This window comes from Balaenoptera ricei, chromosome 13 (genome assembly GCF_028023285.1).
Source record: "Balaenoptera ricei isolate mBalRic1 chromosome 13, mBalRic1.hap2, whole genome shotgun sequence".
Classification (NCBI taxonomy): Eukaryota; Metazoa; Chordata; class Mammalia; order Artiodactyla; family Balaenopteridae; genus Balaenoptera; species Balaenoptera ricei.
In genome coordinates this window covers 38,292,568-38,364,275 of record NC_082651.1, presented here as the reverse complement: position 1 = coordinate 38,364,275, position 71,708 = coordinate 38,292,568, and the positions used below count along the sequence as shown (strand labels likewise).

The 71,708-nt window shown below is 44.5% G+C and overlaps 1 long non-coding RNA gene and 2 pseudogenes across 3 annotated transcripts; 2 read left to right on the top strand and 1 right to left on the bottom strand.

Annotated features, from left to right (window-relative positions):
* Positions 1-10,651: 10,651 nt before the first annotated feature.
* LOC132376664 (heterogeneous nuclear ribonucleoprotein A3-like) lies at positions 10,652-12,012 on the top strand (annotated as a pseudogene).
* A 29,700-nt stretch (positions 12,013-41,712) lies between these two features.
* On the top strand, positions 41,713-57,039 carry LOC132376980 (uncharacterized). Of its 3 annotated transcripts, XR_009506494.1 has the most exons (5): positions 47,720-48,519; positions 48,700-48,760; positions 54,729-54,902; positions 55,060-55,106; positions 55,816-57,039. It is a non-coding gene; the product is annotated as an uncharacterized LOC132376980 (long non-coding RNA). The 3 variants fall into 3 exon arrangements; XR_009506493.1 differs by lacking the exons at positions 47,720-48,519; positions 54,729-54,902 and adding an exon at positions 41,713-41,825; XR_009506492.1 differs by lacking the exon at positions 54,729-54,902.
* On the bottom strand, positions 51,528-52,243 carry LOC132376662 (RING finger protein 11-like; annotated as a pseudogene).
* Positions 57,040-71,708: the final 14,669 nt, after the last annotated feature.

Genomic DNA, 71,708 nt, shown 5'->3' with positions numbered 1-71,708 from the left:
ATTAAAGAGCACTGAGCTTTCATATGTCATCCAGAATTAAACAGCCAATCCACAAATAAAATTTCAAAAAATAAAATTTTGAATAATTTCTGCATAATACCTGAGTGTGAGCTCTCAATGGTGGTGTCTGACTTGGAATCCAGAGATGAAGGAATTTGTCTTAATTGGGGAACATAGTACATCTTTGTACTACCAGAAGGCTTATATGGCAACAGTAAAGGCTGGCCTAAGGACATAAAGATCAGAATAATTAATAAGAAAACATTTATTAATTAACTGAACAAATATTAAGCACCTTTAATGTGCCAAGCAGTGGTCAAGATTCTTGGAATGTATCAGTAAACTAGCATTCTAGAAGAGGGAGATAGACAGTAAACAATTAGCATACTAAATAAGTAAATCATCTAGTATTTTTATAAATTATTAGTGACATAAAAAATTAGAAAATACTGGGACTTCCCTGGTGGTGCAGTGGGTTAAGAATCTGCCTGCCAATGCAGGGGACAGGGGTTCGATACCTGGTCTGGGAAGATCTCACATGCTGTGGAGCAACTAAGCCTGTGCACCACAACTACTGAGCCTGCGTGCCACAACTACCAAAGCCCGCCCGCCCTAGAGCCCGAGCGCCACAACTACTGAGCCCATGTGCCGCAACTACTGAAGCCCACGTGCTCTAGGGCCCTTGTGCTGCGAGTACTGAGCCCTCGTGCTGCAACTACTGAAACCTGTGCGCCTAGAGCCCACGCTCTGCAACAGGAGAAGCCACCACAATAAGAAACCCATGCACCACAACGAAGAGTAGCCCCTACTCACCACAGCTAGGGAAAGCCCGTGTGCAGCAACAAAGACCCAAAACAGCCACTCCCCCCCCAAAAATTAGAAAATGCTGAGGAAGATTAGAAGTATTTGGGAAATTGCAGCAGGATGCAGTTTAAATAGAGTGGTAAGGGTAGGATTCATTGAGAAGACGACTTCTTAGCAATCTATTCCATATTTAGATGGCTCTAACTAAGAAACACTTTATCTTATATTGAACCCAAACCTGGTCGTTGTTAACCCCTACTACTGATCTTTGAAGGTTCTCCCTCCAGAGTCATAGAAAGTAAATCTAATTCTCTTCTATGTGGCAGATTTTCAAAATAAGTTTCCCATTAAAAAAGTATAACTTCTCAATATTAAAAAAATACACAGAAATAAAAAAGACAAAGTCTTACCACTCAAAGATAACTATTATTAATATTTTAATGTATTTCTACAGGTCTTTCCTCTGTATTTCTTATTTGTTTACATAGTTGTGTATAGTATGTATAATGTGGAATTCAGTTTTTCTACTTTACATTGATAATAAAATATTCATTTTATTTCCTATCTTCACATTTTTTATCATTCTACTACACATTAAGTGTATTTAACCCTTCTCATAATGTTAAAAATTTAGGCTGGATTAAATTTTCAATAATAAAGAATTCTGTAATAAAGACTTCCTGTTTATAGCATACCCATTCTCCCCTGCTGCCCCATTTCACATAAGTTTTCTGATTTCAGAGTGAAAAATTATGTCATTTATAAAGTTTCTTTTTTTTAAATACTAACTGCTAAAATTCTTTCTAAAATGTCTGTGACATGGTAGTAATTTGATTATTATAGAAGATGAAATCTTTTTCTTCTTCTTCTTATTTTTTTACTTCATTGGGTCTTCATTGCTGCACGCGGGCTTTCTCTAGTTGCGGTGTGGGGGGGCTACTGTTCGTTGTGGTGCGCGAGCTTCTCACTCTTCTCACTGCAGTGGCTTCTCTTGTTGTGGAGCACAGGCTCTAGGCACGCAGGCTTCAGTAGTTGTGGAGCATGGGCTCAGTAGTTGTGGCTCGCAGGCTCTAGAGCACAGGCTCAGTAGTTGTGGCACACGGGCTTAGTTGCTCTGCGGCATGTGGGATCTTCCCGGACCAGGGCTCGAACCCGTGTCCCCTGCACTGGCAGGTGGATTCTTAACCACTGCGCCACCAGGGAAGTCCCTGAAATCTTTTTCTATACACTTGTTTTTCTTTCATGATGTGGTAGAAACTCTCTCTCTCTCTCTGTAACAGCATTTTGATATTTAGCTGGGTACATACTGCTCATCTGTACACTGTATTTCCCAATCTCCCTTGCAGACATGTATGGACATATGACTAAGTCTGGGCCCATAGGTCAAGGGTGAGAATAATGTCTGCAACTTCCAGGCATCCCATTAAAACACTCCACTGGCTGCTGCTAAAATTTATCCTCCCCATTACTCTTCTTTTCCAGTATTTTCTTTATTAGTCTTCCGGAAAAAACTTAAGATCAATTAAACAAGTTCAAAAGAACAATTCCATTAGAATTTTGAGTAGAATTACATTAGAGTTTAAATTCATTTGGGAATAAATGACATCTTTAAATATTCAATTTTCCCATTCAGAAATATCCCATCCCTCCTTTTAGTCTACTCTCCTTTTCTATGCCTACACAAAGGATTAGTATTGCCATCACATGAGTCCTATAAAATTCTTGTTTAGGTTACTCCTCAGTATTCATGGGGTTGTACTGCTCATTCAAATAGAATTTTGTAGATAGCTACCACTTCTCCTGATTAAACACAACAGCTTCTTCAGTTTATCCTTATGGACCATGGTCTTCTCTTGCATCCTGTAATCACCTCTAGATGGACTCCTAGTTGCCCATGTCTAGTTTATAAAAATCAAAATACTCTAGACAGAGTCTGATAGTCCCAGAGTAGAATGAGATCTCCTTCATTCTGGACGCAATAACAACTTTTATATTACTTAGAATTGTGTTACCATCCTTGACCACTCCATCATTCTGATGATTTGACATGGAATCCATATTACTAGTACCCTGCTTCCAACCAAGGAACTGACTTCATAGTGAAGGAAATGAGACAACAGGCTGATGCCTAAAGGGAGTCACTGTTCTCCTCACAAGCCTGATCACCCACAGCTATGGTAAACTCAAAAACAAAAAAGCGAGTGAACAATTTACTGATAACTGTCATGGCACAAGCTGGGAGGCATCACTTTCTGAGGCTGGAATGCTAGCTTGCCAAATACGGCATGTGCTCAGAACCACATATGGCACTTGCCTATCCAACAGACAGAATGCATATATTTAGGAACAAAGGCAGAAGCCTTTAAAATCTTTTGCTTTCTATCTCTGTGACTCTGCTTTGTTTGATGGAAGATCTTAGAAATAAGGGAGGGGCACTTCTACCGGGAGACAGGAGCCATCTAGTCATTTTACATTCTTTATGTCACTGAAACAATACAGGGAATAGGATGCCATAGTGTTGACTAAAACTACAATTGACCTTAACTATCAGGGAGAAATAAGGTTACCTTAAAAGAAGAAAGTCAGTAGGAGTATGGCTTACACCTAGGGGACCACTTTACCAAGCCTGGTCATAGAAATTAACAAAAAATGACCTTAAACCTATGCAGGGCTAGCAAAGCCTTAGACTACTTAGGAATACTTGTACCAACCTATCAGGCAAAGCCCCAGCCAATGAGAACCTGGCTGAATTCAAGGAGAATGAAGAAATGTATAGAGGCTGGAAGAATTTAAATAACAGGAAAAATAGGCTGTAGCCTCTACTTCTCTTTGGACGTTGCTGTAGTCATTATTGTTAGAATATTGACTTAGTAGTTTTCTTCCTCCACCAGTGTATATAGAGCTTGGTGGTGATGGTTAAATTTACCATTTAGTTCAAAGTTTGCAGAAAATGGACAACAACAATTGGGCAGAATTACAATGGACCCAGAGCAAGAATGGCTACCATGTGGAGATGGAGAATTCAGAGGCAAGATAAGTGGCTTTTTGAAATTCTCAACAACTTTCTGTTTGGATGCAGAAGTCTTAAAGTTACTTTGGACTGCCTATCTCTGGGGGAAGAAGCGACTATTCAGCAAATAATGGTTGTTCCTGGGAGAGAAAGAAAGGACTGCAGAAGGGTAAAGAAGAAAGTCCAACCATAAACTTTATTCCTTCAAAAAACTTGCAAATGGAACTAAATATAAACATATAGCATATTACTCTTAATTTGTTAATTCAGAGCAGTGGACACATAGTCATAAATTCAACATGCTATTCTGTATACTTTTAAAATATTTTTAAAATTTTACTTCTGAATCCACAGAGTTAAAAATCTTTTATTATTAAACCAAATAATATTTCTCTTTTAAAGGAGTCCTTTCTACCAAGTACCTGTATGTAAAGGTAAGACCGTGAACTGTGGGCTCTATGTAGACCGATCCATTTGATGTCAGAAGAGGTATAAAATACACTTTCACAGTTGGATTTCCTCTCCTGTGCTCTGCCACCAACATGAAAACAGCATACCCAGAGTAGCCTGGGTTTCAGTACAAGGCATGTGGAACAGACCCAAACCGTTTTTGCATCCTGATGCCAAACTCCAACTGACTCATAAGCCCATGAGTGAGGAAAGCAAATGTCTGTTGTTATAAAGCACTGAGATTTTCGAGGTTCTTATACAGTATCACGGTGGCAATAGGTAACTGACACATTAAAGGTGTTCTGTGTGATATTGATTAGACTATACATTTGGGGGGCATAATTTTATATCACAATAAAAATGTATAAGAAATATAACCATCTCGGGTTTCCCTGATAGCGCAGTGGTTAAGAATCCGCCTGCCAATGCAGGGGACACGGGTGCCAGCCCTGGTCCGGGAAGATCCCCCATGCCGCGGAGCAACTAAGCCCATGTGCCACAACTACTGAGCCTGCGCTCTAGAGCCCGCGAGCCACAACTACTGAGCCCATGCACCGAAGCCCACGCGCCTAGAGCCCGTGCTCCACCACAAGAGAAGCCACCGCAATGAGAAGCCCGTGCACCGCAACGAAGAGTAGCCCCCGCTCGCCGCAACTAGAGAAAGGCTGCACGCAGCGATGAAGACCCAACACAGCCAAAAATAAAATAAATAAAAGTAAAAAAAAAAAAAAAAAGAAAAGAAATATAACCATTTCAACATATAAATGTATTTATTCAAATTAAATTCAGTGCAATTTACATGTGGAACTAAGCAATTTTCTTTATACATTTAGGCATATTCCATTTATACCTACAGACAGATAAACTTTTTGCACAAGTAGGAAAACTTAAAATATATTTTGAATAGATTTGTACAAACTGTTGAATACTTTAAAATTAGTAATTGAAAGTTCCCACCCTCATTTGGAGGCAGAATGGGAACTTAACTTTCCAGTTACTGGTCTGAAAAAGAAAATAACTTGCTATAATTTTGAATGTTATATAGTATAAGCACTATAAAAATATCACTGTCATGATAGCATAGGAACACTCTAAATGTAGACCTTATGGTAGAAATTGCTAGCTGTTCACCAAAACTCTTTTCTTCTTCATCCTGGAAAGCACAGCTAAACTATTCCTAGTCAGTGGAAAGTGATGTGGGCCACACCTAGGCCTAGCCCATAAAAGCCTCCCAACATGTGCTCCTCCATGCTTTTCGTCCCTTCCAGTTGACTATGATGATGAATCCAGGGTTCCGTGTTTTAAAGAAAGCAGAGTCACAGTCAACCTGGGTCCCTGCTCAACGTTTCTTGAGCAAGAAATAGACTGGTATTGTGTTTGCTATCTGTTCACTGTATCATGCAAAACAATAGTAAAAGAAACAATGCCAAATAGTTATCTACCTCCCTAAAATTGAACCTCTATAGTTTTTATGTTTTCATGAACTACTTGCATTCTTATGACAAGTATTATGAGTTGAAAATACGTCAGCCACAAGTAGCATGAGTTTCACATAGGTTGTTAACTTCACTAGAAATTGAAGTAAAAACATAATAAATTATATTCTCTTCATAGCTATGTAAATAAAAGATGTTTTAATCATGTACAACCTAATGCTTAAAATTAAAATTAGGTTTTCTAACTAGAAAGACCCAATCAAGAAATTTCTTAGTTAATGACACACAAAAGTTGGTAATGTGACCTAAAATTCTCTTACCATCTGTGCCATGAAGAACAGTAATCTGTTGGACTGAAGATGATGAAGCAAACTTGACAGGAACTTTGCCCAACTTCTGTGTACCTGAGGTCTGGAATATCATGTCCACGATCTTCAGCATTAACAAAAATCTCAGATGAAAACATGGTTTTTCCTGGACTCTCTGTTGTTATCTGAGTGACTGCATCAGATGATAATTTTCCAGAGAAGGGAGAAAACGGGGTCTTAATCTCCTTTGGTGATCTGAACAAAAAAGAGAAAGCACACAGCAGGTCATATCCTTGGCTTATCAAATACTGTAATTTCTTTCCAAATGTGGCTTCAATATTTTTTGGAGACACATCCAACTCAAATGGTTAAGTTATTTCTGCAGTACCCTTTGCTTTTTTACATACTTATTACAGGGTGATCATGCATGAGTTTACTTTTACTTATTTTAAAATCTACTTTTATTTTGGATTTAGAATGCTATTATATAAGGAAAGGGTACTTTTCAGTTGAAGTGGAAAGATATCCATTAAAAAATAATTACTGGAAGTCCACTATAAATTAGGGGACTATGCTAAACGCATAGAGTGTACAAAAATAAAAAAGAAACAGAGCCTTTCCTCAAAAAGTTTATATGTCAGTGGGGGAACCAGAGGTTTTTAAGGTTGTAATTATGTATATAGATTATAAAGAATCCATATTAAAACATAATGGAGTAAATAAATGAGTGTATAAATAAATAAATAATAGGAGGGAGGGAGAAGACAAATCTTGCCAACAGAAGAATTCCATATGTAGGTAACCTCCCCCCCGCCCCCCCCGCCCCCCCCCCCCTCCCCGGCATCCATCTCCTCCCCAAGGAGGTGGAGGTGAAGCTTAATCTTCCCCTTAAGTCCAGTCCTGGGCTGGCCTTAATGATTGAATTCCAAAGACAGTATAAAATGGGAGAAAAAGTAACTTTACAGTGGAGAAACCAAGCAAACACCATGTTATGCAAGTGATGATGTTTCACATCACCAGTGATGTCACGGAGACACTACATACTCTCTGTTATGATGTGATGAGACGGTTACTTCGCTTCTGCGGTATTCTTTGTCAAAACCTATAACTCCAGTCGAATCATGAGAAAAACATCAGCCAAACCCAGACTGAGAACAATTCTACAAAATATCAGACAAATATTCCTCAAGACTGTCAAAATCATGAAAAACAAGGAAGGAATGAGGAACTGTCATAGACCAGAGAAGACTAAGGAGACATGACAACTAACTAAGTGGAATGTGATATACTGGATTGGGTCCTAGAACAGAAAAAGGTCATTAACAGGAAAACTGGTGAAATCCAAAAAAAGTCTTAAGTTTAGTTAATAGTAATGTATAAATGTTGGCTTTTTAATTTTGAAAAATATACTATGGTAGTATAAGATGTTAGCAATAGGAAAAACTGGGAGAGAGGTAAAGGGAACTCTGTTTGTATCTTTTCTGCAGATTTGAAATTATTTGAAAATGAAAAAGGTCATTTTTAAAAAATGGAGTAATACTGTATTGTATTATATCACAGAAGAAGAAGACCTTTTAAAACGTCTTTTAAATCTCTACCCTCTATATACTATTCACTAATTAAAAGGACAATTATGAGAAAAGAAAATAGGCCCATCTCCCTTATGTATACAGAAGCAAAAATCATACACAAAATGTTAGACAATCAAATGTAGAGTGTGTGAGTGAGTGAATGTGTGTGTGTGTGTGTGTGTGTGTGAATTCCTACCAAGTTGTTTTACTCCAGAAATGCAAGGTGAGTTAACATTCAAATATCAATAGATGTCATGCACCACATCCATAAAATAAAGGAGAAAATGTATATGATCATATCAGTATAGTCAGATAAAGCATTTGATAAAATTCAATAATTATGTATGATTAAAAACTCATAGCAAAGGGAAACTACAAAAAACTTTAGAGCCACCATCCTGTTTATAGTGAAATGTGGAGAATGTCCACTGTAAGATTAGGAACAAAATAAGAATGCCAACTCTTACCTTTTCTATTCAACCTATTAGTAAAAGTATTAAATGGCATTAGCAGTAAGGCAGGAAAAAGAAATCAGAAATATAAGGCTAAGAAAGGAAGAAATCATACTGTCACTTTCCATAGTTGATATAATTAAGGATACAGAAAATCCAAAACCATCTACAGATAACTTATTAGAATATCAGTTAGTTTTTAGAAGAGTTGCCAGATAAGAGACCAAACATTAAAAAATTCCACTAACATTTTTCTGTGTCTGAAAAGTTATAAAATTAAAAACTAAAAAATATGCCATCTACATTATCATCAAAACATCATATACCTAATAATAAGTGTAATAAAAAATGTAAGAACCCTATTAGAATAGAAAACTATTGATATATCATAGAGAGAAATTAAAGGTGATCTAAATAGGATTTCTGCTTTGAGGCAGGATGTATAGGCATACCTCACTTTATTGCACTTCACTTTATTGTACCTTGCAGATAATGCTTTTTTTTTTTTTTTTTTTTTACAAATTGAAGGTTTGTGGCAACCCTGTGTCAAGCAGCTCTACTGGTGGTGCCATTTTTCCAACAGCATTTGCTCACTTCGTGTCTCTATGTCATGTTTTGGTAAGTCTCACAATATTTCAAACTTTTTCACTATTATACTTGTTACATGATCTGTGATCAGTGATCTTTGATGTTACTATTGCAAAAAGATTACAGCTTGCTGAAGGCTCAGATGATGGGTAGCATTCTTTTTTTTTTTTTTTTTTTTCAATTTTTTTTTTTTTTTTAATTAATTTATTTTTATTTTATGGCTGTGTTGGGTCTTCGTTTCTGTGCAAGGGCTTTCTCTAGTTGTGGCAAGTGAGGGCCACTCTTCATCGCGGTGCGCGGGCCTCTCACTATCGCGGCCTCTCTTGTTGCGGAGCACAGGCTCCAGACGCGCAGGCTCAGTAATTGTGGCTCACAGGCCCAGCTGCTCCGCGGCATGTGGGATCCTCCCAGACCAGGGCTCGAACCCATGTCCCCTGCATCAGCAGGCAGATTCTCAACCACTGCGCCACCAGGGAAGCCCCCTATGGGTAGCATTCTTAAAGTCTACTTTCAAATTAAGATATGTACTTTTTTTAGACATAATGCTATTGCACACTTAATAGACTACAGTATAGCATAAACATAACTTTTACATGCACTGGGAAACCAAACAACTCGTGTGACTTGCTTTCTTATGATATTCTCCTTATTGTGGTGTCTGGGACCAAAGCCATATCTCCATAATAATATGCCTGCACTAGGTAGGCACAGGCCATCACTCCTGCTGCAACGAGCAAACAAACTTGAATAAAAGATCATCGAGCTAAGGAAGCAATCAAGAAACAATATCAACTAATATGCTAGAGAGGGACATTTAGAGATTTGGAGCAGGGGTTTGGTGTAGGGAGACATACTCCACTGGAAAAGAGAAATCACCATACCTTTTGATGAACTCATTTGCTGGCATGATGGAGTGAAATCTAGCAGAATGTCAAGCCGATTTCCCCCACAGGACATTTCCTTAGTGTCAGGGTGGTATAGGATGATGGGGGACTGAGCCAAGAAAGCAGAGTGAAATTTCCTGCACAGTCATGGCACTAACAAACCAAATCCCGCTAGATAAAGGGGCCTGTGACAATCATTAGGTCTCCTCTTCAAGACATTTGCCAGTTTTTGAACCTATATAAAGCAGGAAGCTAAATACCTAATGCCTGAGGGAGAGAACTTTCCAAAGTGAGGAATTAGAGACCTACCAGACTCACAGTAAAAACCCAGAAGTGCCATCCCCAAGAAGGGGGCTGAGTCAGAAAAAGTGAAATCATCTGCAATGTTTCAGTGTTTATGAGACAAATTTTCACTGAGAAAGTGTAACGGCAACAAATACATAGCTGGTCTCTCCTTACATTTGCCATACTCTGAAGCTGTGAGAACTGAGAGCCTAAAGAGCTGAATTCAAACATCTGAAAGACTGAAGTCAATAACTGACTGTATTTATTGAAGAATCAAAGACCTGTCAGGCTCACAGCAAAAATCCAGGGAGGCCACAAATTAGGAAAAATCATAGGTAGGATGAGACAACTAAAGCTCCAACCCAGTTCTGACCTAGTAAAATTCCTGAAATGACTGAAATGATCAGCCACTCTGATTAACAGAGAAAAGGGTAAATCTTCTCTGGTGCAAAGTAATAGCATCTTCAGTCTCTATGAATTTTTTATTCACCACGTCCAGCACACAATCAAAAATTATGAAATTCCTGAAGCAGGAAAAAGTGACTAAAACTTAAGACAAAAAAAAAAAAAAAAAAAAAAAAAAACCAAGAAAAATTGATTTAGAGGGAATTCAGATTCTGGAGTTAGCACAGAACTTTAAAATGACTATATTGAGAGTAAAAGATGGGGATTAATAGATTAAAATATGGAGAATCTCAACAGAAAATTGGAATCAATTTTAAAAAATCAAATACAGATAAATGAAAAATAAGAAAACTGATCCCCAGCAGACCTTAGGGAATACTAGAAGAAATTTTTTTGGGCTGAAGTAAAATGGCCCAACATAGAACAGAGCTGGGCTCTCGGTCCCATATTGAACTCGAGTTGGAAGAGGCGAGTCCGGTCTCAAAACGGAGGTAAAACCGCCGCCCGGTCGCCCCCAGCCCGACTCCGGCCGCCGCCGCCGCCGCCGGGGGGAGGAGGGCCATGATCCAAAGGAACCAGAACAGTTGAGAAAACTGTTTATTGGCGGTCTGAGCTTTGAAACTACAGACGATAGCTTAAGAGAACATTTTGAGAAATGGGGCACACTTACAGATTGTGTGGTGATGAGAGACCCCCAGACAAACCGTTCCAGGGGCTTTGGTTTTGTGACTTACTCTTGGGTTGAAGAGGTGGATGCAGCAATGTGTGCTCGACCACACAAGGTTGATGGGCGTGTAGTGGAACCAAAGAGAGCTGTTTCTAGAGAGGATTCTGTAAAGCCTGGTGCCCATCTAACAGTGAAGAAAATTTTTGTTGGTGGTATTAAAGAAGATACAGAAGAATGTAATTCGAGAGACTACTTTGAAAAGTATGGCAAGATTGAAACCATAGGAGTTATGGAAGACAGGCAGAGTGGAAAAAAGAGAGGATTTGCTTTTGTAACTTTTGATGATCATGATACAGTTGATAAAATTGTTGTTCAGAAATACCACACTATTAATGGGCATAATTGTAAGTGAAAAAGGCCCTTTCTAAACAAGAAATGCAATCTGCTGGATCACAGAGAGGTCGTGGAGGTGGATCTGGCAACTTTATGGGTCGTGGAGGAAACTTTGGAGGTGGTGGAGGTAACTTTGGCCGTGGTGGAAACTTTGGTGGAAGAGGAGGCTATGGTGGTGGAGGTGGTGGCAGCAGAGGTAGTTATGGAGGAGGTGATGGTGGATAAAACGGATTTGGAGGCGACGGTGGTAACGATGGTGGTGGTCCTGGTTACAGTAGTAGAGGAGGCTATGGTGGTGGTGGACCAGGATATGGAAACCAAGATGGTGGATATGGTGGCGGTGGTGGAGGATATGATGCTTACAATGAAGGAGGAAATTTTGGAGGTAACTACGGTGGTGGTGGTGGGAGCTATAATGATTTTGGAAATTATAGTGGACAACAGCAATCAAATTATGGACCCATGAAGGGGGGCAGTTTTGGTGGAAGAAGCTCGGGAAGTCCCTATGGTGGTGGTTATGGATCTGGTGGTGGAAGTGGTGGATATGGTAGCAGAAGGTTCTCAAAACTCAGAAGAAAAGGGCTACAGTTCTTAGCAGGAGAGAGAGCGAGGAGTTGTCAGGAAAGCTGCAGGTTACTTTGAGACAGTCGTCCCAAATGCATTAGAGGAACTGTAAAAACCTGCCGCAGAAGGAACGATGATCCATAGTCAGAAAAGTTACTGCAGCTTAAACAGGAAACCCTTCTTGTTCAGGACTGTCCTAGCCACAGTTTGCAAAAAGTGCAGCTATTGATTCATGCAACGGAGGGTCAATTAGATGTACATTCCTGAGGTCTTTTATCTGTTGTAGCTTTGTCTTTTTCTTTTCATTACATCAGGTATATTGCCCTGTAAATTGTGGTAGTGGTACCAGGAATAAAAAATTAAGGAATTTTAAACTTTTCAATATTTGTGTAGTTCAGTTTTTCTACATTTTAGTACAGAAACTTTAACAAAATGCAGTTTTGAAGGTGTTTCCTTGTGAGTTAACAAGTAAAGAAGATCATTCATTGTTCATTAATATTTTGTATGAATTTTGCTAAAGTTAACTGTAAAGAAACACCTGCTGACTTGCAGTTTAAGGGGATCTATTCTCCCCATTTCCAAACCATGAAATGAATGGGCTCTGACATGTGGAGAGAATAGATATTTGTATGTTTGCAATGTGTGTTTTAGATAATAGAATTGGGTATTTAAATTAGCATATTTGTGAATTTAATAGCTTTAAGATGTACTTCAAATGAAAAATCTCAGAATTCAAAAAAAAAAAAAACAAAAGAACAGAGCTGGGAGCGCGATTGGCGCTGCCTGCGGGGGAGGAGCGCCGCCGCCGCCGCCGCCGCCGCGAGCTGGGAGCTCGATTGTCGCTGCCTGCGGGGGAGGAGCGCCGCCGCCGTCGCCGCCGCGAGCTGGGAGCTCGATTGGCGCTCCCTGCGGGGGAGGAGCGCCGCCGTCGCCGCCGCGAGCCGGGAGCTCGATTGTCGCTGCCTGCGGGGGAGGAGCGCCGCCGCCGCGAGCTAGGAGCTCGCTTGGCACTGCCTGCGGGGGAGGAGCGCCGCCGCCGCCGCCGCGAGCTGGATTGGCGCTGCCTGCGGGGGAGGAGCGCCGCCGCCGCCGCCGCGAGCTGGGAGCTCGTTTGGCGCTGCCTGCGGGGGAGGAGCGCCGCCGCCGCCGCCGCCGCGAGCTGGGAGCTCGATTGGCGCTGCCTGCGGGGGAGGAGCGCCGCCGCCGCCGCCGCGAGCTGGGAGCTCGATTGGCGCTGCCTGCGGGGGAGGGGCGCCGCCGCCGCGAGCTGGGAGCTCGCTTGGCACTGCCTGCGGGGGAGGAGCGCCGCCGCCGTCGCCGCCGCGAGCTGGGAGCTCGCTTGGCACTGCCTGCGGGGGAGGAGCGCCGCCGCCGCCGCGAGCTGGGAGCTCGATTGGCGCTGCCTGCGGGGGAGGAGCGCCGCCGCCGTCGCCGCCGCGAGCTGGGAGCTCGATTGGCGCTGCCTGCGTGGGAGGAGCGCCGCCGCCGTCGCCGCCGCGAGCTGGGAGCTCGATTGGCGCTGCCTGCGTGGGAGGAGCGCCGCCGCCGCCGCCGCCCCCGCCGTCGCAGTCGTCGTGAGTGAAGAAGCGCCTCGGTCACGCCTGGTGAGGGCCCTCGCCGACGCCTGGGCTTACCTGCCGCCCGGCCAGCTCCTCTCGTTTCCCGTCCCCCGCGGCCCGGCGCGGGGCAGGCCTGCCAGGGCCATGGAGGACGAGGTGGTCCGCATTGCCAAGAAGATGGACAAGATGGTGCAGAAGAAAAACGCGGTGAGCGCGGCGGGCGGCGCGGGCCGGAGGGAGGCCGGGCGGCGGGCGGGGGCCAGTCGGCCTGAGGGGGCTCCCGGCCCGCGGTGAGCGCGGCGGGTGCTGCGAGACGGCGGCGAGGCCCGCGCTCTGGGGAGGGGTTCCTGGGGAGGGGGGAGCTTCGTGTCCCGCGGCCGCGTCCCGGGCAGGGGTTCTGGGGGGCGTCCTGTCCCGCAGCTGCGTCCCGGGCAGGGGTCTGGGGGGCGTCCTGTCCCGCAGCTGCGTCCCGGGCAGGGGTTCTGGGGGGCGTCCTGTCCCGCGGCCGCGTCCCGGGGAGGGGGTCCTGGGGGGGTCCCGGGGAGGGCGTCCGGTCCCGCGGCCACCGGCGCTGGGATCCGCCCTGGGCGCCCGAGGCCCCTCGTGATTAGCGCAGCCCGGTAAACTCTATGGAGGCATCTTCCTCATTATTTTAAACGTGACGGTGGTAAAGCCTCGCTGGTTTAGCTGAAGAGTGCAGAGAGCCCTCCCTGTTTGAAAGAATTGGTTCTCTTTCCCGGGCTCATTGGCCAGCAGCGAGAAAACAACATCAAACAGAGGTTTGTGATCAGTTTTAGACATGAAACTGTTCAAGCAAAACGTGAATTTCCTGGATCTTATTTTTGAGGAAGGCTGAACATTCCCTTGATTGTCTCAACTCCCCTGCGTGTTTGTTTAGCAATTAAAAAAGGTGAACTACGCCAGTGTACTTGGCAAGTTGCTAAACTTTTTGGAAAAAGTGGATCTCGTTAGGCCGCGGAGTGCGGGGAGCTGTGTTTAAGGCATTGCCGCCGATGAGGCTGTGCTGCCGGCTGGATTTGGACACATGTCGTTGCTGGTCCTCTCAGTGGTTTACAGTTGCTACCGGTGGCGTTTTCTGTTACTGATAACGTGTGCACGTGAACGTGGTCTCTTGCGGTTTGTATGAGGTGCTCCAGTTTCTGCATTTCTTTCCACCTGTGTGGGCCACTCTCAGTCCCTTGCTTCCGAGTCGTCTATATTTTCAGCTAAACTTCTGAAATTCTAAGTCCAACGAATGTGAAGGAGAGAAGGGCTGCTCTGATTTGCACAGCACTTTGGAGTTACAAAGCGTTTGTGCAGAATTCTTTGGGGACTCACGACAGCTGTGTTGCATTCATTTTACAGAATAAGAAACTGAGTCAGACCAAGCAGTTCACCTCCTTAAATGAAGTGTGCGTTGTGGATTAAGCCAGGACCCGAGTTTTCTGCTGGGCAGCATGCAGAAGTAGTGTTAAACACCGAATTCTTAAGACTTCAGACTTGGTGTGCGCCTCTTTTCCTTTAACAGGTGCATTGCCCGGCGTGTAATTTCATACCCTGTTCATCTGTCTTTGCAATTTTGGCTTTTTAAAGGATTTCCTGTTTGTTTTCTGTTGCAGACGTTGCCGGTGCCATTTATTTTTTCTGTTGATACAGGCCTTTCATTCCTCACTGCAAGTGATGAGTTCTGTATATTTGATTGGCTGAACGTTTCTGTTACTCTGTTTAAACTGGCAAGTTTTTTTTCTTTGCCTAGAGAACCCTAGACTCCCCTAGTAGAAGCTGGCTCCTAGGGAAAAAGGCCGTTTCTTGGGTAATTTTTTTCTCGAACTCAGGCTATAAAATGTGTACCTTTTAATCATCTAGTGCACTAGGTGTTTTTGTTTGTTTCCTTTCCTTGAAATAGACGTTTCCTAGAAATGAGGAATTCCTTAGTGAGCAAGTATGGAGAAGACCAGTTTGTATTTATCTGCAGTTCTCAAATTATAAACACATAATGCGTCAGCAGGAGAATGAGGATAAGCTCCACAGATAATCCTCAAGTCTCACTTTTCTTTTCAAATCTTATATTTCTAGTAGTACAGAACTTTACCAATATAAAAACTTGCCCCCCCCCCCCCCCAAAAAAAAGAACACAACTGCAGGAAAGAACAAAGAGCACTTAAAGTGTGTGTGTGTGTCTAATATATACATGTACATATACCCAGGTACATACACCTTTATATTTATACGTTATTTTGTAAATAAATGACAATAATAATGTCTTGTGGAGATGTAGAACAGAAGTATACAACAAAAGCACAAACAGCAGGAGGGGGCAAATGGAGTTAAACTGTTAAACCTCCATGGGATGGTTCCATGGAGGAGGCAGAGAGGGGGATGGGATCCTCGAAGAGCTGCTGAAGACCTTGCATTTTTTGCAGATCTCTTTAGAATGCTACTTGCATATTGTGCTCTCACTGAATGCACCTGGCTGAGCTATGGCACATTAGCACGGTAAACATTTGTCAGATTTGCCCTAGTCAGAAAATTTTCTATACCTGCCATCCTGCTTGGCACTTAAAAAAAAATTTTTTTTTTTTAAGCTCTCTATGATATAGGGATGATGGGTGAAGAAGGTAGGCTGCAGGGTAATATGTAGTATGTATGATCCCATTTTGATACAGTAAACAGAAAGTATTAAATGCATGCCTGTTTGTATGAGCAGTGAGTTTGCATGGTTATCTCAAGAGGGAGGGAATGGGACGGGTAGAGAAAGAGACTGACCACAGACTATTGTTTTACTTGTTACAAGAGGCATGTGTTGCCTTCATTTCTGATTAAACTTTTTGTTTACAGATTATTGTAGGTTTACATGCAATTGTAAGAAATAATAGTGCGATAGCTCCTGTGTGTCCTTTACCCAGTTTTCCCCAATGGTAACATCTTACAGAATCATAGTATACTGTCACAACCTGGGTATTGCCATTGACACAGTCAAGATAGAGAACATTTCCATCCCACAGGATCTCTCCTGATGCCATTTTATAGCCACTGCTGCTCCCCCACTCCCCACCAAATCATAATGATCTGATAGTGCAGTGGATAAAGTTGCAATAAAGTTTTTGTGCAGATGATCAAGGGAAAATACCCCCTGGGGAAGATGGCCCGTCTCCCACTCCCCCGGCCCTATCTGTCCCTGGCAACCTGTCATTTCAAGAATGTTATGTGGGACTTCCCTGGTGGCGCAGCGGTTAAGAATCTGCCTGCCATTGCAGGGGACATGGGTTTGATCCCTTGTCCGGGAAGATCCCACATGCCGCGGAGCAACTAAGCCCATGCGCCACAACGACTGAGCCTGCGCTTTAGAGCCCGGGAGCCACAACTACTGAGCCCACGTGCCACAACTACTGAAGCCCGCGTGCCTAGAGCCCGTGCTCTGCAACAAGAGAAGCCACCGCAGCGAGAAGCCCGCACACTGCAACAAAGAGTAGCCCCCGCTCGCCGCAACTAGAGAAAGCCCACACGCAGCAACGAAGACCCAACGCAGCCAAAAATAAAATAAATTAACTAATTAATTAAAAAAAAAGAATGTTATGTGAATAAAATCATATAGTGTGTAACCTTTTTTTTTTTTTTAAGTAAAAAAAATTTTTTTTTGGCTGCGCTGCCGGTTGTGCGATCTTAGTTCCCCGACCAAGGATTGAACCCAGCCCAGGTAGTGAAAGTGCTGAGTGCTAAACACTGGACCGCCAGGGAATTCCCAGTATGCAACCTTTTGGATCGGCCTTTTTCAATCAGTGTAATTCCCTGGAGAGTCATCCAAATTGCATGAATCAACAGTGCTCCTTTTTTTTTTAAAAAAATATTTATTTATTTATTTGGCTGTGCGGGTCTTTAGTTGCAGCATGCGGGATCTAGTTCCCTGACCAGGGATGGAACCTGGGCCCCCTGCATTGAGAGTGCAGAGTCTTAACCGCTGGAACACCAGAGAGGTCCCAGTGCCGCTTTCTTTTTAATTGCTGAGTAGTATTCCATGGTTTGGCTGTACTTCAGTTTGTTTAATCACTTGCCCATTGAAGAACATCTGAGTTTTTTTCCCATTTCCTGACTATTACTGATAGAGATGCTGTGGACATTTGTGTACCTTTTTTTGTGCGAACATGCGTTCTCTGGGATAAATGCCGTAGGGTATGTGTTGCTTTTTTTGTTTTTTTTTCGGCTACGCTGTGCCACATGTGGGATCTTGGTTCCCCAATCAGGGATCGAGCCCGTGCCCCCTGCATTGGGAGCTTGGAGTCTTAACCGCTGGACTGCCAGGGAAATTCCTGTATTGCTCCCCCCGCCCCACTTGATTGATTGATTGGTTGATTGGCTGTATTGGGTCTTAGTTGCGGCATGCGGGACCTTCGTTAAGGCATGTGGGATCTTTATTGTCGTTGCGGCGCACGGGCTCTTCGTTGCAGCATGAGAGCTTCTCTCTAGTTGTGGCGTGCGGGTTTTCTCTCTCTAGTTGTGGCACGTGGGCTACCTCATTGAGGTGTGCGAGCTCAGTAGTTTGGTGCGAGGGCTTAGTTGCCCCGCGGCATGTGGGATCTTAGTTCCCCGACCGGGAATCGAACCCGCGTCCCCTGCATTGCAGGACGGATTCTTTACCACTGAACCACCAGGGAAGTCCCTGTATTGCTTTTTTAAATTAAAAAAAAAAAAAAAAAAAAGGAAAAGCAATTAGAGGTGAAACAACTAATTATACGATTGCCTTTCAAAGTACATATTCAAACCCTACATTCTTGGTGTACATAAGTTATTTATGTTGATTTGTGGTGTTTAGCTCTAGCAACAAGGCAATAATAATAACGCTGTAGTTTTCCTTGTTTCTTTCAACTGATGATCTGTGTATTTATTACAAATATTAATTAACACTCACAAGCTACCAGGAGGCAAGTAATGGTTAGCGCTGGTGTGGTTAACTCCTTTATAGATAGGGAGGTTGAGGCATGGGTATTGTGGAATTTGCCATGTTGAGGCATGGGTATTGTGGAATTTGCCTAAGGTTATAGCACTGTGTTCTGACTCAGATTCATTCAGATTTATTCCTTCCCTTTCTGTCTCCTGAATTAACGCTTTGTAATTTTGACCTAGGTGTGAGGACACGAAAAGGGTTTTTTTCTGTATCTGAGGTTTAGTGCTTGTTTTATAGAAGCAATATAGTATAGTATAGTGGTTAGAGTAGGCACTTTAGCATCTGATTTTTGTTTTTTTCTTAAGTCTTTAATGAATTTGTTACAATATTGCTTCTGTTTTATGTTTTGCACATGCCGGAAAGGTAATAGGCCTTGGCCCCTGGGCCTGGGCTTCGTCTCTTGTGCTGTCTCCTGTCCCTGTTGCCCCCGCGCGCTGGCCCGTCCGCGCTGTGCCAGGGGGTATTGGTCGTCTCGCGGCTCAGTTCACAGTAGCTGAAAGGGACTGTGTGTGATGTTCTCATTTCTGCCCATCGTTTTCAAAGGGAGGCTCTGGCCATTGCTCCTCGGGTAAAATGCAGAGGGAGTGCTTTTTAAGATGGGACTGTCAGTGTTGGGGACACTCCTTAATTACCAAAACGGAATCCCCTTCAGTTCCTCCAGCTGTGTTGTTTTGGCACAGAAGATGTGAGTAATAGGAACTGGAGCTAAGTTGGAGTGAAAAAACGCACCGGTCCCGCCGAATTTTCCATCGAAACAGTTGATTTGTGTTGTCTCTAGGAATTCTAAAGGGCGTACCGTTGCTTCCTAACCGGAGTCATTTGAGAGATCTACCTCTGTACGTTCAAATGATTAATTTTGAGACTTTGCTCATGTGTGCAGTAAACCCTTTAATTCCCTAAGACCTTCCTTTCCTCCATCTCATACCCCATTAAGCCCGCTTCAGTTCATCTCCTGAATTTCTTTGGAATCTGTCAGCTCTCCCTCAACACCCTAATACTGAACTTGCCTGTGTGTTGCGATTAGGTCCTAACTAGTGTCCATATATCTTGTTTCCTTCCAATCCGTTCTTCACACAAAAAACCTTCAAGGCAAGTTGGAACATTGCTCATAAACATCGCTCACAAGCATTGTTTTGAGAATAGAAAACAGTGTTGGCCTTTAAGACTCTGCGTGGTCTAGAATCCTCTCTGCTTCTCTAGCCCCATCTTATGCCACTTTTGCCCTCACTTTCTATGCTTCAGATACACTGAATTAACCTTAGTTCTCACTCATCTGACAGAAGTCAGTTCAGATATTATTTTTCACTGTGATCCCTAGCATTAACCAAGTTGATTATCAGGTTTTGTATGAGGACTAAAACTAAACTGGGAAGTGGAAGAATTGAGTTTCAACTGTTTCAGTCAACACGCATGTATTAATGATACCTAAGTATTGAACACCGGGCTAGGTTTCATGAGGGATACAGAAGTTTTGGCCATCTCTGGTTTTGGATATCCCTTATTTGTTGAGACCTTTGCGTTGTTTGGTTGCCTTTTGTCTGTTTTCCAGATGGGAAAACAGGAACAAGGGAAGTATAGGTTATTACTAGGTGGGGTTGAACAAGTGGAGCAGCAAACTGCAAAGCAGAAAGAAGAGGGACGCACTATAGAGGGATATGACTTCCATTCTCAAGGCGCCTGCATCCTGTGCAGGGAGACAGCCTAACATAAAATGTGCCTAACAACAAATATATTGACTTCTGACTAAAAATCTCCAGTTCATAGAACCGAGGGGTTTGTACCTTCTCCTTTAAAAGTGGTAGTCCTGGGACTTCCCCGGTGGTCCCGTGGTGAAGACTCTGCGCTTCCAATGCAGCAGGCGTGGGTTCAATCCCTGGTTGGGGAGCTAAGATCCCACATGCTGCGCAGCCAAAGAAATTTTTTTCGAACGTTATACTCCTGTATTATTGGCTTTAGTGGTTTCGATTTTGTTTTACTGTTAAGAAGATTTCAGTTTATTTACCGGGAACAAACAACACATAATGTAAAAATAGTTTCCCAGAAACGATTTCCATCATTCTCTTCTTCCCTTTCTCCCGCAGACTGGTGTTTCACCTTGACAAGTTCTCTGTCATTCCATAGGAAAGCTGTCTGGCTTGGAGGTTGCAATCCCAGGGAATTTTTCATCAGCGGGGAAGTCTCCATCACTACAGAGGAATCAAGGGAGAAGTCAGTCCCTGGTAAGTGAGATGCTCCCCCTAAACACCAACACAGCAGTCGTGTACCTTTCAAGGGGTTCAGGGGCAAGATGGGCAAAGGCATTTCTACTAACTCTTCTTAAGGATCACGGACAGTGCCCTATGCTACGAGGTAAGCGGTGACTGTTGTAGTTCTTACTGGTGATCCTTTCCTGTCACTGATTCTCGGCTTTCTTTGTATTTCATAGGACTGTTGTCAGTCCAATACAAAATGAGTCTTATTTTTAAAAACCTGAAATGTTTTACAGAGCCTAGCATTCTCATATAGGGTCCTTTCCATTCTCCCCACTTTCCCGAGAGGCCAAGAACACTTCACACCATGAACTAGGAGAGGGGGTAGAGCCCTTTCTGATGAAATACATCAACAAAGACAGAGCCTTAGCCTGCTTGCTCTCTGGACAGGATCTCGGACCACAAGGTCTTCACTCCTGGTATAAATGAAGGAAGTGAGGACAGTTCAACTGGCACTCTCATAACAAGAGTTCTGAAACACCTTCCAAAGAGACTATAGCAGTAGATGAGGGAAGGGAGTGCTACAGTGTGGCAGTACAGGGGGAATGATCGGCTACAGCAGTGAAAAGTGTGGTACCGATTGGTGTGCTCTCGGGGTTCTTGTACATGTAGCATAGATGACCTCTACAGTGGCCCTCCCACCTTCCCACCTGCATTAGGTGTTCTTTTTTTTTGTAATTTATGTTTATGTATTTATTTACTGTTTGAACTTATTTATTCTACGTATTTATTTTTTTGGCCGCACTGGGTCTCTCATTGCTGTGCACGGGCTTTCTCTAGTTGGCGGCTAGCGGGGGCTACTCTTGGTTGCGGTGTGCGGGCATCTCATCGCGGTGGCTTCTCTTGTTGCGGAGCATGGGCTGTAGGCACGTGGGCTTCGGTAGTTGAGGCTCACGGGCTCTAGAATGCAGGCTCCGTCGTTGTGGCACATGCGCTTAGTTGCTGCACGGCATGTGGGATCTTCGCAGACCAGGGCTCGAACCCGTGTCCCCCGCATTGCATTGGCAGGCGGATTCTTAACCACGGCGCCACCAGGGAAGCCCTAGGTGTTCCCATATAGAGTCTAAAAACAGAGGGCACTGAGCGAAGGTAGTGGTTATTAAAGGCTCAGGATCTAAATTCTACCTGCCTCTACACCCCTTCCCAGCTGTCGATTTGACCCCATTTTTGAATGCCGACCTCATTCTTCAACTTTCTCTGGCGTTTGTTATACTCACCTTGAAAACTTGTTTCCGTGATGCGTTGAGCAGACACAGGGTGGCAGACTGCAGAGGTGGAAGCTGGTGGTCGGATATTTGTGGGCTGAATCTCCTTCAGTCCCATTCCCGTTTCTGGTTGCCCAGAGGCCCGACTTCCTGTGTATGACGCCGAGCCGTAGGATTGCGGGCAGGAGCCAAGTTCTCCATACAGTAAAGACCCCAGTGTGCCTTGGTTATAGTAATATACCTGGCTTCCTTCCTGGCAGGGAAGTGGCAGGCGGCTCTGCCCCTGATTTGGAATCTGAGATGGTGTTCCCTGAGCAAGGCTGGCAGAAAGCGATGGATGTAGAGGGACCATGTTCTTGGCGTCTGAAGTTTTATCATACTGGGCTGCCAGAAACATGGAGGAGGCAGCTGTGTGGCGGTCAGTGAGTGCCAGAGTAAAGTCTCCGAGTGAAGAAGAATTCTTTTCAGTGCTTGCTGTGATGTCCCACTCAAGAACACCTGGATAGGAAGCAGCTGAAGTGGAGATCTGGCTGTGGTCAGTAACTCCAGATAACATAGTCGTGCTAGAATGTTGGTAAAGGTAGGCACTACCCATGAGTGTCTGGAAAGGGGTACCAGTAGCCGATGCCGAACTGACGGCAGGGGCAGAGACTCTGGAGAAGTTGCAGACACTTCGTGTTAGGGAAGTTGCATTGCTCACCACAGGAGGAGAATGCTGCAGAGAATTTAGAGTTCCAAGTAGAGATGGATGTTGGAAATTTTCTGTAAGAACAAGAGGGTCATGACAAACTCAGGGAGGTTGAGAAATTCTCACTACGTTTGAGGAACGGCATCATCTGAAGGTTCTTGCTATCAGGACACCTCTACTATCACTACTTCCTGAGAAACCCAAAATCAGACAGTTAATGATGGCTGTAAGGACTGAGCAGTTTTCCACTCTTCTCTATTAACTGCCTGTGCTCCCAATCTTGGGCACAGACGGGCAGAAGAGCCAAGTGGTGTGGTTCAGAGATTGTTCTCTAGGCTGGAAGCAACCTTCTCCCTGCCCTGTCTTTCCCTTCAGCCTGCACTCGTATTGACTTCTATGCTATTTCCTAGACTGGAAGCATTTTAGAACTAGGAGGCCCTTAGAGAACTTCGATGTTCTCAGTCTCATTTCGTGAGTAAGGAAACTGAGGCTCAGAGAGGTCGGGTTGACTTGTTCAAGTTCTCTCATTATGTTAGTATCATTACCAGGTTTCAGAACCTAAGTATCCTGACTTCCTTGCCAGGACTCCACTCTGAGCATGATACTGCCAGAAAGCAGGAGAAACAGAACTTATAATATAGGCATTTTTTTTGTCCATTAGAAAACAGTACGGCTATTACCATTGTCGTCTTCAGTGTCTCCCTTTGCTTGTGCAGTTCCCACGCTATTACCTAGAGGTGACGTACAGCTCAGTCCAACTGGTGAATTGAAAGAGTCATTTTTGCCCTCTTCAAGCCTGGTTTCTCATCCTACCTCAAAATGATTACCCGAAAGTGGATTTCTTAAGTGCTTTTGGAAAGGGAAAAGTTATCTGATTCCTTCAGATTACTCATCTATAAAGTGGTTATAACACCACCACCAATAATAATAGCAGTAATAATTAATAGATGAATAAGCTGATCTATTGCGTATGGTTTATATGGAGGAAGATACAATAAGTTCTAGAAAGACAAAGAAAAATCATGACAAGCATATTACGTTAACGAAAAAGAAATCCATAGATATTAATGAAAACTGGGGTATGTGGCAAGTATCGAAGCCTAATGAATTTACTAACAAATGGCATTCTGTACCATCCATGCAATATTATGAAAGTGAATTTTGCCCACTCTATTTTAGTGAATACTATTAACCAGAAAACACGATGGAGGTGATAGAGGTGAATGAATTCCTAGCCAATGCATACAGACAGAGAAGGTATGTCAGTAAAAAATGCATAACAAGCAACAGAATGCAATAAATGTGAATGTATAGGTAGCCACAACATACATAGACAAGTATTTCAATGAAAACCGGTACGAAGCAGACAGCAAAATAATAAGTGTAAAAGAGTTTCATTATTGTGCTCCTTCATATTTTTACCCAGCAAGTAAGAGGTATTAAGCCTAGGAGAAATATATATTTCAATGAATATAGCTTATATAATAAGCAGAAAGGAAGCTTAAAATGTATCAGGAAGGTTTTTGGATTTATCCTAGAACTTAGATTAGAATCATCTTCAGCATCCAAGAAGATGGCATCCCAAAACCTCAAAAAACCATCATGCCTAGAATCCAATTAAAAAAGATTTTCAAATGTAAGAAAATCCACAGGACTCCACAATATGGTTTTCGATAAACGTGGATGTTTGTTTGTTTTGTTTCTTTGGCCGCGCCGCGTGGCCCTGGCCGTGAAAGCACCGAGTCCTAAGCACTGGACCGCCAGGGAATTCCCTAAGTGGGGGGAATTAGAGATGTGGGGCTTGACTTTTTCTTCTTCTTCTTCTTCTTCGATAGCTACGATCTACAAGCGAACGATGGCTGTTGATCAATGTGCTCTCTGTGTTAGGAAGGAAATAACTGTAAAAATGAAAAGCAGCCTTGCCTTAGAACCTACATATCACACAAAGGAAAATAGTCCTTCTGATTCAATTTAGAAGATATCACTTAAAATGTTGAATTGGCGAAATGTCTACCTAGTTTAAAAATTAGAAAGAATAAAACACTGAAAAGCAGCCCCCTAGATAACCACTGTGGTTGCTTGTTTATAGGAGGCATCATTTCTAAAACGTATTTCTAAAGTGTTTATATTCAAAACTGTCAAGTGGCCAACTCTATTCAGAGAGGCAATAAAAGAAAGAAAACGGAGTATGACTTTTCTGATAAGCTGCCTTTCCTGGTGATCCCCTGTTCTGGCCTTACTTTCCTTCTTAGTCTGTTAATGTAAGGGTTTGCTACCATCAACTTGGTTTTGCCCTGCTCTGAGCAGGTTTCCCTCTGTGCTGTTTCTGCTTTAATTGAAAATCTTTGGTTCCCATCAGCATTCCATTGCAAACTCCGTTTTTCTTGAGAGCTCCTCTATGCTTTCCCTCTTCATTCTTACATTTTCTCCCATCTCTTGGTGCCTGTTGGCCTGTGCTAATGAAAACCATCCTAAACTTCCTTACGCTCGACTCTGTGCCTCCCTGTAGAGCCCAGTACTCTCCATCCTCTCTCCCTATTCTCTCTTTTCAACTAGTCGAAATCCTAGTGGAGGGAGACCATTAGAGATGAAACATCTTGGTATATATTGCTAGTTTTCTATGTCCCCTGGCTTTTCTATGTTTCTGTTGAAACACTCTTGAGAAGTGTCTGATTTCGTTTTCTACATGGGTACCCTTTAAGGCTCAATACTGGAAAAGAAGGGGATCAGAGTGATCAACCCAATGTGGTATCCTAACGTAACAGTTAAGGAAAGCAACAGGCTTTGTGAGACAGCCAGTGATTTGTCCAAAGTCACACAGATAGTAAACGTCAAAGTCAAAAGTGAAATTAGGTCTCCAGACTTGTAGTTCAATACTTTCCCTCATTATTCCATGCTATTTTGAATCTCCTACTCAATTTAGGGGCAAAAGAAATCGAACGCAAAACTTTCCAAAGTTTCTTTTCTTACCTGACATGGTCAGAGAAGAGGAAGCATCCACTGCAGGTACAAGGGATGAGGAGACAACACTAGAGGATGTCTGAGTGGCTGCAGCTGAACGGCGCACGTGTCCAGTACAGAGGTCACTGGTTACTGGTCCAAACAGCTCCACGGAAACCCCAAGGCTCTACCAAGTGGTAGTAGGTTTGGTAGGAGAGTGATGTCACAAAGCAGGCAGTTGAAAGGTATGAGAGAGCCAATAGGGAGGTCCGATCCCCAACAGGAAGGCGGGCTTGGGTGAAGAGAGTGTAGGAGAGCTAAAACAACACCTGAGTTTCTGAGCTCTGGGGAGGAAATCCTAGAAGACAGATTTACCTCCCCCAGGCTCTTCCATTAGGGAAATCATTGCAACATTTCTTACAGACGTTCATTAATACACTGAACTAAGAGTTACTTACATTCTACAGAGTATTCTATTTTATGTATCATATACTTAGAGCTATATAGATCTTATTTAACTAATAATCCTTAGGAAGGAAAGAGCCATCTAGTTTGAACTATTACAGTTGTTCTGAAATCATATGTGTCTAATGAGTGAACTGATAGCAGCTTTTAAGGAGCCAAAGTAGGGATTAAGAAGCTCTCTTTGTAACTTGGTTCAAGAGTAGGGTGAAGTTTCTTGAGTGTACCTTGTGGAGAATGTTGTGGTCCAAGGCTCTTCTCTTTTAGTTTCTTCTCCTTGACTCCTACCTTCCTTGGGCTGGGCTAGGCTGGGGGCCAGGTTGGACTTGCGACTTAACATTTCTCTTCCGCTTTCTCTTGTTTTTTTTTCTTCCATTATGGGCATTGCTTCGAGGACAAGCCTTGATCTTGCATTGGACGTTACTTCCTGTCAACTTCCAGCAGCAGGAGTCTTCTTTTCAGTGCTTGATGCCTCACGAAATAGACTCTGCCCGTTGGCAGCAAATACCAGAGAGCTAGGAGACAGAGCTGGTTGCAGACCTTTCCTCTTCCAGCCTTTGGTTGCAATTGTTTGGCCCGTAATTTGCTAGCTCTAGTTCCTTGGGCCACACAGGTATCCTGCCATCTCCAGCTCTTGTTATATGTGAGAGACATTCTGAACACTGTCCCTTTTTCTTTGCACAGAAGTATATACAGTGTGGCAGTTACTGTAATCTCCTCCGCCTTGCAAACAGCCACTCTAGAATCTTGGACCTCTAGGACTCTCTGTCTTGCATGCTTGGGGGCAAGGCCAAGCAAAATGAAGAGGAGAATAATTAGAGAAAGAGGAGGATGTTGGTGGAGAATTGGGAGCAGGTAAGGTGAAAGGGCACAGGAGAAAAGAGATGCATGTAGACTTTTTGGTTTCTGTGGGAAACAGGTTGACACACTTGGGCCTCATTTGGTATTAACAGAACAGAGAGTTAAAGATCTAAGTAGCTAGATAGTGTGCAGCAACTGCCATGAAGTCTGTACACTGAAGAGAACAGTCTCACATCTAGTTTTCATTTTGTTTTATGTCATAGTACCTTATTTATAGCATTCACTGGTGTGTTTGTAGAATACAGATGTTTTCAAATGCTCTGGTTTTGTCTACATGGTTATCTCCTTGTCCTGTTTGTAAGGAATCCAACATTGTAAGACATATTGCATGTTTTTCTCTTGACGATTGTTGACCTTGAAGCGTCATGAGCTAACTTGAGCTGTTGGATTCTGTGGAGAAACGTTCAAAAGGGTCTGTGAAAAAGGCACTGTGGTGAGTCGCATTATGCACCCGAGCGTAAGGAGCAGATATCTGCCACCAGCCCAGCTTGGCCTGGATTGCCTCTGTTTTAGTTCCCCTGGTTAGTGCTTTTCTCCCTAACCACTCTTGTGACTGTGATAATGTGAGTAAGGGCGGAGTTGCTAATGATCTATGTGTGAGGTAAGCTGGTTTGAGGGAGGAAATCTATGGACCTAGTCATTTTCCTTGGTGGTAAGCTTTCAGGGGTGCAGAGATTGATCTTCCTGGGGCCTTTTCTGGTCCCAGGAAGATATCGCATAGATGGGACCTCCCAAGACACACATTGAATCTTTAGGCCTGTTTTTCCTATTATGAGGTACGAGTTTCTTCACTGATGGGGATGATGCTTATCTGAGAAGAAATTGTGAAAGGTGGTGTAGTGTGGAGGTGTGGCTTCAGCTTTTAAGTTTTCCTCCAGGTTTTTCCCCTAAGCTTCCTACTTCGGACGGCCTACTTACATGATACTAGTAGGTGATGTCCGGCTAACAACTTCCTAAATATACCTGCAAGCCAGATCAGTGTCTCTTTTCTCTGTATTCCCATGGAAATCAAGAGTCCTGCCGAATTTTCCATCGAAACAGTTGATTTGTGTTGTCTCTAGGAATTCTAAAGGGCGTACCGTTGCTTCCTAACCGGTGTCATTTGGGAGATCCGCCTCTGTACGTTCAAATGATTAATTTTGAGACTTTGCTCATGTGTGCAGTAAACCCTTGAATTCCCTAAGACCTTCCTTTCCTCCATCTCCTACCCCATTAAGCCCGCTTCAGTTCATCTCCTGAATTTCTTTGGAATCTGTCAGCCAGCTCTTCCTCAACTTCCTAATACTGAACTTGCCTGTCTGTTGCGATTAGGTCCTAACTAGTGTCCATATGTCTTGTTTCCTTCCCATCCACTCTTCACACAAGAAACCTTCAAAGCAAGTTGGAACGTTGCTCATAAACATCGCTCACAAACATTGTTTTGAGAATAGAAAACACACTGTTGGCCTTTAAGACTCTGCGTGGTCTAGAATCCTCTCTGCTTCTCTAGCCCCATCTTGTGCCACTTTTGCCCTCACTTTCTATGCTTCAGATACACTGAATTAACCTTAGTTCTCACTCATCTGACAGAAGTCAGTTCAGATACTATTTTTCACTGTGATTCCTAGCATTAAGGAATTTGATTATCAGGTTTTGTATGAGGACTATTTCATCAGGGGTACAGAAGTTCTGGCCATCTCTGGTTTTGGATATCCCTTATTTGTTGAGACCTTTGCGTTGTTTGGTTGCCTTTTGTCTGTTTTCCAGATGGGAAAACAGGAACAAGGGAAGTATAGGTTATTACTAGGTGGGGTTGAACAAGTGGAGCAGCAAACTGCAAAGCAGAAAGAAGAGGGACGTACTATAGAGGGATATGACTTCCATTCTCAAGGCGCCTGCATCCTGTGCAGGGAGACAGCCTAACATAAAATGTGCCTAACAACAAATATATTGACTTCTGACTAAAAATCTCCAGTTCATAGAACCGAGGGGTTTGTACCTTCTCCTTTAAAAGTGGTAGTCCTGGGACTTCCCCGGTGGTCCCGTGGTGAAGACTCTGCGCTTCCAATGCAGCAGGCGTGGGTTCAATCCCTGGTTGGGGAGCTAAGATCCCACATGCTGCGCAGCCAAAGAAATTTTTTTCGAACGTTATACTCCTGTATTATTGGCTTTAGTGGTTTCGATTTTGTTTTACTGTTAAGAAGATTTCAGTTTATTTACCGGGAACAAACAACACATAATGTAAAAATAGTTTCCCAGAAACGATTTCCATCATTCTCTTCTTCCCTTTCTCCCGCAGACTGGTGTTTCACCTTGACAAGTTCTCTGTCATTCCATAGGAAAGCTGTCTGGCTTGGAGGTTGCAATCCCAGGGAATTTTTCATCAGCGGGGAAGTCTCCATCACTACAGAGGAATCAAGGGAGAAGTCAGTCCCTGGTAAGTGAGATGCTCCCCCTAAACACCAACACAGCAGTCGTGTACCTTTCAAGGGGTTCAGGGGCAAGATGGGCAAAGGCATTTCTACTAACTCTTCTTAAGGATCACGGACAGTGCCCTATGCTACGAGGTAAGCGGTGACTGTTGTAGTTCTTACTGGTGATCCTTTCCTGTCACTGATTCTCGGCTTTCTTTGTATTTCATAGGACTGTTGTCAGTCCAATACAAAATGAGTCTTATTTTTAAAAACCTGAAATGTTTTACAGAGCCTAGCATTCTCATATAGGGTCCTTTCCATTCTCCCCACTTTCCCGAGAGGCCAAGAACACTTCACACCATGAACTAGGAGAGGGGGTAGAGCCCTTTCTGATGAAATACATCAACAAAGACAGAGCCTTAGCCTGCTTGCTCTCTGGACAGGATCTCGGACCACAAGGTCTTCAATCCTGGTATAAATGAAGGAAGTGAGGACAGTTCAACTGGCACTCTCATAACAAGAGTTCTGAAACACCTTCCAAAGAGACTATAGCAGTAGATGAGGGAAGGGAGTGCTACAGTGTGGCAGTACAGGGGGGAATGATCGGCTACAGCAGTGAAAAGTGTGGTACCGATTGGTGTGCTCTCGGGGTTCTTGTACATGTAGCATAGATGACCTCTACAGTGGCCCTCCCACCTTCCCACCTGCATTAGGTGTTCTTTTTTTTTGTAATTTATGTTTATGTATTTATTTACTGTTTGAACTTATTTATTCTACGTATTTATTTTTTTGGCTGCACTGGGTCTCTCATTGCTGTGCACGGGCTTTCTCTAGTTGGCGGCTAGCGGGGGCTACTCTTGGTTGCGGTGTGCGGGCATCTCATCGCGGTGGCTTCTCTTGTTGCGGAGCATGGGCTGTAGGCACGTGGGCTTCGGTAGTTGAGGCTCACGGGCTCTAGAATGCAGGCTCCGTCGTTGTGGCACATGCGCTTAGTTGCTGCACGGCATGTGGGATCTTCGCAGACCAGGGCTCGAACCCGTGTCCCCTGCATTGGCAGGCGCCACCAGGGAAGCCCTAGGTGTTCTCATATAGAGTCTAAAAACAGAGAGCACTGAGAGAAGGTAGTGGTTATTAAAGGCTCAGGATCTAAATTCTACCTGTCTCTACACCCCTTCCCAGCTGTCGATTTGACCCCATTTTTCAATGCTGACCTCATTGTTCAACTTTTCTCTGCCGTCTGTATACTCACCTTGAAAACTTGTTTCTGTGATGCGTTGAGCAGACACAGGGTGGCAGATTGCAGAGGTGGAAGCTGGTGGTCGGATATTTGTGGGCTGAATCTCCTTCAGTCCCATTCCCATTTCTGGTTGCCCAGAGGCCCTACTTCCTGTGTGTGACGCCGAGCCGTAGGATTGCGGGCAGGAGCCAAGTTCTCCATACAGTAAAGACCCCAGTGTGCCTTGGTTATAGTAATATACCTGGCTTCCTTCCTGGCAGGGAAGTGACAGGCGGCTCTGCCCCTGATTTGTTCGTGGGCCTCCTGATCCAGCAGTTCCCTTGGCTCTGCCCCTGTCGTCAGCTGCCCCTAGGATAACTCTGAGCCCTAGCCACTTCTCTGGTAGATTTCCCTATTCCCCCACTACAGTCACACCTGAATAAGGCAACTCAGACCTTTCAGAGATGTGTCCTGAACCTCTTGTTTTCTGAAATACCTATCTGGTGGTTGTGAGACTTAAGGCCAGCGTCCCCGAGAGACTTTTTCTATTTCTCCTAGTAAACCTAGACTCCTCTTCTGTCACCTTCAACTCTACTCCAATTGTGTTCTTTCAACCCAGACCTCTGACCCTGCTTTTTACTTCTGCCATTTCATCCTCACTCCTGCTTCCTTTCCTAAATCCATACGTCTCTTTTGGCCTTCCTAGCCCTGGGCCAAGTTCCTTCCTCTTTGCTCAGTTTTTACCCCTTTCCTTCATTCTCCCATCCAACTTTCAGTCCTTCCTTTCTCACGCCCCAGTTAGCAGCATCTGAAAATTCGAAAGGTTTGTTACTCGTCTATTAATTGTATTCCATTTACTTATTCAGTTCTATACCTGTCTTACCTGTGTATGGAAGAACAGCTGGTAGCCAAGGTGGCACCAAGAATCCTAGCAGCTCTCACTTGACGTATCCGTAGTAGTCGGCAATTTCCATTTCGTTTTCCCTCTCGGTGAAAAATTGCAGCTTGCCCGAAGAGGTGTATCTGGCAGCATTCTCCCGTTGTTGTTGAGCCCGCCTCTTCATGGCCTCTCGCTCTGGCCTCTGCTCTTGTTCGATGGGCTTTGACATGACTGGCTCAGGCACGTTGGGTTCCCTCCATGGAACTCGTTGCTTGCTGAAGTCTTGGAGTAAAAATTGGGTTTGGAGCTTGGGTGGGGCCTGGCGCTTATTCACAGCAGGGGGAACAGGCTCCCGCTGGAGAGGAGCGCCAGATGAAGTTTTGGAGGGTGCAGGCCTAGGAGCAGCAGACTGAGGGACACGAGGCTGGGTGTGGTTGGTCCAAGCCGGTTGGGTTGGGTTGGTCACAGTTGGCTGAGCTGGTTTGGCGGGGCCTGGCAAAGAGGCAGGAGCTGGCTGGGATGAATTGACTGCAGCAGGTTGAGCTGAGTCAGTAGAACCAGGCTGGGCACGGTAAGCCCCAGCAGGCCGATGTGAGGCCAGAGACTGTGGCCTCCGAGGAGCGGGTCGAGCTTGAGGCTTGTCCCAGGCAGAAAAAGGCAGAGGTATCAACTTGACCTTCCCAGGAGGAGGCCGCTCATACTGGGCTGGAGATGGACACTCTGTTTCAGCACTGCTGTCTGGTTTCTGGGCTTGGACTTGCGTTTTCTCAGGACCCTTCCCCTCACGTGGGGTATGCCGCCATGGCTGGATAGCTGGGGGTGGCTGGGGGTCTTTGGGGTTGCTTGACTTTCCCAAGAGCCGACAGGAAGAGAGCCCAGTTTTCGTCTCATTCTTCTTCCCCAGCGCATGAAGAACCTTCACAGACTCCAGCATGCGCACGCCAAGGGAGGTTCGAGGCTTTTGAAAGCTCTGTTGGAGAAGCTCAGTTTGGTGTTCCTTTCGCTTCGTGTGGGGGATTGCTGGCTTCTCTTCTGCCTTGACTTTGTTCCCTGACTGCTTGTTCTCTTCAGCCTTGTTTCTCCCTCTGGTCCTTTTGGTCTTTTCCTGCCCGTGGCTCTTAGTTTTGCTGATCTTTCTGGATGCAGCTTTCTGAGGTTTGCCTTGAGAGTGCTTGGCCGTGTTCACAGGAGCCCTGTCACTGACTGCAGCGTGGCAGGTAACCACTTCTCCCCCTAACAGGCACTCTGGATTCTTTGGCTGGATTTTGGCCTTGGGAGCGCCACTGATAGGCTCAGAGGCTTTCTGTTTGTTCTTCCTGGGTTGATCAGAGGGAACCTTTATGACACTTGGCTTTTCCTGCACCTGATTCACCTTAATGGCTCTGGTGTCTTTAGCTTTGATCACGTTGGGACCTTGGGATTGATCAAGATCTTTCAAAGGATTAAAGAGCTGGGGAAGGTGAATATCCTCCGCCAGTGTAGTAATGTCTGCAAGACCACTGCTAGGTTCAGTCCCATTTTCAAGTGTCCCTAGGTCCTGACGACTCCGGCTGTTCTCTCCCAGATCAGCATTTTCAGAACCAGGCTGCTCCTCTTGGCTGAGGGGATCGGTGCAGGCCAGCGGCTGGTGAATATCAGGGATTCCTAAAGGGAGTAGTGGAGGATCTTGGTTCTCTGTTGGGATCTGGTAGGCATCCAGAGGCTTTGAAAGCTTGGTTTTGATATCATCCACGTGCTTACTCTCTATTTGTCCCTGGCTTGGAGCTGGAGGCAGGGCCAGGAGACGCCTGGCACTCTGGACTGGAGCTGTCACTGAAATGTCCCCAAGTTCAGATGGTGGGTTACTCTCAAGTATGTGGCTGTTTCTGCTACTGCAGGACTTGGGGAGTTCTTGACTTTGTGTCACACAAAACGTCTGGCTTGGAGGTTGCAATCCCAGGGAATTTTTCATCACCAGGGGGGAGGTCTCCATCCCTACAAAGGGATCAAGGGAGAAGTCAGTCCCTGGTAAGTGAGATGCTCCCCCTAAACACCAACACAGCAGTCGTGTACCTTTCAAGGGGTTCAGGGGCAAGATGGGCAAGGCATTTCTACTAACTCTTCTTAAGGATCATGGACAGTGCCCTATGCTACGAGGTAAGCGGTGACTGTTGTAATTCTTACTGGTGAGCCTTTCCTGTCGCTGATTCTCGGCTCGCTTTGTATTTCATAGGACTGTTATAAGTCCAATACAAAATGAGTCTTATTTTTAAAAACCTGAAATGTTTTACAAAGCCTAGCATATTCTCATATAGGGTCCTTTCCATTCTCCCCACTCTCCCGAGAGGCCAAGAACACGTCACACCATGAACTAGGAGAGGGGGTAGAGCCCTTTCTGATGAAATACATCAGCAAAGACAGAGTCTTAGCCTGCTTGCTCTCTGGACAGGATCTCGGACCACAAGGTCTTCAATCCTGGTATAAATGAAGGAAGTGAGGACAGTTCAACTGGCACTCTCATAACAAGAGTTCTGAAACACCTTCCAAAGAGACTATAGCAGTAGATGAGGGAAGGGAGTGCTACAGTGTGGCAGTACAGGGGGAACGATCGGCTACAGCAGTGAAAAGTGTGGTACCGATTGGTGTGCTCTCGGGGTTCTTGTACATGTAGCATAGATGACCTCTACAGTGGCCCTCCCACCTTCCCACCTGCATTAGGTGTTCTTCTTTTTGTAATTTATGTTTATGTATTTATTTACTGTTTGAACTTATTTATTCTGCGTATTTATTTTTTTGGCTGCACTGGGTCTCTCATTGCTGTGCACGGGCTTTCTCTAGTTGGCGGCTAGCGGGGGCTACTCTTGGTTGCGGTGTGCGGGCTTCTCATCGCGGTGGCTTCTCTTGTTGCGGAGCATGGGCTGTAGGCACGTGGGCTTCGGTAGCTGAGGCTCACGGGCTCTAGAATGCAGGCTCCGTCGTTGTGGCACATGCGCTTAGTTGCTGCACGGCATGTGGGATCTTCGCAGACCAGGGCTCGAACCCGTGTCCCCCGCATTGCATTGGCAGGCGGATTCTTAACCACGGCGCCACCAGGGAAGCCCTAGGTGTTCTCATGTAGAGTCTAAAAACAGAGGGCACTGAGCGAAGGTAGTGGTTATTAAAGGCTCAGGATCTAAATTCTACCTGCCTCTACACCCCTTCCCAGCTGTCGATTTGACCCCATTTTTGAATGCCGACCTCATTCTTCAACTTTCTCTGGCGTTTGTTATACTCACCTTGAAAACTTGTTTCTGTGATGCGTTGAGCAGGCACAGGGTGGCAGACTGCAGAGGTGGAAGCTGGTGGTCGGATATTTGTGGGCTGAATCTCCTTCAGTCCCATTCCCATTTCTGGTTGCCCAGAGGCCCGACTTCCTGTGTATGACGCCGAGCCGTAGGATTGCGGGCAGGAGCCAAGTTCTCCATACAGTAAAGACCCCAGTGTGCCTTGGTTATAGTAATATACCTGGCTTCCTTCCTGGCAGGGAAGTGACAGGCGGCTCTGCCCCTGATTTGGAATCTGAGATGGTGTTCCCTGAGCAAGGCTGGCAGAAAGCGATGGATGTAGAGGGACCATGTTCTTGGCGTCTGAAGTTTTATCATACTGGGCTGCCAGAAACATGGAGGAGGCAGCTGTGTGGCGGTCAGTGAGTGCCAGAGTAAAGTCTCCGAGTGAAGAAGAATTCTTTTCAGTGCTTGCTGTGATGTCCCACTCAAGAACACCTGGATAGGAAGCAGCTGAAGTGGAGATCTGGCTGTGGTCCGTAACTCCAGATAACATAGTCGTGCTAGAATGTTGGTAAAGGTAGGCACTACCCATGAGTGTCTGGAAAGGGGTACCAGTAGCCGATGCCGAACTGACGGCAGGGGCAGAGACTCTGGAGAAGTTGCAGACACTTCGTGTTAGGGAAGTTGCATTGCTCACCACAGGAGGAGAATGCTGCAGAGAATTTAGAGTTCCACGTAGAGATGGATGTTGGAAATTTTCTGTAAGAACAAGAGGGTCATGACAAACTCAGGGAGGTTGAGAAATTCTCACTACGTTTGAGGAACGGCATCATCTGAAGGTTCTTGCTATCAGGACACCTCTACTATCACTACTTCCTGAGAAACCCAAAATCAGACAGTTAATGATGGCTGTAAGGACTGAGCAGTTTTCCACTCTTCTCTATTAACTGCCTGTGCTCCCAATCTTGGGCACAGACGGGCAGAAGAGCCAAGTGGTGTGGTTCAGAGATTGTTCTCTAGGCTGGAAGCAACCTTCTCCCTGCCCTGTCTTTCCCTTCAGCCTGCACTCGTATTGACTTCTATGCTATTTCCTAGACTGGAAGCATTTTAGAACTAGGAGGCCCTTAGAGAACTTCGATGTTCTCAGTCTCATTTCGTGAGTAAGGAAACTGAGGCTCAGAGAGGTCGGGTTGACTTGTTCAAGTTCTCTCATTATGTTAGTATCATTACCAGGTTTCAGAACCTAAGTATCCTGACTTCCTTGCCAGGACTCCACTCTGAGCATGATACTGCCAGAAAGCAGGAGAAACAGAACTTATAATATAGGCATTTTTTTTGTCCATTAGAAAACAGTACGGCTATTACCATTGTCGTCTTCAGTGTCTCCCTTTGCTTGTGCAGTTCCCACGCTATTACCTAGAGGTGACGTACAGCTCAGTCCAACTGGTGAATTGAAAGAGTCATTTTTGCCCTCTTCAAGCCTGGTTTCTCATCCTACCTCAAAATGATTACCCGAAAGTGGATTTCTTAAGTGCTTTTGGAAAGGGAAAAGTTATCTGATTCCTTCAGATTACTCATCTATAAAGTGGTTATAACACCACCACCAATAATAATAGCAGTAATAATTAATAGATGAATAAGCTGATCTATTGCGTATGGTTTATATGGAGGAAGATACAATAAGTTCTAGAAAGACAAAGAAAAATCATGACAAGCATATTACGTTAACGAAAAAGAAATCCATAGATATTAATGAAAACTGGGGTATGTGGCAAGTATCGAAGCCTAATGAATTTACTAACAAATGGCATTCTGTACCATCCATGCAACATTATGAAAGTGAATTTTGCCCACTCTATTTTAGTGAATACTATTAACCAGAAAACACGATGGAGGTGATAGAGGTGAATGAATTCCTAGCCAATGCATACAGACAGAGAAGGTATGTCAGTAAAAAATGCATAACAAGCAACAGAATGCAATAAATGTGCATGTATAGGTAGCCACAACACACATAGACAAGTATTTCAATGAAAACCGGTACGAAGCAGACGGCAAAATAATAAGTGTAAAAGAGTTTCATTATTGTGCTCCTTCATATTTTTACCCAGCAAGTAAGAGGTATTAAGCCTAGGAGAAATATATATTTCAATGAATATAGCTTATATAATAAGCAGAAAGGAAGCTTAAAATGTATCAGGAAGGTTTTTGGATTTATCCTAGAACTTAGATTAGAATCATCTTCAGCATCCAAGAAGATGGCATCCCAAAACCTCAAAAAACCATCATGCCTAGAATCCCATTAAAAAAGATTTTCAAATGTAAGAAAATCCACAGGACTCCACAATATGGTTTTCGATAAACGTGGATGTTTGTTTGTTTTGTTTCTTTGGCCGCGCCGCGTGGCCCTGGCCGTGAAAGCACCGAGTCCTAAGCACTGGACCGCCAGGGAATTCCCTAAGTGGGGGGGAATTAGAGATGTGGGGCTTGACTTTTTCTTCTTCTTCTTCTTCTTCGGTAGCTAAGATCTACAAGCGAACGATGGCTGTTGATCAATGTGCTCTCTGTGTTAGGAAGGAAATAACTGTAAAAATGAAAAGCAGCCTTGCCCTAGAACCTACATATCACACAAAGGAAAATAGTCCTTCTGATTCAATTTAGAAGATATCACTTAAAATGTTGAATTGGCGAAATGTCTACCTAGTTTAAAAATTAGAAAGAATAAAACACTGAAAAGCAGCCCCCTAGATAACCACTGTGGTTGCTTGTTTATAGGAGGCATCATTTCTAAAACGTATTTCTAAAACGTTTATATTCAAAACTGTCAAGTGGCCAACTGTATTCAGAGAGGCAATAAAAGAAAGAAAACGGAGTATGACTTTTCTGATAAGCTGCCTTTCCTGGTGATCCCCTGTTCTGGCCTTACTTTCCTTCTTAGTCTGTTAATGTAAGGGTTTGCTACCATCAACTTGGTTTTGCCCTGCTCTGAGCAGGTTTCCCTCTGTGCTGTTTCTGCTTTAATTGAAAATCTTTGGTTCCCATCAGCATTCCATTGCAAACTCCGTTTTTCTTGAGAGCTCCTCTATGCTTTCCCTCTTCGTTCTTACATTTTCTCCCATCTCTTGGTGCCTGTTGGCCTGTGCTAATGAAAACCATCCTAAACTTCCTTACGCTCGACTCTGTGCCTCCCTGTAGAGCCCAGTACTCTCCATCCTCTCTCCCTATTCTCTCTTTTCAACTAGTCGAAATCCTAGTGGAGGGAGACCATTAGAGATGAAACATCTTGGTATATATTGCTAGTTTTCTATGTCCCCTGGCTTTTCTACGTTTCTGTTGAAACACTCTTGAGAAGTGTCTGATTTCGTTTTCTACATGGGTACCCTTTAAGGCTCAATACTGGAAAAGAAGGGGATCAGAGTGATCAACCCAATGTGGTATCCTAACGTAACAGTTAAGGAAAGCAACAGGCTTTGTGAGACAGCCAGTGATTTGTCCAAAGTCACACAGATAGTAAACGTCAAAGTCAAAAGTGAAATTAGGTCTCCAGACTTGTAGTTCAATACTTTCCCTCATTATTCCATGCTATTTTGAATCTCCTACTCAATTTAGGGGCAAAAGAAATCGAACGCAAAACTTTCCAAAGTTTCTTTTCTTACCTGACATGGTCAGAGAAGAGGAAGCATCCACTGCAGGTACAAGGGATGAGGAGACAACACTAGAGGATGTCTGAGTGGCTGCAGCTGAACGGCGCACGTGTCCAGTACAGAGGTCACTGGTTACTGGTCCAAACAGCTCCACGGAAACCCCAAGACTCTACCAAGTGGTAGTAGGTTTGGTAGGAGAGTGATGTCACAAAGCAGGCAGTTGAAAGGTATGAGAGAGCCAATAGGGAGGTCCGATCCCCAACAGGAAGGCGGGCTTGGGTGAAGAGAGTGTAGGAGAGCTAAAACAACACCTGAGTTTCTGAGCTCTGGGGAGGAAATCCTAGAAGACAGATTTACCTCCCCCAGGCTCTTCCATTAGGGAAATCATTGCAACATTTCTTACAGACGTTCATTAATACACTGAACTAAGAGTTACTTACATTCTACAGAGTATTCTATTTTATGTATCATATACTTAGAGCTATATAGATCTTATTTAATTAATAATCCTTAGGAAGGAAAGAGCCATCTAGTTTGAACTATTACAGTTGTTCTGAAATCATATGTGTCTAATGAGTGAACTGATAGCAGCTTTTAAGGAGCCAAAGTAGGGATTAAGAAGCTCTCTTTGTAACTTGGTTCAAGAGTAGGGTGAAGTTTGTTGAGTGTACCTTGTGGAGAATGTTGTGGTCCAAGGCTCTTCTCTTTTAGTTTCTTCTCCTTGACTCCTACCTTCCTTGGGCTGGGCTAGGCTGGGGGCCAGGTTGGACTTGCGACTTAACATTTCTCTTCCGCTTTCTCTTTGTTTTTTTTCTTCCATTATGGGCATTGCTTCGAGGACAAGCCTTGATCTTGCATTGGACGTTACTTCCTGTCAACTTCCAGCAGCAGGAGTCTTCTTTTCAGTGCTTGATGCCTCACGAAATAGACTCTGCCCGTTGGCAGCAAATACCAGAGAGCTAGGAGACAGAGCTGGTTGCAGACCTTTCCTCTTCCAGCCTTTGGTTGCAATTGTTTGGCCCGTAATTTGCTAGCTCTAGTTCCTTGGGCCACACAGGTATCCTGCCATCTCCAGCTCTTGTTATATGTGAGAGACATTCTGAACACTGTCCCTTTTTCTTTGCACAGAAGTATATACAGTGTGGCAGTTACTGTAATCTCCTCCGCCTTGCAAACAGCCACTCTAGAATCTTGGACCTCTAGGACTCTCTGTCTTGCATGCTTGGGGGCAAGGCCAAGCAAAATGAAGAGGAGAATAATTAGAGAAAGAGGAGGACGTTGGTGGAGAATTGGGAGCAGGTAAGGTGAAAAGGGCACAGGAGAAAAGAGATGCATGTAGACTTTTTGGTTTCTGTGGGAAACAGGTTGACACACTTGGGCCTCATTTGGTATTAACAGAACAGAGAGTTAAAGATCTAAGTAGCTAGATAGTGTGCAGCAACTGCCATGAAGTCTGTACACTGAAGAGAACAGTCTCACATCTAGTTTTCATTTTGTTTTATGTCATAGTACCTTATTTATAGCATTCACTGGTGTGTTTGTAGAATACAGATGTTTTCAAATGCTCTGGTTTTGTCTACATGGTTATCTCCTTGTCCTGTTTGTAAGGAATCCAACATTGTAAGACATATTGCATGTTTTTCTCTTGACGACTGTTGACCTTGAAGCGTCATGAGCTAACTTGAGCTGTTGGATTCTGTGGAGAAACGTTCAAAAGGGTCTGTGAAAAAGGCACTGTGGTGAGTCGCATTATGCACCCGAGCGTAAGGAGCAGATATCTGCCACCAGCCCAGCTTGGCCTGGATTGCCTCTGTTTTAGTTCCCCTGGTCAGTGCTTTTCTCCCTAACCACTCTTGTGACTGTGATAATGTGAGTAAGGGCGGAGTTGCTAATGATCTATGTGTGAGGTAAGCTGGTTTGAGGGAGGAAATCTATGGACCTAGTCATTTTCCTTGGTGGTAAGCTTTCAGGGGTGCAGAGATTGATCTTCCTGGGGCCTTTTCTGGTCCCAGGAAGATATCGCATAGATGGGACCCCCCAAGACACACATTGAATCTTTAGGCCTGTTTTTCCTATTATGAGGTACGAGTTTCTTCACTGATGGGGATGATGCTTATCTGAGAAGAAATTGTGAAAGGTGGTGTAGTGTAGAGGTGTGGCTTCAGCTTTTAAGTTTTCCTCCAGGTTTTTCCCCTAAGCTTCCTACTTCGGACGGCCTACTTACATGATACTAGTAGGTGATGTCCGGCTAACAACTTCCTAAATATACCTGCAAGCCAGATCAGTGTCTCTTTTCTCTGTATTCCCATGGAAGTCAAGAGTCCCGCCGAATTTTCCATCGAAACAGTTGATTTGTGTTGTCTCTAGGAATTCTAAAGGGCGTACCGTTGCTTCCTAACCGGTGTCATTTGGGAGATCCGCCTCTGTACGTTCAAATGATTAATTTTGAGACTTTGCTCATGTGTGCAGTAAACCCTTGAATTCCCTAAGACCTTCCTTTCCTCCATCTCCTACCCCATTAAGCCCGCTTCAGTTCATCTCCTGAATTTCTTTGGAATCTGTCAGCCAGCTCTTCCTCAACTTCCTAATACTGAACTTGCCTGTCTGTTGCGATTAGGTCCTAACTAGTGTCCATATATATCTTGTTTCCTTCCAATCCACTCTTCACACAAGAAACCTTCAAAGCAAGTTGGAACGGTGCTCATAAACATCGCTCACAAACATTGTTTTGAGAATAGAAAACACACTGTTGGCCTTTAAGACTCTGCGTGGTCTAGAATCCTCTCTGCTTCTCTAGTCCCATCTTGTGCCACTTTTGCCCTCACTTTCTATGCTTCAGATACACTGAATTAACCTTAGTTCTCACTCATCTGACAGAAGTCAGTTCAGATACTATTTTTCACTGTGATTCCTAGCATTAAGGAATTTGATTATCAGGTTTTGTATGAGGACTATTTCATCAGGGGTACAGAAGTTCTGGCCATCTCTGGTTTTGGATATCCCTTATTTGTTGAGACCTTTGCGTTGTTTGGTGTCCTTTTGTCTGTTTTCCAGATGGGAAAACAGGAACAAGGGAAGTATAGGTTATTACTAGGTGGGGTTGAACAAGTGGAGCAGCAAACTGCAAAGCAGAAAGAAGAGGGACGTACTATAGAGGGATATGACTTCCATTCTCAAGGCGCCTGCATCCTGTGCAGGGAGACAGCCTAACATAAAATGTGCCTAACAACAAATATATTGACTTCTTACTAAAAATCTCCAGTTCATAGAACCGAGGGGTTTGTACCTTCTCCTTTAAAAGTGATAGTCCTGGGACTTCCCCGGTGGTCCCGTGGTGAAGACTCTGCGCTTGCAATGCAGCAGGCGTGGGTTCAATCCCTGGTTGGGGAGCTAAGATCCCACATGCTGCGCAGCCAAAGAAATTTTTTTCGAACGTTATACTCCTGTATTATTGGCTTTAGTGGTTTCGATTTTGTTTTACTGTTAAGAAGATTTCAGTTTATTTACCGGGAACAAACAACACATAATGTAAAAATAGTTTCCCAGAAACGATTTCCATCATTCTCTTCTTCCCTTTCTCCCGCAGACTGGTGTTTCACCTTGACAAGTTCTCTGTCATTCCATAGGAAAGCTGTCTGGCTTGGAGGTTGCAATCCCAGGGAATTTTTCATCAGCGGGGAAGTCTCCATCACTACAGAGGGATCAAGGGAGAAGTCAGTCCCTGGTAAGTGAGATGCTCCCCCTAAACACCAACACAGCAGTCGTGTACCTTTCAAGGGGTTCAGGGGCAAGATGGGCAAGGCATTTCTACTAACTCTTCTTAAGGATCACGGACAGCGCCCTGTGCTACGAGGTAAGCGGTGACTGTTGTAGTTCTTACTGGTGATCCTTTCCTGTCACTGATTCTCGGCTTTCTTTGTATTTCATAGGACTGTTGTCAGTCCAATACAAAATGAGTCTTATTTTTAAAAACCTGAAATGTTTTACAGAGCCTAGCATTCTCATATAGGGTCCTTTCCATTCTCCCCACTTTCCCGAGAGGCCAAGAACACTTCACACCATGAACTAGGAGAGGGGGTAGAGCCCTTTCTGATGAAATACATCAACAAAGACAGAGTCTTAGCCTGCTTGCTCTCTGGACAGGATCTCGGACCACAAGGTCTTCACTCCTGGTGTAAATGAAGGAAGTGAGGACAGTTCAACTGGCACTCTCATAACAAGAGTTCTGAAACACCTTCCAAAGAGACTATAGCAGTAGATGAGGGAAGGGAGTGCTACAGTGTGGCAGTACCGGGGGAATGATCGGCTACAGCAGTGAAAAGTGTGGTACCGATTGGTGTGCTCTCGGGGTTCTTGTACATGTAGCATAGATGACCTCTACAGTGGCCCTCCCACCTTCCCACCTGCATTAGGTGTTCTTTTTTTTTTGTAATTTATGTTTATGTATTTATTTACTGTTTGAACTTATTTATTCTGCGTATTTATTTTTTTGGCTGCACTGGGTCTCTCATTGCTGTGCACGGGCTTTCTCTAGTTGGCGGCTAGCGGGGGCTACTCTTGGTTGCGGTGTGCGGGCATCTCATCGCGGTGGCTTCTCTTGTTGCGGAGCATGGGCTGTAGGCACGTGGGCTTCGGTAGTTGAGGCTCACGGGCTCTAGAATGCAGGCTCCGTCGTTGTGGCACATGCGCTTAGTTGCTGCACGGCATGTGGGATCTTCGCAGACCAGGGCTCGAACCCGTGTCCCCTGCATTGGCAGGCGCCACCAGGGAAGCCCTAGGTGTTCTCATATAGAGTCTAAAAACAGAGAGCACTGAGAGAAGGTAGTGGTTATTAAAGGCTCAGGATCTAAATTCTACCTGTCTCTACACCCCTTCCCAGCTGTCGATTTGACCCCATTTTTCAATGCTGACCTCATTGTTCAACTTTTCTCTGCCGTCTGTATACTCACCTTGAAAACTTGTTTCTGTGATGCGTTGAGCAGACACAGGGTGGCAGATTGCAGAGGTGGAAGCTGGTGGTCGGATATTTGTGGGCTGAATCTCCTTCAGTCCCATTCCCATTTCTGGTTGCCCAGAGGCCCTACTTCCTGTGTGTGACGCCGAGCCGTAGGATTGCGGGCAGGAGCCAAGTTCTCCATACAGTAAAGACCCCAGTGTGCCTTGGTTATAGTAATATACCTGGCTTCCTTCCTGGCAGGGAAGTGACAGGCGGCTATGCCCCTGATTTGTTCGTGGGCCTCCTGATCCAGCAGTTCCCTTGGCTCTGCCCCTGTCGTCAGCTGCCCCTAGGATAACTCTGAGCCCTAGCCACTTCTCTGGTAGATTTCCCTATTCCCCCACTACAGTCACACCTGAATAAGGCGACTCAGACCTTTCAGAGATGTGTCCTGAACCTCTTGTTTTCTGAAATACCTATCTGGTGGTTGTGAGACTTAAGGCCAGCGTCCCCGAGAGACTTTTTCTATTTCTCCTAGTAAACCTAGACTCCTCTTCTGTCACCTTCAACTCTACTCCAATTGTGTTCTTTCAACCCAGACCTCTGACCTTGCTTTTTACTTCTGCCATTTCATCCTCACTCCTGCTTCCTTTCCTAAATCCATACGTCTCTTTTGGCCTTCCTAGCCCTGGGCCAAGTTCCTTCCTCTTTGCTCAGTTTTTACCCCTTTCCTTCATTCTCCCATCCAACTTTCAGTCCTTCCTTTCTCACGCCCCAGTTAGCAGCATCTGAAAATTCGAAAGGTTTGTTACTCGTCTATTAATTGTATTCCATTTACTTATTCAGTTCTATACCTGTCTTACCTGTGTATGGAAGAACAGCTGGTAGCCAAGGTGGCACCAAGAATCCTAGCAGCTCTCACTTGACGTATCCGTAGTAGTCGGCAATTTCCATTTCGTTTTCCCTCTCGGTGAAAAATTGCAGCTTGCCCGAAGAGGTGTATCTGGCAGCATTCTCCCGTTGTTGTTGAGCCCGCCTCTTCATGGCCTCTCGCTCTGGCCTCTGCTCTTGTTCGATGGGCTTTGACATGACTGGCTCAGGCACGTTGGGTTCCCTCCATGGAACTCGTTGCTTGCTGAAGTCTTGGAGTAGAAATTGGGTTTGGAGCTTGGGTGGGGCCTGGCGCTTATTCACAGCAGGGGGAACAGGCTCCCGCTGGAGAGGAGGGCCAGATGAAGTTTTGGAGGGTGCAGGCCTAGGAGCAGCAGACTGAGGGACACGAGGCTGGGTGTGGTTGGTCCAAGCCGGTTGGGTTGGGTTGGTCACAGTTGGCTGAGCTGGTTTGGCGGGGCCTGGCAAAGAGGCAGGAGCTGGCTGGGATGAATTGACTGCAGCAGGTTGAGCTGAGTCAGTAGAACCAGGCTGGGCACGGTAAGCCCCAGCAGGCCGATGTGAGGCCAGAGACTGTGGCCTCCGAGGAGCGGGTCGAGCTTGAGGCTTGTCCCAGGCAGAAAAAGGCAGAGGTATCAACTTGACCTTCCCAGGAGGAGGCCGCTCATACTGGGCTGGAGATGGACACTCTGTTTCAGCACTGCTGTCTGGTTTCTGGGCTTGGACTTGCGTTTTCTCAGGACCCTTCCCCTCACGTGGGGTATGCCGCCATGGCTGGATAGCTGGGGGTGGCTGGGGGTCTTTGGGGTTGCTTGACTTTCCCAAGAGCCGACAGGAAGAGAGCCCAGTTTTCGTCTCATTCTTCTTCCCCAGCGCATGAAGAACCTTCACAGACTCCAGCATGCGCACGCCAAGGGAGGTTCGAGGCTTTTGAAAGCTCTGTTGGAGAAGCTCAGTTTGGTGTTCCTTTCGCTTCGTGTGGGGGATTGCTGGCTTCTCTTCTGCCTTGACTTTGTTCCCTGACTGCTTGTTCTCTTCAGCCTTGTTTCTCCCTCTGGTCCTTTTGGTCTTTTCCTGCCCGTGGCTCTTAGTTTTGCTGATCTTTCTGGATGCAGCTTTCTGAGGTTTGCCTTGAGAGTGCTTGGCCGTGTTCACAGGAGCCCTGTCACTGACTGCAGCGTGGCAGGTAACCACTTCTCCCCCTAACAGGCACTCTGGATTCTTTGGCTGGATTTTGGCCTTGGGAGCGCCACTGATAGGCTCAGAGGCTTTCTGTTTGTTCTTCCTGGGTTGATCAGAGGGAACCTTTATGACACTTGGCTTTTCCTGCACCTGATTCACCTTAATGGCTCTGGTGTCTTTAGCTTTGATCACGTTGGGACCTTGGGATTGATCAAGCTCTTTCAAAGGATTAAAGAGCTGGGGAAGGTGAATATCCTCCGCCAGTGTAGTAATGTCTGCAAGACCACTGCTAGGTTCAGTCCCATTTTCAAGTGTCCCTAGGTCCTGACGACTCCGGCTGTTCTCTCCCAGATCAGCATTTTCAGAACCAGGCTGCTCCTCTTGGCTGAGGGGATCGGTGCAGGCCAGCGGCTGGTGAATATCAGGGATTCCTAAAGGGAGTAGTGGAGGATCTTGGTTCTCTGTTGGGATCTGGTAGGCATCCAGAGGCTTTGAAAGCTTGGTTTTGATATCATCCACGTGCTTACTCTCTATTTGTCCCTGGCTTGGAGCTGGAGGCAGGGCCAGGAGACGCCTGGCACTCTGGACTGGAGCTGTCACTGAAATGTCCCCAAGTTCAGATGGTGGGTTACTCTCAAGTATGTGGCTGTTTCTGCTACTGCAGGACTTGGGGAGTTCTTGACTTTGTGTCACACAAAACGTCTGGCTTGGAGGTTGCAATCCCAGGGAATTTTTCATCACCAGGGGGGAGGTCTCCATCCCTACAAAGGGATCAAGGGAGAAGTCAGTCCCTGGTAAGTGAGATGCTCCCCCTAAACACCAACACAGCAGTCATGTACCTTTCAAGGGGTTCAGGGGCAAGATGGGCAAGGCATTTCTACTAACTCTTCTTAAGGATCATGGACAGTGCCCTATGCTACGAGGTAAGCGGTGACTGTTGTAATTCTTACTGGTGAGCCTTTCCTGTCACTGATTCTCGGCTCGCTTTGTATTTCATAGGACTGTTATAAGTCCAATACAAAATGAGTCTTATTTTTAAAAACCTGAAATGTTTTACAGAGCCTAGCATATTCTCATATAGGGTCCTTTCCATTCTCCCCACTCTCCCGAGAGGCCAAGAACACGTCACACCATGAACTAGGAGAGGGGGTAGAGCCCTTTCTGATGAAATACATCAGCAAAGACAGAGTCTTAGCCTGCTTGCTCTCTGGACAGGATCTCGGACCACAAGGTCTTCAATCCTGGTATAAATGAAGGAAGTGAGGACAGTTCAACTGGCACTCTCATAACAAGAGTTCTGAAACACCTTCCAAAGAGACTATAGCAGTAGATGAGGGAAGGGAGTGCTACAGTGTGGCAGTACAGGGGGAACGATCGGCTACAGCAGTGAAAAGTGTGGTACCGATTGGTGTGCTCTCGGGGTTCTTGTACATGTAGCATAGATGACCTCTACAGTGGCCCTCCCACCTTCCCACCTGCATTAGGTGTTCTTCTTTTTGTAATTTATGTTTATGTATTTATTTACTGTTTGAACTTATTTATTCTGCGTATTTATTTTTTTGGCTGCACTGGGTCTCTCATTGCTGTGCACGGGCTTTCTCTAGTTGGCGGCTAGCGGGGGCTACTCTTGGTTGCGGTGTGCGGGCTTCTCATCGCGGTGGCTTCTCTTGTTGCGGAGCATGGGCTGTAGGCACGTGGGCTTCGGTAGCTGAGGCTCACGGGCTCTAGAATGCAGGCTCCGTCGTTGTGGCACATGCGCTTAGTTGCTGCACGGCATGTGGGATCTCCGCAGACCAGGGCTCGAACCCGTGTCCCCCGCATTGCATTGGCAGGCGGATTCTTAACCACGGCGCCACCAGGGAAGCCCTAGGTGTTCTCATGTAGAGTCTAAAAACAGAGGGCACTGAGCGAAGGTAGTGGTTATTAAAGGCTCAGGATCTAAATTCTACCTGCCTCTACACCCCTTCCCAGCTGTCGATTTGACCCCATTTTTGAATGCCGACCTCATTCTTCAACTTTCTCTGGCGTTTGTTATACTCACCTTGAAAACTTGTTTCTGTGATGCGTTGAGCAGGCACAGGGTGGCAGACTGCAGAGGTGGAAGCTGGTGGTCGGATATTTGTGGGCTGAATCTCCTTCAGTCCCATTCCCATTTCTGGTTGCCCAGAGGCCCGACTTCCTGTGTATGACGCCGAGCCGTAGGATTGCGGGCAGGAGCCAAGTTCTCCATACAGTAAAGACCCCAGTGTGCCTTGGTTATAGTAATATACCTGGCTTCCTTCCTGGCAGGGAAGTGACAGGCGGCTCTGCCCCTGATTTGGAATCTGAGATGGTGTTCCCTGAGCAAGGCTGGCAGAAAGCGATGGATGTAGAGGGACCATGTTCTTGGCGTCTGAAGTTTTATCATACTGGGCTGCCAGAAACATGGAGGAGGCAGCTGTGTGGCGGTCAGTGAGTGCCAGAGTAAAGTCTCCGAGTGAAGAAGAATTCTTTTCAGTGCTTGCTGTGATGTCCCACTCAAGAACACCTGGATAGGAAGCAGCTGAAGTGGAGATCTGGCTGTGGTCCGTAACTCCAGATAACATAGTCGTGCTAGAATGTTGGTAAAGGTAGGCACTACCCATGAGTGTCTGGAAAGGGGTACCAGTAGCCGATGCCGAACTGACGGCAGGGGCAGAGACTCTGGAGAAGTTGCAGACGCTTCGTGTTAGGGAAGTTGCATTGCTACAACAGATTTTTAAGCAACAGAGCAATCCAGCCAAGTTTATATTTTAGAGAGAGAACATCTTCCATGTGGAGGATCAGTTGAAATAGAAGAGATTGTTAGAATTGTAGGGCGGTAGTATTCCAGGCAGGAGATGACGAATGCCAGACACCACCTAGTCACAGACATAGCTTTTGCAGAGATCAGCTACATGTTGTTGTTTTTTATTTACTCTCTCATATAATTTTTTTTAAGTCCTGGACCACAAAATACTGTGGCATCGTTGGAAAAATCTGAGACTCGATTCTAGTCTTTTTTCTGTTTGCCTGCTCTGCAGCTTGGGCTTACGTTCTCAAGCCTTACTTTTTCATTGTGAAATAAGAACGGTGCTACTTAACCCGAGAACTCCCCAGGCACATAGACCCGTGGCGTGTGAGGAGCAGTGAAGGAGAGAAGGAATGGAAGTGCTTTGGGGACCCCAAGAGCCCTTCAGAAACCGTTTGTTCTTTTTAATATTGAGCATTAAAAGTGAAGGCATTCCATTTGTTTCACTCAAAAACAAATTCTGTTCTTCTGATAGCCTGTTTTTTTTTTCCACTCCCTTTTTCTATAGTCAGATCAGTTCCTGATGGGCATTCTCCAGTCCACACTATTGCATCTGATTGGAGGCTATGCAAAATTTCCCAGAGACAATGAATTTTGACGGTATAGTAGTTAATTCTTTATAGTACGTTCCTGCAAAAACACTCTTTTCTTCAGAGTTTTTCCTTTTCAGGATAGTGGTAGTGTTGTGGTAACTAATAAAGGCTACTCTTCAGAAAATTGTATAACTCGTTTTTAGTGTATCTACTTCGCTTACTTAATTCCATATTCCCTGTTTTCTAGACAGACTTCTTGGTGTCCACTGTACCCATGGTTTCAACAGGACTGGCTACCTCATGTGCAGGTGAGTTGCCAACCCCAAGAGGCAGAGCATGTTTAAATTGTTCTGTTTACAATAGTAATGTAAGCTAATGTAAGCTGAATGCAAAAAATGCAGTCAGAGAAGTGTATGAAGTGGAAGGCAATTTTGCCCCCTACTCAGATGTTACCACCAGTAATAATTTAGCACATATTTTTTCAGACGTAAAAAATGCAGATATAAGCATATACAATGGTCCCTTGGTATCTGCAGGGGGATTGGTTTTAGGACTCCCCATGGATCCGAAAATCCTCGGATGCTCAAGTCCCGTATGTAAAATGGTGTAGTACAGTCGGGCTTCCATATCTGCAGGTTATGGAACCGTTGGATATACAGAACTGACTGTACCTGTGATTTAATGGTATAGTGTTTTAGACATTCTGGTTTATAATTTAATATATGGAGGACATCTTCGTCTGACAATATTTGGAGACCTCATTCTTATTTATTTATTATTCTTTTTTTTCCTCCAAATTTGCTTTATGTAGTTGGATATAAATAAATGAGCACAAACTTAAGCAAGATACATGTAACAATTTAATAGAACCTGATACTCTTAATTCTTTCAGTGTTTCTCCAACTCATCATGGGGCTCGTAAGAAAAGTAACCAACATGGATACTACTACAGTTGAATGTCAAATCTTTAAGTGCTTAGGACATACTAAATCCTTGTATAATGCACTTATGAGGAACCCTTCAAGAGACTTGTGTTTTGTATGTAGCAAAAAGTGTTAAGAGTCAAATATTCAACTCAGTATAAAATAATAAGAAACACTTCTGATTTGTTAGGTTGAGATTGCTTCTCCTTTTACTAATGAATGATTGTTTTAGCTGTAAGATCACTGAGCTGAACAAATATGTCACCTTGGAGTACATAAGGAAAAATAAACACATGCTAAATGGGTAAAACATTACAACTACATCTTTACTAGACCATCTCTACTAACGCTTCAGAAGCTTAGAGATTTAGAGTGTTCTTACGTTAATTGCAAGAAAAATAGAAAGAGAGAAATTCCTTCTTTTTTGAGATCACAGCTGTGAAGTCGTGATTATACAAATTCTTCACTTGTGTGCAAAACATGAAACACATTTCTCTTAATTCTCCCTGCTTAGAATTGTCAGTCAACTAGCAGGACTTTCCTTCCAAGAAACAAGAGACTGAGATGTGTTTTATATAACTTCAGTAACCTCAGCACTACAGTAAGAAGACATGCAGTATCCTTTTGCTGTGCTTCAAGACAACAGGGAAGGAGGTCACAGGAAAGAAGAAATCAAAATGGTTACAACTGAGAAACTTTTCTCAGTGTAACCATGGTGCCACTTTCATTTTTACATAAGCATGGTGGCATAATTCAAGCTCAATACATCAGAATTCTTAATATTTAAAATTTACCTTGACTTTTAATTATCACCATGTTAACAACCAAAATAATTTGACGAAACTCATAAGAAAGGGTAATGTTAAACCCCACTTTACTAGAGTTAGTTTCTGGACACATTAGCTCATTTTTTTTTATAGAAGAGGGACAGTGAATCTCAGTTGGCTTACAAGCTAGGAGATCACTTTGAATTCTGCATTTCTTAACTGCAAACAGATATAGCACTTGTAACAGGTTATAACTGGTTTTCAGCTGGTTTTCAAGCACAGAGCCAGCCCCAACAGTAATAGTACACTATTGAAAAAGACCTAAGGCAATGAATTCCATTTCCAGTGGAAAGAAAGAATCGTATGGTCTTGGACAAACAATTCTGATGGTTTACTTAACAGTCACTTAGTAGTTCTTCCTTGCTCATAGAACTTTATGACTTTTTTGAGGAGTGAAGCATTCAGCTTGAGTGGATAAATCCTTGTTAGGCTAAGACAATCATTATCATATCCCTCTTTGCCATGAATTGTCTTATGAATGGTCATATCAGTCTGTTTTGGCAAATGAGTAATTAAGGGAAGGCTGTTATTGTGCTTATGAGAATGATATTTTTCTCTGAGAAAAGATAAATAGGCATTAGGAAAATGACCATTTGGGCTCTTTTTCTGCTTCCTCCTTGTTTTGTGAGAATATGATATTTGGTTTTACAGCAGCCATCTTGTGACCCTGAGATGATCATATGCCAATAATGACAAATGGTAGATTAGAAAGAACCAGCAAAGACAGAAAACAGCAACGTCAGTAGTAACAAGAATCACAGCAAAAGAACAATGGGACCTTAACTTGTGGAGTTCCTATAAAGTAAAAAATATAAGTGCTCTATGTTTATTCTAAAACAAAAAAAGAACTATGCAAACCAGCTTAAAACTCCTTTTTTTGTGCCAGTGTTCTAAAATGTGGCTTTTCATAAAACCTTGACCCAAATGCCAGCAACTTCAGAAAAGAATTTGGGTAGGGGGAAGAAGAAAGTTATCTCACTTAGGAAAAACAACCACTATCTTTATCCTAATCTTTGGCACACAGTTGAAACATATACAGCTGCTGTAACACTTTACACAATTCCTATGTACTGGAGGAATAACAAGATCTAAATAACAATTATATTTTTCAACACTGGGTGAAGGCTTTACATAAAAATACCATCCTCCTTTTTCCCCCTAAATTTCTAAAATATCACGTGCTTTTCCCCAACATCTGCAGCCGTTCAGGAATTTTTAGGAAACTTTCATGCATGATCTTAATTCCTAATCCCTGGCTCTTTGGGCTCAACCACAAAAGATCAAAACCACCAAAAATGATGGTTCACTTGAAGTCAGGTGAGAGACACTGGCTCAGTTAGTCTCGTAGGACAAAAGCAGTGCTGCATCAACTGTCTCCATGCAGGAGGGGCACGTGAAGGATCTCATCAGCCAGTCATCTGTACAGCCCAGGTGATCTGCATACACAGCAGAAATCAAATTGGGTTCTCATAAACAAAGTGCATCATACAGATCACACACTCCCCGATCTTTTTTTTAAATATTTGTTTTATTTTATTTATTCATTTATTTGGTTGCGCCGGGTCTTAATTGCAGTCGGTGGGCTCCTTAGTTGTGGCATGCAAACTCTTAGTTGCGGCATGCATGTGGGATCTAGTTCCCTGACCGGGGAACGAACCCGGGCCCCCTGCGTTGGGAGTGTGGAGTCTTTAGCCGCTGCACCACCAGGGAAGTCCCCCGGATCCTTTTTTCTGATCCATTTCTTCCAGGGTCATAAACTCCTTCAGGCTGATCCTGTATGAGGCCTATTCTTTGAGCTATCCTAATTTGCTCCTCTCAGCTGAGGTGCTAGGCGAGTCTGACTAGGTGTTGGATGAGAGACCAAAACTGGAACTTGATCCAGATATGGCAGCAGCAGCTCCTGATCCAGCTCCGTCCCCTTGCCAAAGCTAGCCCAGTCGGATTGAGACTTGTGAGGCAGGGAGATGTCATCCGAAGTGGGGGACTTAAGGCAGTTCCCCATCTTCCGGGGCTTGAGTGTGTGATCTGTGTGCTGTTTTGACAGTCTCCCAACCTCATTCTTTTTTTTTTTTTTTTTTTTTTAATTAGTTTATTTATTTATTTATTTTTGAATTTAAAAAATTTATTTATTTTTTATACAGCAGGTTCTTATTAGTTATCTATTTTATACATATTAGTGTATATATGTCAATCCCAATCTCCCAATTCATCTCACCACCACCGACCCCCGCCCTGCCCCGCTTTCCCCCCTTGATGTCCATACGTTTGTTCTCTACATCTGTGTCTCTATTTCTGCCTTGCAAACCGGTTCTTCTGTACCACTTTTCTAGATTCCACATATATGCATTAATATATAATATTTGTTTTTCTCTTTCTGACTGACTTCACTTTGTATGACAGTCTCGAGGTCCATCCACGTCTCTACAAATGACCCAAGTTCGTTCTTTTTTATCGCTGAGTAATATTCCATTGTATATGCGTACCACATCTTCTTTGTCCGTGCACCTGTCGATGGGCGTTTAGGTTGCTTCCGTGACCTAGCTATTGTGAATAGTGCTGCAGTGAACATTGGGGTGCATATGTCTTTTTGAATTATGGTTTTCTCTGGGTATATGCCCAGTAGTGGGATTACTGGGTCATATGGTAATTCTATTTTTAGTTTTTAAGGAACCTGCATACTGTTCTCCATAGTGGCTGTATCAGTTTACATTCCCACCAGCAGTGCAAGAGGGTTCCCTTTCCTCACATCCTCTCCAGCATTTGCTGTTTGTAGATTTTCTGATGATGCCCATTCTAAGCGGTGTGAGGTGATACCTCATTGTAGTTTTGATTTGCATTTCTTTAATAATTAGTGATGTTGAGCAGCTTTTCGTGTGCTTCTTGGCCATCTGTATGTCTTCTTTGGAGAAATGTCTATTTAGGTCTTCTGCCCATTTTTTGATTGGGTTGTTTGTGTTTTTAATAGTGAGCTGCATGACCTATTGATATATTTTGGAGATTAATCCTTTGTTGATCGGTTTATTTTTTTTTTTAAGGCTGCATTGTTCCTTTGCTTACTGATGAACATGTACAAGTCAGAAGTTTTTGATATTATAAAACATCAAAGTAATGAACATTCCTGTGTGAACATCTTTGAATATATATGCTTTGTCTCAGTTAACTTCACTCAGAATGGGACTTCTGCATCAAGGAGTTTATGCCCTTATGCTTTTTGTGGGTGTTGCTACACTGTACCAATGTATGGTTGTTCATGCAGGAAACACGTATTGAGCATCTGTTATGTTTAAGCACTGTGCTGGGTGCTAGCAAAAAGACTTGAGAAATTTTGTGAGTGAGGAGACTTGACCTGCCTGCCCTTTGTGAATTCTAGCAGTCCAGAGAGGGAATAGCTATTCAAGAATCACACTCTGCATGTAGAATTACAACTCTGACAGGTGCCAAGGAGAGGGACATGGTACCATGAGAGCATATTTTAGGGAGGATTTGATCTCATCATGGAGATTAGAGAAGGTTTAGGGATGTTTCAGCTGATATCTGAAGGATGAGTAGGTATTAACCAGATAGGGACGTTGGGGAGAGATTTCTGAGCATAAGGAATAGCAAAAGACCCTCTAAGAGGAAAGCATATGCTGTGTTGGAGGAACTGGCCAGGAAGGTGGGGCCGTTGGGGGAGCATGTCATCATAATGGAGCTGCAAGTGTGGGTAGGAGCTCGATCGTGCAGGCTTATGTTTAAGGTTTCAGACTTGAAGAGTAATAGAAAACCATTGAACTATTTTTGTTGAAGGTGAGTGTGTGGAACATACCCAATTGCATTTTCAACCTATCGTTTTGCTACCGAGTGGAGAATACACTGCAGGGAGAAAGAGTGGAAGCGAGGAAGCAAGTTAGGAGACTTGTGTAGAAATTGGGCATAATGGTGGCTTGGACCAGGGTATGGTGGTCATTTTGGTGGAAAGATGTGGACAGATTCTAGAGGTATGTAGGCAGTATCATTGTCAGCACTGGTGGTGGGTTGAGGATGAGGGTGAGGGAGAAATAGCTGTCAGTGATGGTGATTCCTAAGTTTCTGGCTCCTATGGTTGGTTAGATAGGGTTTTTTAGATATGATGTTAATATTTGTCCTAATTTGTCTTTTGTTATTTGTTGGTTCTTGATGAATACTCTTGTCATATTAAGTCTCCTGTTTTTAGTGTACAAAGCATTTTGACCGAAACTGACCGTTGTATGTTATCAGATAACTTTTTAACATCTGCCAGTTTGGTCCTGTATTTTATTCTCTTTCATTTATTGATTAAATTGTTGTATTAATGTAAATAACTATATTAATAGATTTTCTAAAGTTGCGTTATCCTTGCATCCTTGGTCCTTGGAATAAAGCCTGTTTTTTTTTTGTTTGTTTGTTTTTTTTTTTGGCTGTGTTGGGTCTTTGTTTCTATGCGAGCGCTTTCCCTAGTTGCGGCAAGCGGGGGCCACTGTTCATCGCGGTGGGCGGGCCTCTCACTATCGCGGCCTCTCTTGTTGCAGAGCACGGGCTCCAGACGCGCAGGCTCAGTAGTTGTGGCTCACGGACCCAGTCGCTCCGGGGCATGTGCGATCTTCCCAGACCAGAGCTCGAATCCGTGTCCCGTGCATTGGCAGGCAGATTCTCAACACTGCGCCACCAGGGAAACTCCGGAATAAAGCCTTTTTGTAGTCATGGTATATATCATGCTTTAATAATTATTGATTAGATATGCTGATATTTTCTTAGGATTTTTCTATCTGTATTTGTAAAGCACAATTGGACCTTTTTTTGCAAAAACTTGATTTTCTTTCCTTTTTATTTACAAATGACTCGAATTTTGTTGTTTTGTAGATATTTGATTGATGTAGAAGGCATGTGGCCAGATGATGCAATTGAATGTAAGTATAAGGGTTGTCACTACTTTTCCCTTGTTATAAAATTTGAAGGGAGAAATGTAAGGGAATTTCTCAAATTTTGGAAAAATAGAAAAGTCTGTAATTCATTTGTTCTGACATACGATAACCTTTTACCAAAAGTTTATAAAGGGATGTATCTGGAAATAGCAAGATATAATAGCCTGAATAATTAGTCAGTGGATTTCAGCATTTTTTTTTCTTTTTTAAATTTATTTAATTAATTAATTTACTTTTGATATTATATCCACTGCCCCACCAAGGAAGTCCCTTTTTCTTCCTTCCTTCTTTCCTTCCTCCCTTCCTTCCTTCCTTCCTTTAAAGCTCCAAGTCATTTAAAATACATGACTTCTTACTAAAAATCTCCAGTTCATAGAACCAAGGGGTTTATAACTTCTCCTTTAAAAGTGATATTCCTGGGACTTCCCTGGTGGTCCAGTGGTGAAGACTCTGCGCTTCCAATGCAGCAGGCGTGGGTTCAACCCCTGGTTGGGGAGCTAAGATCCCACATGCTGCGCAGCCAAAGAACTTTTTTTCAAAAGTTATATTCCTGTATTATTGACTTTAGTGGTTTAGATTTTTTTTTTAATGTTTAGAAGATTTCAGTTTCTTTACCAGGAACAAACAAAACGTAATGTAAAACTAGTTTTGCAGAAACGATTTCCATCATTCTCTTCTTCCCTTTCTCCTGCAGACTGGTGTTTTATCTTTACAAGTTCTCCGTCATTCCATAAGAAAGCTGCTCGTCTTCTGGTTTCATAAGAGATGGTGAACAGTGGTAAAATATCCAGTTGACCGAAATTTCTAGAGTACACTTCAGGGAGCGAGTGATGGGGTGGAATGTTGGGGCAGAGTGAGAGATACAGATTCTGGTGAGACTGAGAGTCATGCACAAAAATTACTGGGCTGTGGTGAAGGGAGAACAAAACTAAATCAGGTTCCTGCTGGTGGACAGGAAGCCAAGATGAAGAAGAATGGTGCGTAGCTGGGCAGTGTAATTAGGCCCCTAAGTGCTGTGTCTCCTGATAGTAATTATGAACAGAAACCAAATAATAGTTACTAATAACATGGAGGTGACCAATCCTTGAGAGCTGAGGCAGAGAGAAGGAAAGATGGCATTATGCCTTGTCTCTGGTGCCTTGAGTTTCCCAGGCTGGTTTGTGACCAATCTTGGGTGAAATCATAACTAAGTCATTTCTGCTAAGGTGATCAGCTTTCGTGGGGTCCTTTCTCTGCACTCTGTCCAATGGTAAAGCCCACTGGTTTATGCCTCCTGGAAAACAGTTATTCCAAAGCAGTATAAGTGAAGCATTGATGAAACAGCCATGAAGAGCATGTTTCCACATGGCCTCGCACCACCTTTTCAAAGTGCTGTAAAACTTTTTTCATCCAAAAATCAGTAACAGAAAAGGATTGGGATCAAATCCCGTACAGAGGTAGTGTAAGAAAAAAGAGAATAAGGAGCAGAATAGCATGTCTTCAGACAATAAAATCAAGTTGGAAAAGACAGGTCCACAAAACAGATCAAAACTGTAACCTATTATTTCAAAGTGGGCTAAAAGATGTTAGGAAAAACAATGCGAAAGATGAAAGAACATGGATCGAGGAGGGAATGGGAAGTTATTGTTTAGTGGCTATAGAGTCTCTGTTTGGGATGGTGGAAAAGTTCTGGAAATGGTAAATGCTGATAAATGCCACCTATGGGTGTTTGGTTTTAGTTGATCTTCTTCCATGAAAGGGTTTGGAGAGATTCAGAAGCTATGCTGCTGCCTCCATCTTTCTGATGTCCTGCTCAATCTTTTGACATAATTATTTTGAATTTGCACAGTGGTGATGGTTGCACAGCATTGTGAATGTATTTAATGTCACTGAATTGTATACTTGAAAATGGTTGAAATAATAAATTTTGTTTTATGTATATTTTACCATAATAAAAAAAAGATGAAAGAACAGCATAAACCAGAATTAGGTAAGATGATAGAACTCAAGACAGAATTCAAAATAAAAGAAAAAAGTTTCAGAAATGAGGACTAAATTTAAAATAATACAAGAGTGGGGACTTCCCTGGTTGTCCAGTGGTTAAGAATCCACCTTGCAGTGCAGGGGATGCAGGTTCGGTCCCTGGTTGGGGAACTGAGATCCCACATGCTGCAGGGCAACTAAGCCCGCACGCCGCAACTACTGAGCCCACGTACTCTGGAGCCCACGCGCCACAACTGGAGAGCCCACGAGCCACAAGGAAGAGCCCACGCACTGCAACAAAGAGCCCACGTGCTGCAACTAATACCCGACACCTCCAAAAATAAATAAGTTAATTAATTAAATAAATTAAATAAAATAATACGAGTGAATGAACATAATGGATAATGCCTTAAGAGAAACAAACAAGAAGAGGAAAAAAATTTTTTAAATCAAAAAGAAGATAAAAAGAATTTTAGAGAAATGGCAAACATAACAGATAGGCAAGAAAGAGTCAGGACAGCTCTGAAAAGAGAAATATAAATACGTATAAGGGGCTTTCCTGGTGGTGCAGTGGTTAAAAATCCTCCTGCCAATGCAGGGGATATGGGTTCGATCCCTGGCCCAGGAAGATCCCACATGCCATGGAGAAGCTAAGCCCGTGAGACACAACTACTGAGCCTGTGTGCCACAACTACTGAAGCCCACGCGCCTAGAGCCCGTGCTCGGCAACACGAGGAGCCACCGCAATGAGAAGCCCGCTTGCCGCAACTAGAGAAAGCCTGCGCACAGCAACAAAGACCCAAAGCAGCCAAAAATAAATAAATAAATACATTAAAATATATATATATATATATATATATATACGTATAAGAATCTGTTATACCATAAAAGTGACATTTCAAATCAGTGGGACAGATTAGTCAATAAGTTGTGATACATAAATGTTGGGGTATAAATATTTCTCTGGAAGGATCCACAGCACGGCCAAAGCAGATGTCTCTGAGGAGGGAAATGTGTGGCTGGGGAATGTGGGGAAAAGGGTCACTTTTCATTGAATACCCTTGTGTACCTTTTCTAGTGTTCTGTCATGTGAATCTATTACCTCTGAAGTTTGCCTGAGTTCAAACCCCAGTTCCCCCAATTGCTAGCTCTTAATCTAGGGCAAACTCTTCACACTCTCCAAGCCTCTTAATCTGTGAAGTAAGGTCAGTAACTCAGCCTGGTGCTGCCTGGCACAGAATAAACTCTCAAAAAATGGACATTATTAGTGAAAAAAACCCAAATGCCCATCAGTGGATGAATGGATTTTTTAAATGTGGTGGATATGTGAAATATTATACAGCCATAAAAAGGAATGAAGTACTAACACATGCTACAACATGGACGAACTTGAAAACATTATGCTAAGTGAAAGAAGCCAGAGACAGCGGTCACATTCATTTGTATTATTTCATGAAATGTCCAGAAAAGGCAAAACCATAGCAACAGAAAGCAAATTAATGGTTGCCAGGGCTGAAGGAAGAGGGGATGAAGAGTGCCTGCTCATGCTTAAGGGGGCTTCTTTTTGGGGTGATGAAAACGTGATGGGTTAGATGCCGGTGATGGTTGCATAGGCTTGTGGATGTACTAAATGACACTGAATTTGCAGTTTCAGAAGGTGAATTTTATGGCATGTGAATGACATCTCAAAAAAATAATTTTGAAAATGAAAATTGCCCATTTTCCCATAGTCACTATCCACTGTCTCCATCTCTCCCTTCTCCCCACTGCATTCCTTTTCACGCCCAGCCCTGCCGCTCTCTCCCATCGTCACTCCCTCGAGCTGCCCCACGAGGCCTCCCAGGGAGCCTCTGAACCCCTGGGCGCCTGCGTCCTGTGGCTGTTGGAGCTGCTGCCCAGTGCGCGTGCCCCCACCACTCTCACCCGTGAGAGTGGACGCTTCCGTCGGATTTTTTCTCATGCGTTTCAGTAGATGGTGATGTTTACAAAAGGCGGCACGTGCCCTGCTCAATGGAGGAAGCCCCTCAAGTTAATATTTAGGCGCGTGCAGAAGTTTGATCTCGTCCACCAGTAACCTCAGGATGCTGTGCTCTGAAAGCCAGGTTGGCCGCCTACGGGCATCTGCAAATACAGAGGACTTCAGAGGCATTTGGGCCTCAAATTGAGTCCTTGTACCTCCACATGGGATGTGACCTCAGCCCTTTGCTGCACCTCTGTAAGTGAAGTGGCACAGGAATACCGGCCTTGCCTGTCTTTGCCAAGGTTAACTGAAGAGCGCATTCGCTCCCCTCGTGCTTAGGTGTTGAGTACATCGTGATTTACATACCAGGCCCTATTCGTGGGCCTCCTGATGCAGCAGTTTCCTTGGCTCTGCCCCTGTCGTCAGCTGCCCCTAGGATAACTCTGAGCCCTAGCCACTTCTCTGGTAGATTTCCCTATTCCCCCACTACAGTCACACCTGAATAAGGCGACTCAGACCTTTCAGAGATGTGTCCTGAACCTCTTGTTTTCTGAAATACCTATCTGGTGGTTGTGAGACTTAAGGCCAGCGTCCCCGAGAGACTTTTTCTATTTCTCCTAGTAAACCTAGACTCCTCTTCTGTCACCTTCAACTCTACTCCAATTGTGTTCTTTCAACCCAGACCTCTGACCCTGCTTTTTACTTCTGCCATTTCATCCTCACTCCTGCTTCCTTTCCTAAATCCATACGTCTCTTTTGGCCTTCCTAGCCCTGGGCCAAGTTCCTTCCTCTTTGCTCAGTTTTTACCCCTTTCCTTCATTCTCCCATCCAACTTTCAGTCCTTCCTTTCTCACGCCCCAGTTAGCAGCATCTGAAAATTCGAAAGGTTTGTTACTCGTCTATTAATTGTATTCCATTTACTTATTCAGTTCTATACCTGTCTTACCTGTGTATGGAAGAACAGCTGGTAGCCAAGGTGGCACCAAGAATCCTAGCAGCTCTCACTTGACGTATCCGTAGTAGTCGGCAATTTCCATTTCGTTTTCCCTCTCGGTGAAAAATTGCAGCTTGCCCGAAGAGGTGTATCTGGCAGCATTCTCCCGTTGTTGTTGAGCCCGCCTCTTCATGGCCTCTCGCTCTGGCCTCTGCTCTTGTTCGATGGGCTTTGACATGACTGGCTCAGGCACGTTGGGTTCCCTCCATGGAACTCGTTGCTTGCTGAAGTCTTGGAGTAGAAATTGGGTTTGGAGCTTGGATGGGGACTGGCGCTTAGTCACAGCAGGGGGAACAGGCTCCCGCTGGAGAGGAGGGCCAGATGAAGTTTTGGAGGGTGCAGGCCTAGGAGCAGCAGACTGAGGGACACGAGGCTGGGTGTGGTTGGTCCAAGCCGGTTGGGTTGGGTTGGTCACAGTTGGCTGAGCTGGTTTGGCGGGGCCTGGCAAAGAGGCAGGAGCTGGCTGGGATGAATTGACTGCAGCAGGTTGAGCTGAGTCAGTAGAACCAGGCTGGGCACGGTAAGCCCCAGCAGGCCGATGTGAGGCCAGAGACTGTGGCCTCCGAGGAGCGGGTCGAGCTTGAGGCTTGTCCCAGGCAGAAAAAGGCAGAGGTATCAACTTGACCTTCCCAGGAGGAGGCCGCTCATACTGGGCTGGAGATGGACACTCTGTTTCAGCACTGCTGTCTGGTTTCTGGGCTTGGACTTGCGTTTTCTCAGGACCCTTCCCCTCACGTGGGGTATGCCGCCATGGCTGGATAGCTGGGGGTGGCTGGGGGTCTTTGGGGTTGCTTGACTTTCCCAAGAGCCGACAGGAAGAGAGCCCAGTTTTCGTCTCATTCTTCTTCCCCAGCGCATGAAGAACCTTCACAGACTCCAGCATGCGCACGCCAAGGGAGGTTCGAGGCTTTTGAAAGCTCTGTTGGAGAAGCTCAGTTTGGTGTTCCTTTCGCTTCGTGTGGGGGATTGCTGGCTTCTCTTCTGCCTTGACTTTGTTCCCTGACTGCTTGTTCTCTTCAGCCTTGTTTCTCCCTCTGGTCCTTTTGGTCTTTTCCTGCCCGTGGCTCTTAGTTTTGCTGATCTTTCTGGATGCAGCTTTCTGAGGTTTGCCTTGAGAGTGCTTGGCCGTGTTCACAGGAGCCCTGTCACTGACTGCAGCGTGGCAGGTAACCACTTCTCCCCCTAACAGGCACTCTGGATTCTTTGGCTGGATTTTGGCCTTGGGAGCGCCACTGATAGGCTCAGAGGCTTTCTGTTTGTTCTTCCTGGGTTGATCAGAGGGAACCTTTATGACACTTGGCTTTTCCTGCACCTGATTCACCTTAATGGCTCTGGTGTCTTTAGCTTTGATCACGTTGGGACCTTGGGATTGATCAAGCTCTTTCAAAGGATTAAAGAGCTGGGGAAGGTGAATATCCTCCGCCAGTGTAGTAATGTCTGCAAGACCACTGCTAGGTTCAGTCCCATTTTCAAGTGTCCCTAGGTCCTGACGACTCCGGCTGTTCTCTCCCAGATCAGCATTTTCAGAACCAGGCTGCTCCTCTTGGCTGAGGGGATCGGTGCAGGCCAGCGGCTGGTGAATATCAGGGATTCCTAAAGGGAGTAGTGGAGGATCTTGGTTCTCTGTTGGGATCTGGTAGGCATCCAGAGGCTTTGAAAGCTTGGTTTTGATATCATCCACGTGCTTACTCTCTATTTGTCCCTGGCTTGGAGCTGGAGGCAGGGCCAGGAGACGCCTGGCACTCTGGACTGGAGCTGTCACTGAAATGTCCCCAAGTTCAGATGGTGGGTTACTCTCAAGTATGTGGCTGTTTCTGCTACTGCAGGACTTGGGGAGTTCTTGACTTTGTGTCACACAAAACGTCTGGCTTGGAGGTTGCAATCCCAGGGAATTTTTCATCACCAGGGGGGAGGTCTCCATCCCTACAAAGGGATCAAGGGAGAAGTCAGTCCCTGGTAAGTGAGATGCTCCCCCTAAACACCAACACAGCAGTCGTGTACCTTTCAAGGGGTTCAGGGGCAAGATGGGCAAGGCATTTCTACTAACTCTTCTTAAGGATCATGGACAGTGCCCTATGCTACGAGGTAAGCGGTGACTGTTGTAATTCTTACTGGTGAGCCTTTCCTGTCGCTGATTCTCGGCTCGCTTTGTATTTCATAGGACTGTTATAAGTCCAATACAAAATGAGTCTTATTTTTAAAAACCTGAAATGTTTTACAGAGCCTAGCATATTCTCATATAGGGTCCTTTCCATTCTCCCCACTCTCCCGAGAGGCCAAGAACACGTCACACCATGAACTAGGAGAGGGGGTAGAGCCCTTTCTGATGAAATACAGCAGCAAAGACAGAGTCTTAGCCTGCTTGCTCTCTGGACAGGATCTCGGACCACAAGGTCTTCAATCCTGGTATAAATGAAGGAAGTGAGGACAGTTCAACTGGCACTCTCATAACAAGAGTTCTGAAACACCTTCCAAAGAGACTATAGCAGTAGATGAGGGAAGGGAGTGCTGCAGTGTGGCAGTACAGGGGGAACGATCGGCTACAGCAGTGAAAAGTGTGGTACCGATTGGTGTGCTCTCGGGGTTCTTGTACATGTAGCATAGATGACCTCTACAGTGGCCCTCCCACCTTCCCACCTGCATTAGGTGTTCTTCTTTTTGTAATTTATGTTTATGTATTTATTTACTGTTTGAACTTATTTATTCTGCGTATTTATTTTTTTGGCTGCACTGGGTCTCTCATTGCTGTGCACGGGCTTTCTCTAGTTGGCGGCTAGCGGGGGCTACTCTTGGTTGCGGTGTGCGGGCTTCTCATCGCGGTGGCTTCTCTTGTTGCGGAGCATGGGCTGTAGGCACGTGGGCTTCGGTAGCTGAGGCTCACGGGCTCTAGAATGCAGGCTCCGTCGTTGTGGCACATGCGCTTAGTTGCTGCACGGCATGTGGGATCTCCGCAGACCAGGGCTCGAACCCGTGTCCCCCGCATTGCATTGGCAGGCGGATTCTTAACCACGGCGCCACCAGGGAAGCCCTAGGTGTTCTCATGTAGAGTCTAAAAACAGAGGGCACTGAGCGAAGGTAGTGGTTATTAAAGGCTCAGGATCTAAATTCTACCTGCCTCTACACCCCTTCCCAGCTGTCGATTTGACCCCATTTTTGAATGCCGACCTCATTCTTCAACTTTCTCTGGCGTTTGTTATACTCACCTTGAAAACTTGTTTCTGTGATGCGTTGAGCAGGCACAGGGTGGCAGACTGCAGAGGTGGAAGCTGGTGGTCGGATATTTGTGGGCTGAATCTCCTTCAGTCCCATTCCCATTTCTGGTTGCCCAGAGGCCCGACTTCCTGTGTATGACGCCGAGCCGTAGGATTGCGGGCAGGAGCCAAGTTCTCCATACAGTAAAGACCCCAGTGTGCCTTGGTTATAGTAATATACCTGGCTTCCTTCCTGGCAGGGAAGTGACAGGCGGCTCTGCCCCTGATTTGGAATCTGAGATGGTGTTCCCTGAGCAAGGCTGGCAGAAAGCGATGGATGTAGAGGGACCATGTTCTTGGCGTCTGAAGTTTTATCATACTGGGCTGCCAGAAACATGGAGGAGGCAGCTGTGTGGCGGTCAGTGAGTGCCAGAGTAAAGTCTCCGAGTGAAGAAGAATTCTTTTCAGTGCTTGCTGTGATGTCCCACTCAAGAACACCTGGATAGGAAGCAGCTGAAGTGGAGATCTGGCTGTGGTCCGTAACTCCAGATAACATAGTCGTGCTAGAATGTTGGTAAAGGTAGGCACTACCCATGAGTGTCTGGAAAGGGGTACCAGTAGCCGATGCCGAACTGACGGCAGGGGCAGAGACTCTGGAGAAGTTGCAGACACTTCGTGTTAGGGAAGTTGCATTGCTCACCACAGGAGGAGAGTGCTGCAGAGAATTTAGAGTTCCACGTAGAGATGGATGTTGGAAATTTTCTGTAAGAACAAGAGGGTCATGACAAACTCAGGGAGGTTGAGAAATTCTCACTACGTTTGAGGAACGGCATCATCTGAAGGTTCTTGCTATCAGGACACCTCTACTATCACTACTTCCTGAGAAACCCAAAATCAGACAGTTAATGATGGCTGTAAGGACTGAGCAGTTTTCCACTCTTCTCTATTAACTGCCTGTGCTCCCAATCTTGGGCACAGACGGGCAGAAGAGCCAAGTGGTGTGGTTCAGAGATTGTTCTCTAGGCTGGAAGCAACCTTCTCCCTGCCCTGTCTTTCCCTTCAGCCTGCACTCGTATTGACTTCTATGCTATTTCCTAGACTGGAAGCATTTTAGAACTAGGAGGCCCTTAGAGAACTTCGATGTTCTCAGTCTCATTTCGTGAGTAAGGAAACTGAGGCTCAGAGAGGTCGGGTTGACTTGTTCAAGTTCTCTCATTATGTTAGTATCATTACCAGGTTTCAGAACCTAAGTATCCTGACTTCCTTGCCAGGACTCCACTCTGAGCATGATACTGCCAGAAAGCAGGAGAAACAGAACTTATAATATAGGCATTTTTTTTGTCCATTAGAAAACAGTACGGCTATTACCATTGTCGTCTTCAGTGTCTCCCTTTGCTTGTGCAGTTCCCACGCTATTACCTAGAGGTGACGTACAGCTCAGTCCAACTGGTGAATTGAAAGAGTCATTTTTGCCCTCTTCAAGCCTGGTTTCTCATCCTACCTCAAAATGATTACCCGAAAGTGGATTTCTTAAGTGCTTTTGGAAAGGGAAAAGTTATCTGATTCCTTCAGATTACTCATCTATAAAGTGGTTATAACACCACCACCAATAATAATAGCAGTAATAATTAATAGATGAATAAGCTGATCTATTGCGTATGGTTTATATGGAGGAAGATACAATAAGTTCTAGAAAGACAAAGAAAAATCATGACAAGCATATTACGTTAACGAAAAAGAAATCCATAGATATTAATGAAAACTGGGGTATGTGGCAAGTATCGAAGCCTAATGAATTTACTAACAAATGGCATTCTGTACCATCCATGCAACATTATGAAAGTGAATTTTGCCCACTCTATTTTAGTGAATACTATTAACCAGAAAACACGATGGAGGTGATAGAGGTGAATGAATTCCTAGCCAATGCATACAGACAGAGAAGGTATGTCAGTAAAAAATGCATAACAAGCAACAGAATGCAATAAATGTGCATGTATAGGTAGCCACAACACACATAGACAAGTATTTCAATGAAAACCGGTGCGAAGCAGACGGCAAAATAATAAGTGTAAAAGAGTTTCATTATTGTGCTCCTTCATATTTTTACCCAGCAAGTAAGAGGTATTAAGCCTAGGAGAAATATATATTTCAATGAATATAGCTTATATAATAAGCAGAAAGGAAGCTTAAAATGTATCAGGAAGGTTTTTGGATTTATCCTAGAACTTAGATTAGAATCATCTTCAGCATCCAAGAAGATGGCATCCCAAAACCTCAAAAAACCATCATGCCTAGAATCCCATTAAAAAAGATTTTCAAATGTAAGAAAATCCACAGGACTCCACAATATGGTTTTCGATAAACGTGGATGTTTGTTTGTTTTGTTTCTTTGGCCGCGCCGCGTGGCCCTGGCCGTGAAAGCACCGAGTCCTAAGCACTGGACCGCCAGGGAATTCCCTAAGTGGGGGGGAATTAGAGATGTGGGGCTTGACTTTTTCTTCTTCTTCTTCTTCTTCGGTAGCTAAGATCTACAAGCGAACGATGGCTGTTGATCAATGTGCTCTCTGTGTTAGGAAGGAAATAACTGTAAAAATGAAAAGCAGCCTTGCCCTAGAACCTACATATCACACAAAGGAAAATAGTCCTTCTGATTCAATTTAGAAGATATCACTTAAAATGTTGAATTGGCGAAATGTCTACCTAGTTTAAAAATTAGAAAGAATAAAACACTGAAAAGCAGCCCCCTAGATAACCACTGTGGTTGCTTGTTTATAGGAGGCATCATTTCTAAAACGTATTTCTAAAACGTTTATATTCAAAACTGTCAAGTGGCCAACTGTATTCAGAGAGGCAATAAAAGAAAGAAAACGGAGTATGACTTTTCTGATAAGCTGCCTTTCCTGGTGATCCCCTGTTCTGGCCTTACTTTCCTTCTTAGTCTGTTAATGTAAGGGTTTGCTACCATCAACTTGGTTTTGCCCTGCTCTGAGCAGGTTTCCCTCTGTGCTGTTTCTGCTTTAATTGAAAATCTTTGGTTCCCATCAGCATTCCATTGCAAACTCCGTTTTTCTTGAGAGCTCCTCTATGCTTTCCCTCTTCATTCTTACATTTTCTCCCATCTCTTGGTGCCTGTTGGCCTGTGCTAATGAAAACCATCCTAAACTTCCTTACGCTCGACTCTGTGCCTCCCTGTAGAGCCCAGTACTCTCCATCCTCTCTCCCTATTCTCTCTTTTCAACTAGTCGAAATCCTAGTGGAGGGAGACCATTAGAGATGAAACATCTTGGTATATATTGCTAGTTTTCTATGTCCCCTGGCTTTTCTACGTTTCTGTTGAAACACTCTTGAGAAGTGTCTGATTTCGTTTTCTACATGGGTACCCTTTAAGGCTCAATACTGGAAAAGAAGGGGATCAGAGTGATCAACCCAATGTGGTATCCTAACGTAACAGTTAAGGAAAGCAACAGGCTTTGTGAGACAGCCAGTGATTTGTCCAAAGTCACACAGATAGTAAACGTCAAAGTCAAAAGTGAAATTAGGTCTCCAGACTTGTAGTTCAATACTTTCCCTCATTATTCCATGCTATTTTGAATCTCCTACTCAATTTAGGGGCAAAAGAAATCGAACGCAAAACTTTCCAAAGTTTCTTTTCTTACCTGACATGGTCAGAGAAGAGGAAGCATCCACTGCAGGTACAAGGGATGAGGAGACAACACTAGAGGATGTCTGAGTGGCTGCAGCTGAACGGCGCACGTGTCCAGTACAGAGGTCACTGGTTACTGGTCCAAACAGCTCCACGGAAACCCCAAGACTCTACCAAGTGGTAGTAGGTTTGGTAGGAGAGTGATGTCACAAAGCAGGCAGTTGAAAGGTATGAGAGAGCCAATAGGGAGGTCCGATCCCCAACAGGAAGGCGGGCTTGGGTGAAGAGAGTGTAGGAGAGCTAAAACAACACCTGAGTTTCTGAGCTCTGGGGAGGAAATCCTAGAAGACAGATTTACCTCCCCCAGGCTCTTCCATTAGGGAAATCATTGCAACATTTCTTACAGACGTTCATTAATACACTGAACTAAGAGTTACTTACATTCTACAGAGTATTCTATTTTATGTATCATATACTTAGAGCTATATAGATCTTATTTAATTAATAATCCTTAGGAAGGAAAGAGCCATCTAGTTTGAACTATTACAGTTGTTCTGAAATCATATGTGTCTAATGAGTGAACTGATAGCAGCTTTTAAGGAGCCAAAGTAGGGATTAAGAAGCTCTCTTTGTAACTTGGTTCAAGAGTAGGGTGAAGTTTGTTGAGTGTACCTTGTGGAGAATGTTGTGGTCCAAGGCTCTTCTCTTTTAGTTTCTTCTCCTTGACTCCTACCTTCCTTGGGCTGGGCTAGGCTGGGGGCCAGGTTGGACTTGCGACTTAACATTTCTCTTCCGCTTTCTCTTGTTTTTTTTTCTTCCATTATGGGCATTGCTTCGAGGACAAGCCTTGATCTTGCATTGGACGTTACTTCCTGTCAACTTCCAGCAGCAGGAGTCTTCTTTTCAGTGCTTGATGCCTCACGAAATAGACTCTGCCCGTTGGCAGCAAATACCAGAGAGCTAGGAGACAGAGCTGGCTGCAGACCTTTCCTCTTCCAGCCTTTGGTTGCAATTGTTTGGCCCGTAATTTGCTAGCTCTAGTTCCTTGGGCCACACAGGTATCCTGCCATCTCCAGCTCTTGTTATATGTGAGAGACATTCTGAACACTGTCCCTTTTTCTTTGCACAGAAGTATATACAGTGTGGCAGTTACTGTAATCTCCTCCGCCTTGCAAACAGCCACTCTAGAATCTTGGACCTCTAGGACTCTCTGTCTTGCATGCTTGGGGGCAAGGCCAAGCAAAATGAAGAGGAGAATAATTAGAGAAAGAGGAGGACGTTGGTGGAGAATTGGGAGCAGGTAAGGTGAAAAGGGCACAGGAGAAAAGAGATGCATGTAGACTTTTTGGTTTCTGTGGGAAACAGGTTGACACACTTGGGCCTCATTTGGTATTAACAGAACAGAGAGTTAAAGATCTAAGTAGCTAGATAGTGTGCAGCAACTGCCATGAAGTCTGTACACTGAAGAGAACAGTCTCACATCTAGTTTTCATTTTGTTTTATGTCATAGTACCTTATTTATAGCATTCACTGGTGTGTTTGTAGAATACAGATGTTTTCAAATGCTCTGGTTTTGTCTACATGGTTATCTCCTTGTCCTGTTTGTAAGGAATCCAACATTGTAAGACATATTGCATGTTTTTCTCTTGACGACTGTTGACCTTGAAGCGTCATGAGCTAACTTGAGCTGTTGGATTCTGTGGAGAAACGTTCAAAAGGGTCTGTGAAAAAGGCACTGTGGTGAGTCGCATTATGCACCCGAGCGTAAGGAGCAGATATCTGCCACCAGCCCAGCTTGGCCTGGATTGCCTCTGTTTTAGTTCCCCTGGTCAGTGCTTTTCTCCCTAACCACTCTTGTGACTGTGATAATGTGAGTAAGGGCGGAGTTGCTAATGATCTATGTGTGAGGTAAGCTGGTTTGAGGGAGGAAATCTATGGACCTAGTCATTTTCCTTGGTGGTAAGCTTTCAGGGGTGCAGAGATTGATCTTCCTGGGGCCTTTTCTGGTCCCAGGAAGATATCGCATAGATGGGACCCCCCAAGACACACATTGAATCTTTAGGCCTGTTTTTCCTATTATGAGGTACGAGTTTCTTCACTGATGGGGATGATGCTTATCTGAGAAGAAATTGTGAAAGGTGGTGTAGTGTAGAGGTGTGGCTTCAGCTTTTAAGTTTTCCTCCAGGTTTTTCCCCTAAGCTTCCTACTTCGGACGGCCTACTTACATGATACTAGTAGGTGATGTCCGGCTAACAACTTCCTAAATATACCTGCAAGCCAGATCAGTGTCTCTTTTCTCTGTATTCCCATGGAAGTCAAGAGTCCCGCCGAATTTTCCATCGAAACAGTTGATTTGTGTTGTCTCTAGGAATTCTAAAGGGCGTACCGTTGCTTCCTAACCGGTGTCATTTGGGAGATCCGCCTCTGTACGTTCAAATGATTAATTTTGAGACTTTGCTCATGTGTGCAGTAAACCCTTGAATTCCCTAAGACCTTCCTTTCCTCCATCTCCTACCCCATTAAGCCCGCTTCAGTTCATCTCCTGAATTTCTTTGGAATCTGTCAGCCAGCTCTTCCTCAACTTCCTAATACTGAACTTGCCTGTCTGTTGCGATTAGGTCCTAACTAGTGTCCATATATATCTTGTTTCCTTCCAATCCACTCTTCACACAAGAAACCTTCAAAGCAAGTTGGAACGGTGCTCATAAACATCGCTCACAAACATTGTTTTGAGAATAGAAAACACACTGTTGGCCTTTAAGACTCTGCGTGGTCTAGAATCCTCTCTGCTTCTCTAGTCCCATCTTGTGCCACTTTTGCCCTCACTTTCTATGCTTCAGATACACTGAATTAACCTTAGTTCTCACTCATCTGACAGAAGTCAGTTCAGATACTATTTTTCACTGTGATTCCTAGCATTAAGGAATTTGATTATCAGGTTTTGTATGAGGACTATTTCATCAGGGGTACAGAAGTTCTGGCCATCTCTGGTTTTGGATATCCCTTATTTGTTGAGACCTTTGCGTTGTTTGGTGGCCTTTTGTCTGTTTTCCAGATGGGAAAACAGGAACAAGGGAAGTATAGGTTATTACTAGGTGGGGTTGAACAAGTGGAGCAGCAAACTGCAAAGCAGAAAGAAGAGGGACGTACTATAGAGGGATATGACTTCCATTCTCAAGGCGCCTGCATCCTGTGCAGGGAGACAGCCTAACATAAAATGTGCCTAACAACAAATATATTGACTTCTTACTAAAAATCTCCAGTTCATAGAACCGAGGGGTTTGTACCTTCTCCTTTAAAAGTGATAGTCCTGGGACTTCCCCGGTGGTCCCGTGGTGAAGACTCTGCGCTTGCAATGCAGCAGGCGTGGGTTCAATCCCTGGTTGGGGAGCTAAGATCCCACATGCTGCGCAGCCAAAGAAATTTTTTTCGAACGTTATACTCCTGTATTATTGGCTTTAGTGGTTTCGATTTTGTTTTACTGTTAAGAAGATTTCAGTTTATTTACCGGGAACAAACAACACATAATGTAAAAATAGTTTCCCAGAAACGATTTCCATCATTCTCTTCTTCCCTTTCTCCCGCAGACTGGTGTTTCACCTTGACAAGTTCTCTGTCATTCCATAGGAAAGCTGTCTGGCTTGGAGGTTGCAATCCCAGGGAATTTTTCATCAGCGGGGAAGTCTCCATCACTACAGAGGAATCAAGGGAGAAGTCAGTCCCTGGTAAGTGAGATGCTCCCCCTAAACACCAACACAGCAGTCGTGTACCTTTCAAGGGGTTCAGGGGCAAGATGGGCAAGGCATTTCTACTAACTCTTCTTAAGGATCACGGACAGCGCCCTGTGCTACGAGGTAAGCGGTGACTGTTGTAGTTCTTACTGGTGATCCTTTCCTGTCACTGATTCTCGGCTTTCTTTGTATTTCATAGGACTGTTGTCAGTCCAATACAAAATGAGTCTTATTTTTAAAAACCTGAAATGTTTTACAGAGCCTAGCATTCTCATATAGGGTCCTTTCCATTCTCCCCACTTTCCCGAGAGGCCAAGAACACTTCACACCATGAACTAGGAGAGGGGGTAGAGCCCTTTCTGATGAAATACATCAACAAAGACAGAGTCTTAGCCTGCTTGCTCTCTGGACAGGATCTCGGACCACAAGGTCTTCACTCCTGGTGTAAATGAAGGAAGTGAGGACAGTTCAACTGGCACTCTCATAACAAGAGTTCTGAAACACCTTCCAAAGAGACTATAGCAGTAGATGAGGGAAGGGAGTGCTACAGTGTGGCAGTACCGGGGGAATGATCGGCTACAGCAGTGAAAAGTGTGGTACCGATTGGTGTGCTCTCGGGGTTCTTGTACATGTAGCATAGATGACCTCTACAGTGGCCCTCCCACCTTCCCACCTGCATTAGGTGTTCTTTTTTTTTGTAATTTATGTTTATGTATTTATTTACTGTTTGAACTTATTTATTCTACGTATTTATTTTTTTGGCTGCACTGGGTCTCTCATTGCTGTGCACGGGCTTTCTCTAGTTGGCGGCTAGCGGGGGCTACTCTTGGTTGCGGTGTGCGGGCATCTCATCGCGGTGGCTTCTCTTGTTGCGGAGCATGGGCTGTAGGCACGTGGGCTTCGGTAGTTGAGGCTCACGGGCTCTAGAATGCAGGCTCCGTCGTTGTGGCACATGCGCTTAGTTGCTGCACGGCATGTGGGATCTTCGCAGACCAGGGCTCGAACCCGTGTCCCCTGCATTGGCAGGCGCCACCAGGGAAGCCCTAGGTGTTCTCATATAGAGTCTAAAAACAGAGAGCACTGAGAGAAGGTAGTGGTTATTA